The sequence below is a fragment of the Palaemon carinicauda genome, chromosome 8 (assembly GCF_036898095.1).
Source record: "Palaemon carinicauda isolate YSFRI2023 chromosome 8, ASM3689809v2, whole genome shotgun sequence".
Lineage (NCBI taxonomy): Eukaryota > Metazoa > Arthropoda > Malacostraca > Decapoda > Palaemonidae > Palaemon > Palaemon carinicauda.
In genome coordinates, this window is record NC_090732.1 from 164071559 (window position 1) to 164143647 (window position 72089).

At 40.7% G+C, this 72089-nt stretch overlaps 1 long non-coding RNA gene and 1 other non-coding gene across 2 annotated transcripts; both read left to right on the top strand.

The window, feature by feature from the left end:
- The first annotated feature begins 23204 nt into the window (after positions 1 to 23204).
- LOC137646095 (uncharacterized) lies at positions 23205 to 56197 on the top strand. The gene is made up of 6 exons (XR_011045388.1): positions 23205 to 23484; positions 45763 to 45848; positions 46256 to 48032; positions 48370 to 48458; positions 51427 to 53529; positions 55287 to 56197. It is a non-coding gene; the product is annotated as an uncharacterized lncRNA (long non-coding RNA).
- On the top strand, positions 36052 to 36170 carry LOC137646151 (5S ribosomal RNA). The gene has a single exon (XR_011045410.1). It is a non-coding gene; the product is annotated as a 5S ribosomal RNA (ribosomal RNA).
- Positions 56198 to 72089: the final 15892 nt, after the last annotated feature.

Consider the following 72089-nt stretch of genomic DNA (forward strand, 5'->3'; position numbering starts at 1 on the left):
TTCTGCCTAACATATCTTAGTTCAGTATTTGTGGGTTCATGTGCAGTTTCCTATCATTTTAATTAATCTTACCAGGTGTTTATCATACTTTCTTGATGGTTTCAGCTTCCAGAAGGTATGCATGATGAACACTTGATAAGTATAGAAACAATATGTTATTTTATTAATATTCAGTTATTTGTAAAACTATAAAATCAATTCTTTATATTGTCTAAATGAGAAATCTTTGGCTTTTTTGGAAAACCAATTATGAAGTACTTGTATTATTAGTTTTCTATATAACTCATGATTAATTTTATAAATGTCTTATTCATGCCTTCGAATATTCCAAGACTTGGAGTCTTTTGCTCACGAAAGAAGTGAACTTTCATGACACAAGGATCACCTGAATCTTTGGGTATCCATCCATCAACAACCTCTTTGTGATATTTCATGTGTGGTTGATAGGTTGGTTTGAAAAAATATTATTTTATAAAACCATCATTCGTTCATAACCTTATTCCAAAAATTATTGTGTGTCTCAGGCTGTTTGTGGAAATCTGCTGAACCTTGAAGAGCTCTTGGAATGTCGGGTATGAATCCCTTAAAATTCTAAAAGTATTCAGGTACAGACACTGTGGTAGGAACATTTGCCATTGACAGCAGCCATCTACTTTAGCAGTCATTTGAAGTTCAATTAACAGAGCAGCAAGTATGAACACTCCAGTTAAGTAGAACCTGGAAAAGGATCATTGGCTGCTTCAGTTGCACAAAAAGTTTCTATGTATAGAGATAAACATCATCACTAGTTATAGGCATTACTGGACAGGTGGTAAGCATGAAGAGACCTAAGGGCAATGAGTTTGAAAAGTGACCACAGTTTATCAGCCAAACATGCTAACATGTACACATCAGGACAATAAGTGAGCATTCTGGCTTCGGGGGTGGGGGTGCAGGAGATGCCTAGTAAAAATGACAGAAAACAGTAAGCAACAATGCTGGTCTGCTTTCAGAATGAGTGGAAAGTGGGCAAGTCAGTCTTTTGGCAAGACAATAACAATGATCTAGCTGATCAACAAACGGAATCATCCAGATATGATAATCAACTGGCAGACCTGATGAGAAGAAAATAGGTAGGGAAGATAGAAAGATCTGAACAGCAGGTTGAGAGCAAGCAGTCCAGTCAAATTATTGGGTAAATAAGGCAGATGGGAAGCAGGCATATAGGGTTGGTTGCAGTATAGGAAAACAAAGAGCCGGGGTTAGTCTGCTGGAAGACCAGGTGAAGATTTGACAGGTTGGTAACTGAGCAGAGCGCCGACCCTTTTTCCACAAATATCAAAAAGAAGATGGCTTATTGCAAGTCCACAGATGTATCTCTTGACTTGCTTGAATAACCATCCTTCAATCTAGAAGTGCACCCATCAGCATGTAAACCTGCATACAGCATATCAAAGAAGAGAGTGGAACCAATATTCCTGCAATAACTAATGTAAGGAGCATGGACTAAAGAGGAAAGATGTGTGACAGTCGTACTTTCATAATATATTTATATGTTTGCTGAAATTAGTGAATACACAATCCATATACTAAAATGTAGTAGTGCACTTAAAATATACACTGAAAATGACAGGTGGCATTTATTGTAACATTTTGCTATGAACCAATATATGCTTAATAAAAACAAAGTCAATGGCCAGCAAATGTAATAAAAAATGCATTTAGTCAACATTATGGCATGCTGAATATTTTGAAAATCCAGTGCACAAAACAATAATCACATTACATACTGCATGTAAAACTATCATTATTTAGCATTTAAGTGTTACGATTTGTATTAAAGGTTAAAATGATACTAGATGGTGTGAGTGTACAGATATGATTGAATGATTTTCGTTATATAGCGCTGAATGGCCTTTGATGCCCCAGTGCTTGGCTTAATGCCTAAATCCTATATTCAATTCAATTCGTAAGGCTGTTGCTGTTCCTTCTGAAGATCTTAGAATTTTCTAGAGGTGAGATCTACGCTGTGTTCCGCCATCAACTTATCATCATCTTCAATGTCCAAGGCTGTAGACTTCCCTAGAGAGACAATACTATCGACCACAAGCTCATACTCAAAGTTCCAAAACTATCATTTTTGTACAGTCTGGCAACAGCTTCTTCAAGTTAGTTCAGTTTTTTGGAAGACAATTTCCCCCAGGTTTTGTCAATGATTTTTAAAGTTGTTCTTCCAGAACTCTTAATCTTGACTGGGCATCAGAGGTGACCTCAAAACAAATTTAAAAATTTGCCTTTGTGTATGCCTTTGAAGTTTCATATCCCTTGCTGGTCCATGGATGGATGAGAGGGAGTCATATTAGTGGAAAGAAACTTAACAGTTATGAAGGAAGATCACTCCAGTAACTTGTTTTCCAAGTCTGGTTTGTGAGCAGGTGCATTGTCCATGATGAGGAAGGTATTAAATGGTAATTGCTTCCCCTGCAGGTAACTCCTGACACTAGGGACAAACACTTCATGAATCCACTTGATGAATTATTATCTTGTTGGCCTCCCACATCACTTTTCGTTTCTTTATTACGTTGTTGTTCTTAAAAACCCCTGGGCCTTTGAAATTGTAAAGAAATTGGGGTTTGACCTTAAAATTACCGCTTGCATTCCCACAGAACAAAAGTTATCCTATCCTTCATAGGCTTATGTCCAAGGAAGGGGTTCTTCCGAGTGATGTAAGTCTTCCTTGGTATTTTTCCTCCAGAAAAAGCTTGTCTCATCGCAATTGAAAACTTGATGGGAATAAAGTATTTCCTCAACATAATTCTCAGCAGGTTTTTTGTGAGAAAATCTAACTAGGACCTGTATCATCACTTGTTCATGATGTATTTTTGGGAATGCCTGTATTGTATGGAATTGTTCAGCCTTTTTATGTATCATATCCTCTGAAATAGACCCCAAATTAACAGAAATTTCTCCACCCGGTCTATCTCCTTATTTGCTTGTTTAGAAAGGGATGTCACTCCATTTTTAACATCAGCTTTTTCAATGGCCTCTTATTTTTTTAAATCACAGATAGGCACTTTTGGCATACAATACTGTACTGTTTGGAAATCTTTGACAATCAAACCCAGCTCTGACCTTGCAATGATCTCTCCTAATTTTATGATAACTCTCATAAACTTTTGGCTTATCACTATTAACCTTAAGAGCCTTTGTTTACAGTACAGTATTGGTAATCTAAAAAGACTAGAATGTAGCAAATTAGTGAAAAAGTTGAAGTCCATTTTTTACAGCTCTGTTTAGGGTGAGCTACAAAAACACTGAGCATTCAGTAATGGAAACCCTTTCTTTAGGTAAGTATTAGGCCACAGGTTCTTTCAAGTCACGTCTTCCCATTTGACATCCTAGTTATCGTTTGGTTTCTGGGATAAATAATGTTAGAAAATATAATTTGAGCACTGATTTGTTATAGTTCAGATGCATTTGACTTATAAGTTTCTACTTTAACAGCAAGTACAAAATGTAAAAATACTGTTAACTACAAATTATATTTGTTTGTTGAATGCAGTACAGTAAATTGAAATTTCCTGCTACAAACATAAGTTTCAAATCTGCTAACTTCTCCCTTTGTGCAATCTTGTCTGAAGCAAATATGTTTTTGAGATATCCATCTTCCATCCATTGAATATGAAATCCCTGTATGATTCTCCCATTTGTATTATTTTGTCACTGCACCCCACCATTTTGTAATGGAATATCTTGAAAACTTTCCTATGTTTTTTTTAGTATACAGCAGTGCAGGCATTAAACACAAAATTTTCCCTTGTTATATTGATTGGATTCTCTTATTTACCAGTTATTTCGCAATCTATTTCCATTGTATACCTTAATTGCCTACTAGAAGTTACTGGCAAACTGGATAACCTTGAAAGATATAAGGTACTCATATTTAAACTTTCCTTTCACACTTATTTACACTTACAATCTACTTACAGAAATGGCCAAATCATGTAAAAAAATTATCATTGAAATGAAATAAAGTTGAATCATGCAGAAGAAAAGAAACTGGACAGCAGTAGACAGGGCTCTTACCAACTCATCAAAGTGTATGTATGGAAACCACTGTACAGTGGTAACACTAGTCTTGCATATGCAAAGACAGCAGATAAAAGTCCTGCCTTGGCCCATGAGTTTAATTTGTTTACTAAGGAGGTTACTGCTGTAGTTGGGTACCATAGTGGGGAGCTGGCCTTGCCTGACTAACATTCAGGAGTAGCATCTCTTCGGATGAAATTGGAAACCGAATCCAATCAACTTAATTAAAGGTGATGGTGTTAGTGTCATGCAAGATACTATTATTCTTTGGTGAACTATAGATTGTTCATCTGGGGTATTAAGAGTCTACAAATAAGGCATTTATTTGATTAACGCAGTTTTGAATATTCTACATAAACGATAACGGTCTTGTACTTGTTCTAATAATAAAATTTATAAAGTTCATGACCTGAGTAAATTTTTCTTCAATAAGACAAGATTCTTATTTTCGAAGAATTGTGTAGTAGAGGGAATGTTTTATCAAGTATTCTTAATAGAATCTTTACAGTATTCACATATTTTATAAATATAGGAAAAAAATGAAGTATACAAAAAAATTGAATTATTGTTTGGTTCTTTTTTATCTGAGTGCATTTGTAAGCTCAATGTGCAATCATAGGATCTTTCTTAAATGTAAGTTACCCAAGATACAGTGCTGAACTGTAAAACAATTACCTTTAAATTCCATGATATGTTTACCCTTTTACTACCACTGATATTTATTTATGGTTTGAATATCCAAAACTATTGATGTGCTATTTTTGTCTTCCTCCTTGTGTTATCATGACTTTATGCACAATGCTGCATGTTTTGTTACAACTTTAGAGAGATTTCAAGTTAAATGCTTATGCAATAAAGCATAAAGATCGAGCAGACTTTATATCCCACGTTTTTATAGTACAGTACTGAATGATGAATTTAACATAACATTGTTAATCATCGTTAATCAGATTTTCACTAATGGGTTAGATGTGGAAAGTTTTCTCCACTGGCTCCTGCCTTGTGCACGGTCCCCATGAATTCCCACTTGGTGTAAATCTTCATTTGCCATTTTGATAAAATTATTTGGCTGTACCTTCAGACCTTCAACTTTTTACTCACATAACTATTTTTACTGACTAGTTCTTTTGTATCCCAATTGTGTCCGAACCATTTCACTCTTTGATATCTTTTTATTTTTCAGCTACAGTATATCACATCACTACTGTAGATATTTTCCTCATTTTCATGTTAAATTTCCACCATAACCCCCTGAAATTTAGTATTTTAAAATTGCACATATTCAAATTTTCCTCCATATTTTTGGGGTTAAAGTACTGTGTGAATATGGTGAAAGCCACACTAAGCCTTACAAAAGTATCTTGAACAAGAATTCCGTGTAGAGGGAACAGAAGCTCAACAACCATCTTTTCCAATCTAATTTCAGTCTCTTGCCACTGCTTGAGAGTCCACATTCAGAACTTCATATAATGGAAGTTTGTGAATCTTTCATAGAAAAGAGGTCTATTTAGAGATCTGGAACTACCTCAAAACCCCATGAAAAGAACTCTGGTCTAGGGTCTATTCCGTATGTGGGACTTTTTGCCTGGATAGGGTGTCCGCCATTACATTACGCGAGTCCAACAGATAGAATGGTGAGGGGAATACATTTCTTTCCAGAGGGAACTTCATAATGAGCAGGATCACTGGATTTAGAATTTTTGAACAGGAGCCCCTTTTCCTGAAGCAACAGACTGCCACCTAGTTATCTGTGAAGATTTTTGTATGGGACTTTCTTCTTGGACCAATTCTTTTCAACGTCAGGAAGACCGTCATCAGTTCCAACACATTTATACGAAATGCTGCAAACTAAGTGGACCATTTTCCGAACACAAGGGTTTCTTTTGATTGACCTCCCTAGCCTAACCTGGAAATGTCTGTATGAATAATTCTGGAAACCGGGTGAGGGACGAATGTGACCAACCTGGCCGAGGAATTCACCGTCTTACATGACCTGAGAATAATTTTGCAACCAAGTCCAGTGGTATTGAAACCCCTTCAGAGTCTTGGCCTTGGTAAAAACATTGGAGAATGTACCTTATAACAAAAATAGAGTCAAATATAACCAGTGGAAAAAGGAAAATGTAAGGGATAATGAAAATTTGGTCAGATAAGTAATAAAACAGCAGAACAAGGGCGAAGTAAGACATTAATTTCAAAACTACTAAAGCTAGAGACCAAACTTTCACGAGAAATTATGCTAAAAGTTTGAAGAGGGATAAAGTAAAAATAAATGATTAAGCTGTCAAGCAGAAGGGAAGGAAACTGAACACAAAGGAAGTTCTAAGGTTGAAATAGAAAATTACTCGAAATATATAGTAGACTCGTGTATACAGTCTGTGTTGTAGAAAGAATTCTGACCAAATATACATATATATTCAATAAATATGGGTGAAAATTTTAAAAAGGAAATGCTAGTAACGTTTGGTATAATTGTTGACGATGAGGAATTGGAAAATCTCAGAAAGGATATAAGGGTAAAGGAAACTTTAATCAAGTAAAAATGGACATTGTCAAAATTATCTATACAAGGGCAAGAAAGGGGGGGGAGGCTATAGCTACTACCCAACCCACCACCAAAACTCCAACGCCCCTGCATAGACATATGTATATAAATATATGTATACTCAAACACTGAACATTTTTTATTGGTAAGAGAGACATTGTCAGCAATACCATTCATTATAATAACAAAATTTAATACCTAATGCCGTTCATTTTAATGACAAATATCAATATACTATTAGAGAAGTGATGGGTCGTTGAAATTATCAGTCTCTCTTACATAATAATAAAAGAAAACGTAACTTCAGCAATAGAGAAAATTGATTTTAAAGGGGGACCCCTCTAAGATGGTATTGTAAGAAGTAATGTGTAGAAAAGTTCTTCTGACCCTAAAAGTAATGCCTGTTCTCCAGCGCTACATATTTCTGGTATCCTTCTCAAATGTCTGCACGAAATACCTTTCCTCCTATATTTTATTATATATATTAATTGTATCAATAAATCTTCACCTCTCCTCTTTTGCGCTGCATGAACACACCTTCAAAACACAAAAGAGTAAATTTCTTAATTCTCATATTCTCAAACGAATAAAAATAATTTAGTAGGTTTTGAATAGTAATCACTTTTCAAAATTGTGCATTTCACGTCACTTAGAGGAGCAATAGGAGAAAGTGGTACCTTGTTTTTCCTTCTGATAAGGCTAGTTTGCCTTGTATGAATAGTTCCTTTCTGCGAAGATATTCACAACATTTTTATAGGTGTGTGAAGAATTCTCTTCACTCTTCTTCTTTCAATCGTATTTTTAGCTCTCTTCTACTAATACTATAGCTACCCCTTAAACGTCCTCCTACATTCAATTTTCTTTAACAAAACATTGGGAGAACTAATCTAAACTAAAACTTATTGACAGTGGCGCACGCCATGCTTGTGACGTCACAGCGTAGATACGCACAACAGAGGGCCTTAGTGTAATCCCCGGCGTATGTTGGTTCTTTCCTCAACTACATGGGTCGAGATTAAATTCCTAAACTTAATTTTGATATAAATTTCAATACTACTGAATTAATACATCTTTTATTTCTCAATACCAATTAAGGTTTGTTAATTTTAAGATGTATATCCATCGCAGCAGTCCATTGCTGATTAATCATTTAAACTATTAATTTTTAGCAAGCCAGAATAGGTAGGATTGTTGCATATATAAACTCCCTTAGAGCAGCAAGATTTCTCTAAAGTAATTAGTACAAAATCCTGCCGCCTCTGCACTCCTTGCAACAATATATTGCCCTGTCCTGAAGTCCCGATATGGCACCCTCAATGGATTACCGCGCGCATCATGACCATCACTTGTTTGGCAAGGTGAAGCCAGGTGATCTCCTCGACCTTAGTGTCGGCCCATTCGACGAGAAGCCGCCCTGGCCTACTGACCTGCCTGGTCAGTGAACCTGTGCACCTCTGGCTCACCCCCTATCCCAAAAACGTGACTCACCAAGGAGTCCTGTGGCTGCCGGCTGGAGACAGTGAAGGAGTGGAACCTGGGAACCATATTACCACAAAAAAGGATTCTTGGGGTGGGCCAGAAAAGAGTGCAAAGTGCAACCAGGTCAACAGCCATCACGGGCATAGGACTAATCTTCAAAGGAGTGCAGGTACTACATCAATGGCCATTTAGTTATCCCCCATTTTTTAGCTTAGACTAATTTTAACTTGATAGGGAGCCTGGCTTTTACACTATTCGGACTGTGTGCGGTGGGATTGTGTGTATATATTTTTTCTATATAATTTTTTGCCTTTTGAGACTAACACAGTCTCTGGGTCACATGGGCCATGTGTCCGACTCAATTTTTATTTTTAATTATTGTAGACCACGCGTCTAAACAACCTTTTTTTTTTATTATTTGAATTGCATTTCTTTTGATACCATTTTTGTGTTGTCAAGATGTCCGTTTTCTTTTAATGTCAATTTGTGAAATAAATCAATATTAGGTTAATTAAACCTCCTTAGTATTTTTGCTCCCTCATTTATTTTAATGTGTGAATTGAATAGTTGATCACGGGACAAAATACACATTATTTAAAGAGTAAGTCTATAGGTGGTAACAGCGAGGAACTTTGCATTAATATATTTGCTTCGAAGGTAAAGATACAAAATACACAATATTTAAAGAGTAAGTCTATAGGTGGTAACAGCGAGGAACTTTGCATTAATATATTTGCTTCGAAGGTAAAGATCCTTATCTTTAAACTTTTAAACTACTTTACATCACTGCTCCCATTTTGGATTTTGTCTAACTACATTAACGTAAAATACCTGTCCAGCATCTCATTGGGGTAGCTGGGACGTAGTCGGAACAGAGCCTGAGAATGAGATGACTATAGACCTGACAAAGCTAGAGTAGGCCATAAATTACTTATATATTCTACGTGTGGAGTTCTCCGGCCTCTGGACAGTAAAATTTCCCCTTTTGTATTTGAGAGTGATGGTTAGTGAATTGTGACAGTAATGTATTAGCAGGGTGTTTGTGCCCCGAGAGTAAGTGCTCATTATCCTCCCCTGTTGAACTTTATGTAACTGTCATAAGGAGACTTTCCCGGACTAAGTTCCCACTCAGAACAAAAAAGATTCTCCACAATATATATATAAATATATACATATATATATATAAATATATACATATATATATAAATATATATATATATATATATATATATATATATATATATATATATATATATATATATATATATATATATATATATATATATATATATATATATATATATATATATATATATATATATATATATATATATATATATATATATATATATATATATATATATATATAAGATATAGATGGTAAAGGAAATGATTTAACATGAATACAAAGTAAACTGTACTTACTTCATTGACACTTTGAAATTTGCATTGATAATATTTGATAGGTATTCTTGAAAATACTAATTAAAATATATGATCATAATTAAGTTTTATTTTTATGAGCAGGCATGTTTTTTTTTTTATTATTATCTCTGGGGTAGGGTGTGCCACTTGTAATCATACAATGCGCCATTGTTGGCGCATGCGCCATAGGTTGGCCACCCCTGCTCTATGGTATCGTTCGACATTGCAAGCGTCTTTACCAAGGATTGAACTTTTCACCATGGTTGGTGTCACTACCGGACACATTGCAGACCCGACAACGCACTGCCACAACATCAGATGTAATTGCAATTATTGCAATATTGCATCCACCATGATCCTCAACTATTTTCAACCTGCCACAGCTGCTTTGGAGGAGACTACTCCCCCTCCCAAACGAAAGAATAGCCCTGTTCAACCTTCTACAGCTCCCATTGAACCCTCATCATCGCCTTTAAGGACACCAAGGACTGAGAACCTGGCCTCACCCTTGTTTGTCCCTTCTTCAGCTTCACAGACAGCATCTGTTGCAGCCCGCACTCCTTCTCCAACGCCGCTGTCCTCCACTGCCATGGAGGTCGAGCCTCAGGGGGCCCATTCCATCGACTGCAACTGTGTTACCTGCCTTCAAGACCTTCTACAGGAGGCCACCGCCATCGCTGCCAGTTCTTCAGCTTCCCAGCCTGAACCCAGGAGACCTCTCCCAAAGTTTAGGCTCTCCAACAGCTCCACGTCCTATGCAGCAGTTGCTGCCATGGCTGCAAAGCCTGGCATGAAACTCTCAGCTCGACCAAACCGAAAGGGTGATTTAATTATAATTCCCAAGGACTTGGATACCGCCAGAAATCTACAAGAAGAACCAGACCTAACCCTGCTAGACCCTGCCTTAATTAGAAGAAAGGCAATCATATCCAGATACACAACTTCACTGCCAATATCCATCGTTACTTCCTGCAGCAATGTAGAAAAGGCCGATCGCTGCAAAAACCGTGACAACGTCCCAGTCAGGAGGATTTTAGCCACCTTCATAGGTCCAGTGCCTTCATCGCTGGATCTGGGAGTCTGGGGGACGTACCCAGTTCAAGAATACACCCCAGAGCCTTTTCGTTGCTACCACTGCCAACGCTACGGCCATCACAAGGAGGACTGCCAAGGCCCTGCTTTCTGTGGTGTCTGCAGCCAACGTCACAACACTGAGATCTGCATACAGGCCCACAAGAATGGACAAGAAACTCACCCTAAGTGCTGCAACTGCTCCAGACCTCATCACGCCTGGAAAAAGCGCTGCCCTGAAAGTCTAAGGAGAATTGCTGCAATGAAGGGCACTAATCCTCCCAAAAACAACATGCCAGCTTCGATGCCAAAACCCAAGAACCAGTGAACTCCTCGCCAAAGAAGTCAACGCCAGCCTACCACTGTTCCTGCTCCTGCAACTGCAAAGCAAAACCAGACATCCATCATTCCTGTGCCTGCACCTGCAACCCAGCAGCAAGCTGTTTCAACTCCTCATCCTGCAATTCCCCCTCCTCAACCTACAACCTTGGCTCAACAAATCGAGTCCCTCACCTTGACCGACCTCATTCCCATTGCCATCCAGATCCTTACCAGAGTCCTGTCCTTAACCTCGACCTCGACTCCCACTCTCCTGCAATTCCTGCAACCATTCATCAACCCAGCTCCAGAGCAGGGATAAACATTTTGCTTATTCCTTCTCCTATTCTCTCTGACTGCAGATAAAAACTTCTCTCCTCTCACAGTCTCTCCTACTTGCTGGGACTTGCTACTATCAAAACTTTTTCTCTAACTAAAAACCTTTCATTTCGTGGACCTAAAAAGTAGTCTCCTTTTCGGGTTGCTTTCCGTCCCTTTCCATGTCATGTCAAATCCCTCCTTTAAATCCCTCATCCTATATTCCTCCAATACCACACTCTATTTCAAAGTCCAACCTTTCTCCTAATAACATCCAATTTTACTCCTCGGAGTTCTCTTTACAGATCCATCCTCTTACGGGCTGTCCAATGACAAGAGCCCGTGTCATGCTATAGGCATGGCAATCTGTAACCAACCAACCAACAAGATCGGGCAATATCAAGATACCAGATTTGTTTACATCCATCGTTTCCAGCCGATCATTTACAACAGCAAATGAAATATGATTGTCTGTATGCTGAACGGTTGTGTGGCAATGCTTCGAATCTTTAAAAGTGACTAACTAGTTGTTCAAGAATGACATATTCCAGCAATTTTGAAAGGGGCGTTTACTATTGCACTGTAATTGTTCAGTGGCTATTTTTCTCTTGGTAGAAGAGAGACTAGCTATGGTAAACAGCTCTCAAGTGAAGGATACTCCAAAATCTAACCATTATTCTTTGCTCTTGGGTAGTGCCATAGACTCTGAACCATGGTTTTCCACTGTCTTGGTCTCAAATCCCAGTCCAGCAGATTACCAGGCTGTGACATTTCCAATATGCTACCAAAACCCTTTGTGATAGTACTAGGGAATATGTCTATTGAAAACCCCTCTGCCAGGCGATCTGCTGGACAGATTTTCAATACCTGCTCAAGCACGATAGTTTCTTGTAGTGTCTGCAACCTCACCATCCCTGAGAGTTAAGGATGGGGGTTTGGGGAACCTACAGGTCTACCATTCCTTAACTCTCCCTGGTCCTAGCTTTGGTGAAGAGGGCATTTGGTGCTGATCATATGTATATATGGCAATTCTCTGGAGCTTTGTCTTGCTAGGTTATTATTAATGTCCCTTGCTTCTGCCATTGATGAGTGGCCTTTAAACCTTAGAATCCGGACAAAAAACTTTTAAAGCAGTCTCAGATGAAAGTGTCAGGAATGACTGACTTTACTTTACTTTAAGGGCTGCTTATCTGGTCCCATACAGCAGGGGAACCCCACCTTGGGGAACCCTACTCTCTACAGGACCTCCACGGTCGCTTTATGATGTTCATTCGGGAACATTTCACATTTCACAATGTACATTGTTCGCTTACTGTTTGATCATCTTTGTCAAAACAAGAGAGTATCATTGATTGTGGGTTGGCAACTCCATATTTGTGGGGGGGGGGGGGGGTCGGTGGTCGGGGAAAAGTAAAATACAAATGGTTTAAGGAAAATGAGGGATCTTTGCCCACACTGGAATGAGTGTTGTTGGCTTTTCAACTATTTAATATTATTATTATTATTATTATTATTATTATTATTATTATTATTATTATTATTATTATTATTATTATTATTATTATTATTATTATTATTATTATTATCATTATTATTATTATTATTATTATTATTATTATTATTTCATATATAAAATATAAAAACTTAAGAAAAACAAGGGGGAAGAGAAATAAAATAGAATAGTGTGCCCAAGTTTACCCTCAAGCAAGAGAACTCTACCCCAAGACAGTGAAAGACCATGGTAAAGAGGCTATTGCGTTATTCAAGATCAGAGAACAATCGTTTGATTTTGGAGTGTCCCCCTAGAAGAGCTGCACTGTAAATGTTCATTGGCTTCTTCTCACTTGGTATGGGTAGAATAGATTTTCTATTTATGGTAAGCAACTCTTCTAGAAAAAGGACATTTCACTAGAAAGGAAACAAATGTTTGATATCATAAAATGTTTTTTTAGGCATGGCAAGAAGCCACCTCCAACAGCATACTACCAAAGCCAGATCAACTCTGGCCCTACGTATTGGATCTTAACATAAAGTGGTGAGTTTATTACCTTCAGGCAGTAGTGGTGGTCCCCCAGGAAGACACAAAAGGCTTTCAAATAAAGATAAATCAATATGTAACTAAAACCAATATCTGAGGCTGATTTTTCCTTACAGTATTTTGTGTTTCCTGGATGGTGACTTCTGCATGTGCAAACCTGGCGGTGGCACATATTAAAGGATTTCGGCTCCTTTAATGTAACTATAGCATGTGGCACCACGACTTGATGAAGGTTTTACTTTTTTTTTATATATATTTTTCATCACTTGATGTCCTTAGATATTTGATTAAGCAATGCTAGGTTGCTGTAACTGTTCAATGCTTTGGTAAAGTGTAATAGTTTACGTAAATTATGATTATAAAGTTTACTTTAGTGAGGAGGGAATTAATTTCCAAGACAATCTTAATATTAGTTCCAAACGATCATAGGCTGTTTAGGTGAGTATTGAAGTTAAATCATTTTAATTGGCAAGGTAAACTGTTTTTTTATATATATAAAATGATAGTACATTCGATAAAATGAAAACGATGAAAAAAAGGGAAAATCTTCAAAGAAATAGAAACAAGCCTTTTCTTTGAGCAAATGTCTAATATGAAGAAATTAGAAAATTTTCATGATATAAAGTTTGGAATTTACGAAAAGCTTGAAACTTAAATTAAGACAATAATCAACATCTGTTCAATAGTTGCTACAAGAAGAATATAGTAAAAGAGATGAGGAAGATTGAGATCATCCTTCTCTCTCTCTCTCTCTCTCTCTCTCTCTCTCTCTCTCTCTCTCTCTCTCTCTCTCTCTCTCTCTCTCTCTCTCTCTCTCTCTCTCTCTCTCTCTCTCTCTCTCTCGTGGGGAAATTAATTACAATTCGATGAGTTAATATAACTCAGAGGTAGTCAGCTGATGGGGTTTCCCGGGAACGTATAATCATACATTAAAAGTATTATCGTAAAGATTACTGCTGTATATATATATATATATATATATATATATATATATATATATATATATATATATATATATATATATATATATATTTATATATATATATATATATTTATATATATATATATTTATATATATATATATATATATTTATATATATATATATATTTATATATATATATTTATATATATATATATATATATATATATATATATATATATATATATATATATATATATATATATATATATATATGTGTGTGTGTGTGTGTGTGTGTGTGTGTGTGTGTATTATCGGGATGCTGTTATCGCCTAATGCGTATTCACGTTATAAATGCAATTATAAAGAGAAAAGGATTTCAGATACATGACAAAATTGCTCTTAAATAGATTAAAATTGCGATAGTCTTTGGGGGCTTACAGTTCCCCCTTTTTAACTTGCTGGATCTGCGCTCGTAGGAGATGAATGGAGAAGTATTGATTTAAAGGCTCGAGATAGAGACGACTGGTGAAATATAACCGAGCCCCTTAGCATCAATAGGTGTAAGAGCAGATGGAAATGGTAATGTATATTTTCTCATTTTTTCACTTTTGAAATTTGTCAACTGCTTTTAGGCTCGTAGTCTGTCCATGGGCCTTCACTAAAGATTAATTCATATTAATTTGCCTCTAACTATATGGAAAATATATATTTATAAAACAAAAAGAAGTAAATATAAATGGTAAAAAGCATAAATATCAGTTACTATGATCCCAAGGATAATTTTTTTACACTCATAGTTCATATTCAAGAACTTGAAATCTGGTTTAATTCATTATGAAATACAGAATATATGCGCAATTATATATAATATAATTATAAAAAAATATTATATAGGATTAAATAAAACAGATTTAAAAGCCAAATCGAATATAAATATGTTATAAAATAATTTTACGCTCGTAGTACGTTATGTTTTTGTTTTGATTTCATTTGATAAAACAGTATTAGATATATCAGATCACAACTTAATAACAGTAGAATTGGAAGTAAAAACAAATAGAGAAAATAACTACAATAAAGGGAAGTGGGAAGAAATTACATATTATAGCAATGGCACAAAAGATATAGACGAATATGTGAAATCTATAGAGAGAAAACTTGTTAGCAAGGATGTAAAAAACATTGAAGAGCTAAACATAATAATGACAGAAATGAAACAAGAAAATTTGGCTAAAACATATAGGAGAAGGGTAACAAATGAAGGGAAGACCTAAGAACAACCTTGGGTAACTGAGGAAATAAGGAGAAAGATTAAGGAAAGAAAGGAACTTAATAGAAAAAAGAGAAATGAAAAAGATATTAGGTTAAAAACAGAATTAGAAGAAAAATACAACCATAAGAAGAAAGAAGTACAAATACTGGTGGAAGATAGCATAACGTTATATGAGAAAAAGAAGACCAGGGAGATAAGAGATGATAAAAACAATAAACTATGGGAAAACATAAACAAATTAAGAAATAGCAAAGAAATAAAAAGCGAGGCAATACAATTATATGGAGATAGAGGAAATAAACTATCAGATGAAGAGGCTAAAGAAGAATTAGTAAAATTTTGGAAAACAGTCTACAATACACATGAAAATAGAATAACAGAGATCTGGAATGAGGAGAAGGAGAGTGAATACCTGGATAATTTGAGAAGAGAAAACGACATGATAGTAGTAAATGAATATAGTATACCAGAACATCTAAGGGAGCATTACAATGCTGTACTAAATGTTAAAGGAAAAATTAAACCCATGCCCTCCGCTGAAATGAATAAAGGTAAATTAGAAAAATGCCTAAAACTCCTAAAGAAAGGTAAAGCAGCTGGGCCAGATGGACTAGAGCCAGAATATTACAAAGCAATGATGATAAGTGATATATGTAAGAATACGCTAGTGAACTGCTACAAAGAGGAACTAGCCAGCAAAGAAAAACCCAAAAGCTGGAAAGAATCCAGAACAAAAATGTTAAAAAAGAAAAACAAACCAACAGCAAAGGAATTGAGACCAATAGCGCTCACAAATGTATCATATAAAATATACATGGCTTTTATAAAAGATGAAATTGAAGGACATCTAAAAAGTAATAATGCCATAGAGGATGTTCAAGCGGGATTTACAGAGGGAGGAAGGATTGAGGATAATATATTCATCTTACAATACATGGTCGAAGAAACTTTCAAAAATAAGAAAAAAACTCATAGTTGCCTCTTTAGATTTCAAAAAAGCTTTCGATTCCATAAAAAGGGAAGCGCTGTGATATAATATGCAAGAGGTTGCAGTGATTAAAAGACAGGTCTTGATGGCTTGGGTGCTAGGTAGAGACTGCCCTTTATTCATAGCTACATGGGACTACACGATACCACATCCCCCTTATCACATACAAAGAATTGATTACACATAATAACTAATCTGGCATATAAGTACAAAGAAATAAACGATGAAAGTTCCATATTCAAACGTATTCCATTGTTTTTATCCTTTCACAATAAACATGCATAGTACAATTTGTGATTGTGGATAATACTATAAACATAATAGCTATTATCTTTGCAGACTTTGGTCAGAATAGTGTTGGTTACAGCAGGGCAGTCATAAATATGAAAATAAATGGCAAATTATAATTTTTTTTTTTTTTTTTTTTTTTTTTTTTTTTTTTTTTTTTTTTTTTTTTTATGCAAAGAACAACAATACCCAAAATATATTAAAACAAAATGGAAACCTGATGCAAATGTAACGAGTGTTCGAAATGGAGCCTGTTCTCCAGTCCGAGACTCGTAAATTTTCAAATAAAATTCATTATTCTGAATCACTTATCAGTCCTGAGACTGATAACTTTTCTTAAGTTCCAAACTCTGGTAACGACCTCTCAGAATTTTTGGTCATGAAACGAGGGGGGGGAGTTGTATATTATTATTATTTAACTTAACACTTTATGGGAATTTACGGTATGTGACTGCGTTACTTTCAATATATCTGGATGGGGTTTTCACCAGCCGGCCTGACTTGGTATACACCGCTGTCGGGTCTGTAGAGTTATCACTAGTTGCGGGTCTTTGGTGGGTTATTTCGGTCTCACTAGGTGGCGGCAGCGATATATCGGCGGGTCGTGGTGGAGGCTGTGCTGATGATGTTGGAGCCTGCTGCCGGGTGTTGGGCGGTTCTGTGTTTGTCGCGAGCGGTGTCGGACGGATGTGGGACCGGTTCCTCCTGAGACACGCTCCGTTTTGGGCTTCCACAATGTATGATTGGGGTTCTTCTGACTTACGTAGCACTCTGCCTGGCACCCATGTGTGGCAGGCCTTGTCGAATATTCGGACTGGTTGTTCGGGTTGGAGGTCTGTGAAGTGCCGTTGTGTCCGATTTGGTCCTAGGCGGTCCTGGAGGTGGTTGCGGGTCGTGATGTGTGCGAGATGTGGTTCGTATCTGCCTGGTAGGTCAGTGGTCACATGGCGACCAAACATGAGCTCTGCGGGGCTGGTTGTCTTATTGTCGATCGGGGTGGCCCGTAAGTGGAGTAATGCAGTATGCATATCACCGCCTGTCTCAAGGCATTTTTTGATAATCGCCTTGCATGTTCCAACTGCGCGCTCCGCGAGGCCATTGGACTGAGGGTAATGTGGGCTTGATGTGATGTGCTCAATACCCCAGGCTTTTGTGAAGTCCCTCATGGCTGCTCCCGTGTATTGAGGTCCGTTGTCTGAGACCAGGGTTTTGGGGCATCCGAACAGCGAACACAGGAATTTGAGGTGGTTGGCCACACTTTCAGATGACAGGTTTTTTAGTTCGGTGACTATCGGGAATTTTGTGAAATAATCAGTTGTGATCAGATATGTCTTGTGGCCAATTTGGAAGATGTCCGAAGCGACTTTGAACCAGGGCATTGGGGGAATGTCATGATGCGTGGTTTCACTAGGACTTTGCTGGGGCTGGTACTTCTGGCATATGTCACATGCCCTGACCTTGTCCTCTATATCCTTTGCAATGTTGGGCCAGAATACACACTCCCGTGCCAGGGCTTGTGTTTTTGTGATCCCTTGGTGGGACCGGTGGAGCTGGTCCAATACCCGGCCTCTGACCTCTTTGGGGATGATAACTTGTCGCCCTTTGAATATGACTCCGTCTTCCACGGCAAGGCATTCTCTGTATGAGAAAAACTGGCGGATATCGGGGTGACAGCCTTTTACTGAGGTAGGCCAACCCTCGATGATAGTATGCTTGAGAGTGCGCAGCACTGGGTCGGTGTCAGACCTATGGCGGACCTCTTCCAAAATCTGGGGACCAAATTTTATGAGTGCAACTGATACCACGTCGATGTCATCTAGTTCCAGTCCATCCACTCGTGTATCCAAAGGGATTTCCTTGTCATTTTGTGGGTTAGGAAGGCGTGATAGGGCGTCGGAGAGTACAAGGGTTCGTCCTTCCTTGTACTTGACCCTCATGTCATACCCCTGCAGTTTCAAGAAGAGACGTTGTAGCCTAGGTGGGGCACTGATAAGTGGCTTCTCCCAGATATTAACGAGGGGTTTGTGGTCAGTGACAGCTTCGAAGTCTCTTCCATATAGGTAGGTATGAAATCGTTGCACACCGTGTACTAGTCCAAGGGCCTCTCGCTCGATATTGCTGTAATTTGCCTGCGTTGGTGTCAGGGCTTTGCTGGCGAAGGCTATTACCTTCCCATCTTGGATGAGGGCCGCCCCGAGGCCTTTTTGCGATGCATCGACTTCAAGAGTCACGGGTCGAGTTGGGTCATAGTAAGACAGCGTGCTTGATGGTGCTATTTGGCGTTTCAGGTGTTGATAGGTGGATTCATGGTCTTCTTCCCATTGGAAGGGCACATCTTCCTTGATCAGATCTCGAAGTCTTTGTGACTGAGCTGAGTAATGTGGTACATAGGGGCTGAGGTAAGTCATTACTCCCAGAAATCTCTGTAGTTCCTCTTTATTGGAGGGTGACGGCATGCTATGCAGGTCGTGTACCTTTGACGGGTCTGGCATCATGCCCTTGCTGGTATAGCGTGTTCCGAAAAACTCGATTTCTGGTTTTGAAATGGAGCATTTCTTCGAGTTTAGGCTGAGTCCGTGTTGGGCTGCACGCTGCATGAACCCCATCAGGTTTTTGTCGTGTTCCGACTGGTCTTTCCCACATATTGCCACGTCATCAGCGATGCCAACAACACCTGGGAGATTCTCGATGATGGAGTCCATCCTGGCTTGAAATATGTCCTGGCTTACATTCAGCCCGAATGGTAGCCTTGTCCAACAATACCGGCCGTGTGGTGTTCGGAACGTTGTCAGTAGTTGTGAGTCCTCGTGTAGCGGTATACTCCAGTAGCCTGCTTTGGCGTCTAGCTTGGAGAACACTTTCGCTTTGGAGAATACCGGGTTGATCTCTTCTAGAGTGGGAATCTTGTGGGGACATCTTTTGAGGTTTTGGTTGAGCCGCTTGGGGTCCAGGCAGATCCGTAGGCTTCCATCGGGTTTTGTGACATACACAAGGCTGCTACACCAGTCTGTGTGTGCCGTTACGCGTCTGATAACCCCCTCTTTCTCCATAGCGTCAAGCTCGGACTTGATGCGGGGCTTCAGGTGGATACTCACCTTACGGGGCGGATCACAGAAAGGTATCGCGTCATCCTTGAGGTGGAGCATCGCGGGCTCTTTTAGTTTGCCGATACAGTCAAACTGTGCTGGGAATTGTGCTTTTAGTTGTTCGACTGACCTAATAGGGCCTTGTTGGCTTACTTGCTCAGGTATTCCAGTAACGTCGTTGACATTGATATCCACAATACCGAGTTTTTGGCATGAGGGAAGGCCAAGTATGGCTGGACCAGACACATCAACCACGAAGAACTTTTCTTGCGAGAATGCTGGGTTGCTGAGTTTGCGGACGCTGAGCATTAGTGACCCTAGGCAGGGAATATTGTCGCCACTGTATGATGTTAGTCTTACTGATGGTTCTGGGGATAGTACGAGGCTGGTGGGTGCATCACCAAACATTTGCTTGTATGTCCGCAAGGGCAGCGTATTGCCACCGGAACCTGTGTCGATTTTGAGTTTCAGGGGCCCATAGGCTGGGGGGTTTTCATGCTTGACCATGAGCTTTGAGAATGCTTCTCGTTTCAGTGCCACTCCTATGTCGGATATCGTTATCATGTCGAAGTTTGGCATATAATCTGTTTCTTCATCAAGATTAGGGTTTTCATTAACCATGACTTCGTGTTGCCTGTGGTTAGGAGCCCGATTCGGCCGTCGGTAGGAGCGCCCTCTTGTCTTGCTCTGACGTTGTGTCTGTTGCATGTTGTCTCCTGGCATTGTTCTTCCTCCATCAGTTTTGCGGCACATCTTTTTCCAGTGCCCCTTGATGCCACAACCACTGCATCTGTCATTGTAAGCGGGGCATGACCTTATGGGATGGCTAAGCCCACAGTTCCAGCAGGGGTTGTCCGTGGTTTGTAGTTTGTTCCGTGGCTCGTTGCTTTCCCTTCGAATTGCATCCACGTTGGTATGGCTTGTACTTGTGTTCTCAGAGCTCATCTGTATGGAGCGTAATGATGCCGTGGAGGCCGCAATGGCCTCGTATTCCCGACCTCTCTCTAGAACGTTGCTCACAGCATAGCCCTTCGGTTTAGTTAGGAGTTCTTTCCGAAATTCTTCGAATTGTGTTCGTAGTATGGTCATTTCGATAAGTCGTTCGTTGAGTTCTCTGTCTTCAAACTCGCACTTTGTCGCTTTTTCACGGAGTCTGGCCAGGAATTGACTGATTGTTTCAGCAGGTTTCTGTTTGGTATTTGCAAATTCGAGGCGGTGAACTCGGAAATTTATTTTGACCGTTGCATCAACCTCACTTTCAATAAGCCTCCATATGTTCTGCGGCACACGTTGCTCCTGTTCAGTGAGGCCGCTCGCCAAGATACGCCTCATGCCCTCATCGCCGAGGGCAATTTTGATTTTAGTTGCTTGCTTGCCCGGGTCTGTGACTTCCTGGTCTTCGAGGTATAAGTTCATGCGCGCCTTGAATGCACGAAATGACTCGGCCAGGGGCTGGTGAGCCCAGTCCATACTTGGGCATTTAGGCTGGGCCATGATTGGATTTGGTTTCGAGTGTTACACAATAGATAGATAGTGATTGGATTAATAACACAGTTTACGGTTCACAAAAAGAGACATATAATAAGAATATGGAAATCACTACAAAAATTTGTCACTGGTAGTCGGCACGGTTTTCAGTTTTGTTTACACTGCTGAATGTACGTCGTTGTTTGGCTCATTTTATGAAGTAGTGCGCGGATAACAATGGCCAAAATACTTGTAAGTAATCTATTCACAACTTTCTTCACTATTCTCACTGTAATCACAGTGCACTAATGTCCATTCTATGCCATATTCTGACGATATAAGTTATGTACGGTTGTTATCTGGGCCGGTATGACAGTCTTTGTTCAGTTGCCGTTGGGTGAAAATGGTGTCATCTGCGGCCGCTGGTAATAAACTTGGGCTGATTATGAGTCCTCTTCTCAGTTATTACGGACAGGAGAGGTATGTAAAGTGTCTCTATGGTCCGGGTTTGTTGATGGAATGGCGTGGGTTGCGTTCCCACCGCTGCCACCATGATATAATATGCAAGAGGTTGCAGTGATTAAAAGACAGGTCTTGATGGCTTGGGTGCTAGGTAGAGACTGCCCTTTATTCATAGCTACATGGGACTACACGATACCACACGCTGATAGAAACATTAAAGCAATATAAAGTACATACTAGTATAATTAACTCTATAGTAGAAGTATATGTGGGAGACTCGACTACGTTAGACATAGGGGAAAGAGTAGAACAAAAATTGGACGTAAGTAGTGGAATAAAGCAAGGCTGTACTGGCTCTACAACATTATTCAAATTAATTACTTATCAGATTATAAAACAAGTAGAAAAGGAAGGTAATGGTTTTAAAAATTATATTATAAAGCTAGTAGTATTATTTTTTGCTGATGATGTCCTAGTGCTTGCTGAGAATATAGAGGATGCTGAATTGAACATAAGGGAAGTGATAGTTATAGGAAAGCAGTGTGGTTTAGACATAAATAGAGACAAAAGTAGTGTACTTATATATAATATGAAGGAAAAACCAGATAATATAGAGGGAATAAGAGTAGTAAGCAATATTAAGTACCTAGGTATCAAGGTAGATGATAGTAGGAATATGTTCAAAACACAGAAAAGTGAAATGATAGTTAAGGCGCAAAAGCTAGCTAATCTTACATATTCGATCATAGAAAAAAGTTGTAATAAGATAATGATAGGGAAAGCATACTGGAAAAGTGTAGCACTGCCTTCTATATTATATGGAACAAACGTAATTAACTTAACGGAAACGGAAATAGAAAAGTTGCAAAGAATAGAGAATGGAGTGTATAAGAGGATGTTAGGGGGTGTAAAGAATACAGCAATTGTAGCCTTGAGAGGGGATGTAGGAGCATCTGGTATGAAAACAAGGGTAATGGATGGAAAGCTGAGGTACCTTAATAGCATTTATAAGGGAGAAAAGGATTTACTATCAGCAATAGTCAATGATATGGAAGAAAAAGAGAGGAAGTGGTGGATGCATGTGAAGAAGTATGCTGAGGAATGTGGGATGGCGATGAGAGATGTCAAGAGATGTACGAAAGAGGACATAAAGAAGAGAACAAGGGAATGGGACACAAGCAAATGGAAGAGTGAAATGGAGTGCAAGAAGAGTCTAATTTTGTATAAAAACTGGAAAAGTGAAATCAAGGAGGAGGAAGTGTATGACAACACATTTTCGTCAATTTTATTATTCAGAGCAAGGACAAACTCACTAGGCTTGAATATAAAAAACAGACACCAAGATGGAAATATAAACTGTGTATTCTGTGATGTAGAAGAAAATGCTAACCACTTTATGTTATATTGTCCACAGTTTAGTGATATAAGAATAAAAGCAATTGAGCTACAACAACCATACGAAGAAGAGAGTGCACAAACAGTTGGAAAATTCCTTTTTTGTGAAGAAAATATTGAAAATAAGAAAAGAGTACTACAAAAAATGTGGATGAAAAGAGAAAAACTAGTGAAAATAAGGAACACACAAAACTAAAAGACACAGAGGCGCCGTTGCAAAGGCAAAGCCTCAACCTGAATCTGATCTGATCTTTGAAAGTGTGTTTACTTACAATCCATACCGTCCAGACGTCACGAGAGAGTGTTTCGTCATATATGCAGTATATATATCAGGAATTAGGTGAATATGATATGATTTACTAGATCACGCAGATTTTAATCACTAAATTGTTGAGGGCAACATTAGAGTTGGACTTGAGAAGTGTATATTTTAGGCTTAGTATTGCTGGATACCGAAAGAAGTAGGCCCTCTACAGCCATATGTACCCTACGGTTTGCCGGGCACATTAGGGCTTCGTTTTACGTGAAATAGTATGATTTTTTGTTGTTTTTTGGTTGTGTTTACAGTTTTAATCATGTGGAACAATAATGTGGCCCCGTGGAAGGTTTGGTTCAGGACTATTCTTGATCCAAGACAACTCTTTTCAAAGACAAATTGGCTGAAGACTAATTGTTCCAAAGATTACAACGCCCTGAAATAGCTCTGGGTAGAGTTTTATGTACCGTAAGGGAATCATTACGAACAAAAAAATATATATTTTCCTGTAGTAAAGAACATGATTGGGGTACAGTATATGTATGATAGCAGCCAACTTTATGTATTATTATTTCTAACTTAGAATACGGCAGTGTGAGGGGGTTTGCAAGGGGCCTTAGCCCCCCTTCCTGTTAGGTAAGTAGGTAAGGACACGGGTTGTAGGTTAGGTTAGGGGTTTAGGTTTGTTGGTTGATGTCCGTTTTTATTCAATGTGCGAGGAACTGGCCGCTGATATACAAAGGTTCCGAGACAACTCGTCTCAAAGAAAAATTGGCTCAATACAAATTGTTCCAAAGATTACAATGCCCTAAAACAGATCTGAGTAAAATTTAACTAACCGTATGGGAATCATTTAGAAAAGAAATATATATATTTTCATGTAGTAAAGAACGGGATTTTACCGAATGTGACCATTTCAATTGCAAACAAACAGAACAAACAGTACAGCTAACTCGTGGTGTTCTGTTTGGTTGTGATTGAAATGAAGTTAAATTTGGTGAAATCACATTATTTACTACAGGAAAACATATATTTTCTGTTCAAAATGTTTTACCATGAATATAATGGTTCTTGTTTGGCCGAACATCAAGCTCCGTATGTACTGGCAATCGGTAATGTTGAGCTGCGCATGCCGTTAGGAATGTCTCACCCTGACGGTAAGTACAGTAATACCCAGCTCTGCCCACATCGAGACAACTCCACATCACGTCAGCGTCAGCCTACTCCTTCACACCTTACTGAGCGCCCACGCTCCAGTTGTCAGCGCTCTATAACATTTCCTCGTTCACTAGACCAACAACCTTCTCCTGCTTGTCCTCAGGGCCTTCCAATGCCACAGCGATCTCAAGATTGTCAGCACTCTCCAGCGCAGCCTCGCCATTCTAGGTAGCAAAGTTTGCCAGTTCACCAGCGCTCACCAGCCAATCCACGCTCTCCAGCCCGAGCTTGTTAGCACTCTCCTGTGCAACAGCACTCACCAAAACCTCAGCACGCTTCTGCGCAACCTCGGTCTCCGACTCGCCAATGCTCTCCCAAGCCACAGCGCTCTCCTGAGCACAAGCGCCAGCGATCTCCAGCGCTCCACTACATATCTGCGCTCTCCAGTGCCGAAGCTTTCTCAGCAATTTCCACCTCGCCGGCGCTCTCCAGCTCACCAGTGCACCTACATTCTCCTGTAGCTGCTCTCCGCCAACCTCCTGCACAGCACCGAACTGCACGCCAGCGTTCTCGCGCACATTCTAGGGGGACTGCACAACACACTGTGCAGCGACTTACTGCATGCCAACGCTCTACTGCACATTCTAGGTAGACTGCGCAACACTCTGCACAGCGCCTTATTGTGCACCAGCGCTCTCTGGTGCACCAGTGCTCTTCTGCGCACTTGCGCTCACAGTACCAGTGCTCGCCAATGCGTCAGCTCTCACCTGCACACTCGCGCAGTGGCCATAAACAGGTTCTCCTGGCAAAGGAACTTCCCATTGACAGGTCACCATCGCCTCGTTCCCCTCGCCGCAAACGCCTTTCAGCGTGACCGCCGGGGAAAGGGAAAGGGGGATCCACAGAAGGGTTTAAGATCCTGAAACTGCCTTCCTCTAAGGCAGACCCAACTAAAGCGGAGACTCCTCGCAGGAAACCTTCGGTCCCTTTCCCTTCAGGGGATCGGTCTGACAGTGCGTCAGTCAGTTAGCAGTGATGGTTCAGTGCCATGGTCAGGGCAGGGGTACAAACCTTCAAACCTGTTCTGTTTGGCCGCTCTTTAGAGCATCTTACAGCTGCAGTAGACCTGCAAGGAACCATGGCTGCTGCTTCTGCCCTGAAGAGGGAGAGAGAAGTCTCAGACGCAGTCTCTTCCCCAAGGGTAAAGCTGACTCCGGTAAGACCATCAAGGCCTGCTCTCCTGCATCTTCCACCGGATACCCTCCTACTTCATCTCTGCCAAGGCAGTCAAATATGTGAAACACTATCCATGGAAACTCCGTGTCAATATATATAAAAAAGCAATTACTCTATGATGGGACAACATTGGTCAGTGATAAGAATAATCTAGTTTCATTTGCTCTTAATCTTAATTACATTACAATATAGTAGGGCATGCTTAAATCAGTCATCAGTGTACGGGAAGAAGTTATAACAACAAAACAGGTCTTGAGTACCTTTTCTTTTGACAACTTCATCTTGCCTATAATCCCTGCTGGGTGCAGGGCACTGTCACTCTGTAATAAAAAGAATTCTTTTAGAGAAGGACTGGAGATCCAATAAACTAAAAGTACAAATTATTCCTAGATTTTTTTTATTTTATTATCATATTTCTTAAGTTGTATTTGTTGTTTATTGGATCTCCATTCCTTCTCTAAAAGAATTTTGTTCCGTAACCGAAATACAAACCACGCTATTTACATAGGGTATTACTTTCGGCGTAGCTGAAATGGCGAGCCATTAGATTTTTAACGAGGGTTAACTACCCTCTCGCTAGCTAGCGAGGGGGTAGGGGAGAGGTAGCTAGCTACCCCTCCCCCCTCACACACCAGTGAACTGATTCACTTCGCTTTTGGCTCGGACGGTGGGCAGACGTCTCTGTCCCGTCCTCGCATGGCAGCCATTAATGTTTTGTCTTTACTTAATTACTTACTTTTCTTATACTTAATATATATGTAAACATTCTTATGTTTATGTATATATTTGAGTATAGAAATACAGTAAGTTTCCTTTTCAGTGTTTGTGCTGTGTGTGTGTAGTGTACGACAACTTCTCCATGTGGTTCTAGGCCCCCACGGTGACATTTCATGGGTCCCGATCTCTCCCTTGGTCCTTCGGTCCTCCCTTCGGCGGGCGTCGTGGGGAATCGTCATCACTGGACTTTGTTTATTATTCTGTCTTCCCCACTGTTCCTCCTTCCCTACGGGGAACTTGGACTATCAGCGTAGGGAACATGGGAGTTTAGTTTGCCTACGGTCTCTCTCTCTCTCTCTCTCTCTCTCTCTCTCTCTCTCTCGAGGTCGTTCACCCTTTGATTACAGTACAGTGAACCCTCGTTTATCGCGGTAGATAGGTTCCAGTCGCGGCCGCGATAGGTGAAAATCCGCGAAGTAGTGACACCATATTTACCTATTTATTCAACATGTATATTCAGACTTTTAAAACCTTCCCTTGTACGTAGTACTGTTAACAAACTACCCTTTAATGTACAGAACACTTAATGCATGTACTACAGTACCCTAAACTAAAACAGGCACAAATATTAAAGGTGATTTTATATCATGCATTTCCTAAACATGCTAAAAAGCACGATAAAAAAAATGGCAACCAATGTTTTGTTTACATTTATCTCTGATCATAATGTAGAAACAAACTGGAGGTAGAGCTTTGCTTATTACCCAGACATATTTCCCATACTTTTCCCTTAGAACTACATCACATCTTCCTACTTTAGATATATAGATATATATATATATATATATATATATATATATATATATATATATATATATATGTGTGTGTGTGTGTATATATATATATATATATATATATATATATATATATATATATATATATATATATATATATATATATATATATATATATATATATATATATATATATTTATTTATATGTATACACATATACATACCTACATATATACATAAATACATGCATACATATATATATATATATATATTACTGTATATATATGGGTTATGGAAAAAATCCGCGAAGTGGTGAATCCGCGATGGTCGAACCGCGAAGTAGCGAGGGTTCACTGTACTACTACGTATTACGGTAACTTCCTTCCCGTTGCGGGTTGAGTTGCTTCTCTGTATATTTGGTCTCAATTATTTTAATGAAATCTAATTGTATTTGTTAACTTTTCAGCCTCTGTGTAGAACACTTCCCTTCAGGGTTCATTCATTCTTTTATTAGTGAACATTCTTAGATGAATTACATAATTATAATTGTTGTAATTGTTATAATTCTATTTCTGGGCTCCGACCCGTGTCGCCCAGTGAAATGCTTCTATAGCACCATTTCTAAGGTATATAACTGCTATATATTACCAGAGAAAAAATTGCATGGGAATGCCAGGTTGAACCCAGCTCGCTCACCTGTATAAGGTGTCGATATAATACTGGGGCGGGATAAATCACAACCAGAGGCCTTGCACCATTTAGATGTCTCCTGTCAAAATCCCCGAACAGCGAGGCGCCGTTCAACCTCGTACTACTACTAACCAACCCACGCCAGTGACGTCACTTCTAAAATAGCACGCTGTTTGTTAACAATATTTTGTATTGTGTATGAATTTCGCTGGTTGTTCTCTGGATTTACCTCAAGATGTCCGACTCCACTGTCACTACATCTAAGTTAAGTACCAGAGCTATGAGTTTTGAGATTTTGGAGGGGGCCTTGTCCATTTTTGTTTATATTATTCAGTTTTTTATTCACGACCTTGCTGGGTCTCCCTCGGGACAGGTTCCTTCCTCTCTCTCTCTAGTTCGTTCTAACGATTTTCAATTAGTCCTCCATACTGATTGTTTCTCGTTGTGAACTTTATGGATCTCCACGGTTCACACACCGTATCAATTTTATATTGTCCTGTTTTATGATAACAGTTATTTCATATTCATGTGCGTATATTGGAGGTTGGCATGCCTGATCGCCATCGGCGTTCTTTTCCACATATCATATCTTAGCTTATTTACGTTCGCACGCCACGGACTCGCTTACTATTTTAACGTCTTTCGTATGATTGCATTAGTTCGAGGGGCTTTCATGAGTCAGTTATTACAATTTAGTTTTCATTTTGTTAGCACTTCACTGACCCTGTGTTCTGTTGGTAGCCCTGCCTACTCCTAGCGCCGTAAGGCCTGTTCTTTCCTGTCTCTTGTTCGCGCCCTCGTTTGTTTTACGATTGATTTACAGTGAACCCTCGCTACTTCGCGGTTCGACCATCGCGGATTCGCCACTTCGGGGATTTTTTTCATAACCCATATATATATACATATTGGTAATAACAAAATCAATATACTGTACTGAATAATCAATATAATCGATGCAAAAACTAACCTATACACAGATGTGTACAGTAAATGCGTTTGTTTCTTCATTATGATCAGAGAAACGTAAACAAAACATTGGTTGCCATTTTTTATTGTGCTTTTTGGCGTGTTTAGGAAACGCATGATATAAAATCGCCTTTAATATTTGTGCCTGTTTTAGTTTAGGGTACTGTAGTACATGCATTAAGTGTTCTGTACATTAAAGGGTAGTTTGTTAACAGTACTACGTACAAGGGAAGGTTTTAAAAGTCTGAATATACATGTTAAATAAATAGGTAAATATGGTGTCACTACTTCGCGGATTTTCACCTATCGCGGCCGGGTCTGGAACCTATCTACCGCGATAAACGAGGGTTCACTGTATAGCTAATTTTATTATTATTATTATCATCCAGCATGCCTTCCTCTCTTATTTACCATGTGTTATGTTTTTTATAGTGTTTTAATCTTTCCACATGATCATATCACTCGTGGGTCTGGCAGGTTGGTATACCTGATATCGTCTCGGAGCCAACCTACTCCTAGCCTCCTCCCGCCGATATCTTATAAGCGCCTATGTACTCCTCCCGGGGGCATCCGCTTTGCACGGGCGGTTCCCGTTGTTCTGTGAGGCATTCTATTATTATTCATTAACGTACATTACGTTTCCCCACTACTCTACCCGGTCGTAGTCGTTTCTTTCCGTCGCTCGTTTGGCTGACGATCGGCGGGGAGTTTCAACTCGTTCCGTGGTACCTTGTTATGTTATTTAATATTAAGTTGTGTACGGGCTTCTCCCTCTTGGTCCCGCACGTCACGGACCCTTTTAAGATCCCCCCCCCTCTGTCACGCACCTCACGGACCTCATATAGATATATATATATATGTTTAAAGACTTCCATTACGGGATCCCCGTGAGTAGCTTTTATTCATTACCATTCGGTCGAGTTTTTTAGTTGAGCCCCGGAGCCAACGTTATTCATTATTACTTGGATTCCCTTTATATTTTAGTCACGTTTATCTATTATATACGATCCTAGTTCTCGACCTTGCCTTCCATGATATGATCACGACTACGGGTTGACTTTATTTAATTCATTAATTTAATTTAATTTAATAATTTTATAATCAAGTAAAGCTGTTATTTGATTTTTTAAACACCGGGGTCCCCTGGGGGGTCCCCTAATCTGCCTTCACTCAATTATTAAGGCATTACATATGAATAATTTTTATCATTTATTTGATATATGACTTATAACCCCCGGACCCCCCAGGGTCCCCTATTTGCCTTCATTCATATGTTAGGCACTTATATGAATAGTTTTATCATGTGTTGAATATATATATATATGTAGAGTTACAGCATTCCGGCCCCGTGCCCTTCTTTTGCTTTCATTCAGGATAATTATAGCTATATATATTCAACTTTAATACCATGATAGTAACTTTTATAATATTTAAGCACTGGGACCTTTGGCCCCTAATTGCTTTCCTTTAAGATACTCATGTATTTTTTATCTTACAGACTGTCCGCTGTGCGATGATGGCATGTGTCGCTGTTCTCCACCAACCCTGCGGCCATAATGTGTGTCGTTCGCACGCTCACTGCTCTCTTCAAGTGGATGACCTAGCTGTTTGGCATCCGGACAACTGTCCTGTCTGCTACAAATTGGCTTCCACTCTAACATCTGAATCGGTGAGTGCAGTTACTCTATTACAGAATTGTGGGGAGTCACATTTTAATGTCCTCTTTTATTGTTTTGTACTGTAAGGCCACAGTCCTATGGACTTCCTGCATGCCTTATATGTGCCTAAGAAGTCCTTGTGTTTCTTAGTTTTTTCTTTGGCACTTTTATCACTCACTAATAGTCTGTTCTCTTTCAGAGCACCCAGCTTGAAATGGAAACAGCCCGAGCTACCCTCAAGATCTGGGTTGGCGGGTTCGCCCGCAACGTGAAGGCCAGACAGCCGTATATCCTTTCTGAGGAATGGTGTTCCCTCCTCTACCCCAATGCTAAAACATCAGCTGCGGTCCCCAAAGCGCTAGCGGACCCGATCATCGAGAGCATTGCATCTCTTCTTCTGGCCCCGGACCAAGGGGAGACGGGCGTCACCCTAACTGAGGACGTCGCTACCCTCGACCTTGATGTGGAACCCATGGCTCTGGATGATCCCGACGCAGGTAGGGACGTAGGTGAGTCAGGTGGTTCCCGGGCTGGGATTCCTCTCCCTAGCCCGGCTTTCTCTTCTACTTCCGACCAATCTTCTTTTCGCGGTTTTCCTGAGGCAACCGGGACTGATCTCAGCTCCCGACCCGTTCCACCCAAAGTGAAGGCTCCTCACAAGCCTTTATATAGAACCTACAAATCTTCCCAAGACCACAACCCTTCGAGATCGTGACCCTCGGAGGCTAAATCCTCCTCCACCAGAGTTTCTCAAGACCCAATTGCTGTGCCCTCAACCTCTCAAGAGGTAGTCTCTGTTCCGGCACCTGTTCCCCCCCAGGCGGGATCATTTAACATGGAGGAATTTTCTGACAAACTGTTTGCTCGTTTTGAGTCGATGCTATCGTCTCATACGAAGCAATCACACAAGAGGATAGCTTCTGTGGAGAGCCTAGTCCAAGGCCTCATGAGTTCGGGGCTACCACCTCCTCAACAGCAGTTCCCCATTCCCGACGCCTCCAAGCTTCCTCCTTTCAATAAGAATAACCCTTGGAGGTTAGCATTGCATGCCCCCTTTTCGGAGGGTATGTTGTCAATCGAGGGTTTCGGTACACGGCCTCTTACTGACTACGAAGTCTACCCGCTGGGTCTTGAATTCCCCTTCCCCGGCTACGCTCGCCTCACAGAAGAAGCTCTGATCCGTTTAGATAAGGTTCCAAAGGAAACTGTCATTTTTCCTAAGGAACAGGCACAGTCTGTCTTGGTTCGCCTGTTCCATGAGTGGCAATGTTTGAACACCATGATTACGGCCCACAAGAGTTCGTACACTATGTTTGTGGCCGACGACCAAACCCCTACACCATGTGCGACCAAGATTCTGGAGTCGGTCTTCCAGGCTATCAAAGATGAGAAGCCTTTACCACAACTCAGGGAGACCGACTTAACCTCCCTCCTCTTTTCGGGGGACAATGAATGTTGGCGGAATGCCCCAGCTACCTTTTCCGTAGGTAAGTTGAGGCCGGACTGTGCCTCGACGCAGTTCAGCGAACGGCTTCCCAAACTCCCAGAGTCTCATTTTTATTACAGTTCTCCGCCTTCCCCCCTTCCCTGGAGTGTCAGAGGGGGAGGAGGGCGCATTCCTGGTGCCTAATTCTTATTTGTTCCGTAACCGAAATACAAACCACGCTATTTACATTAGGTTTACCTTTCGGCGTAGCTGAAATGGCGAGCCATTAGAATTTAACGAGGGTGTATTACCCCCGCGCTAGTTAGCAGGGGGGTAGGGGAGTGGTTGCTAGCTACCCCTCCCCCCCTCACACACCGGTGAACTGCTTCACTTCACTTTTGGCTCGGACAATGGACAGACTTGTCTGTCTTTGTCCTTGCTTGGCAGCCATTGTTTGTTTTGTCTTTACTTAGTCATTTACTTTTCTTTTACTCAATATATATGTAAACATTTTTTCGTGTTTATGTATATATTTGAGTATAGAAATCAGTAAGTTTCCTTTTCAGAGTTTGTGCTTGTGTGTGTAGTGTACGATATCTCCGTGGAGCCCTCGGCAGTTAGGCCACCATGGTGTAATTTCATGGGTCGCGATCGAGTTTGACTACGGTCTTTCTCTCTCTCTCTTTGAGGTCGTTCACCCTTTTACTACGTTACTTTTACTACGTCTGAGTAGCTTCCTTCCCGTGTGGGTGGGGTTGCTACGCCGTACGTTTTGTCTCAATTAGTTTATGAATCTAATTGTATTTGTTGATTTTTCAGCTTTGTTGAACGATTCCTTTCGGGGTTTTCGTTCTTTCTTTAGTGTTCATTCATTTTTTTTTTTAATTACATAATTACTTAGTTACATAATTATAATTGTTATAATTCTGTGTTGGTTACAGCTCTCCTTCCGTGAGTGTAAGTGGTTGTGAGGGCACGTGCCTGTTGTGTAATTCTTGTGTTCCTTTCCCTCGGGATTCCTCTTTGGAGCCTTCCCGGGGGAATGAATGTTAACTAATGATTTTTGTTTTTATTTTTCACAGTTACCGATCTAGTTCGTTTCTGTAATGTGACAACGGAGTGAGCTGTCTTGTTGAGGCCTGGGGATTCGGCTGTTGCTGCCTCCCCTATAGATCTTCGTCAGGGGAGTGTCTCCTTCTCCTGGAAGTACTCCCGTGACGATTGACAGCTCTTCAGTTCATTTGAGAACACTCAGGAGGCTCGCCTCCTTGGGTGGGTAACTTTCCTTCCGAGGGAAGCTTTCCTGTCCAGGCTTGAGTTTTTGCCCTTTGGGGGTTTCTTCTCTTGCCTTTTTTTTTTTTCGTGCGACTATGCTCTTGGTGCTGAGCGGTCGCACCTGCAGTTACGCTCAAGGGGCTGGGCAACTGCAGGAGCCCCTCTTCGGAGGATTGCTCTTTTTAGGTCACTGGCTGACCCGTCTCTTCTACGAAGTGTTTCTCTTTCGTTCGCGAGAGAGTACACTCATAGAGACTCCTCTTCGGAGGACTCTTCTGCTGTTGTTGCTGTTGGCCGCCTTCGCCGTAAGGCTCACCGTCCGCTACGTCGTAAGGGCCTCCCATCTCCCTATAAGGGTGCTAAGAGGCGCCTTTTTGAATCTCTGTATGCAGCCTGCAGCTCCTTCCTCTTTAGATCTCTCTGGGGATCGATCTCCAACGCCTTCTTGACCTTCCTCCCCTGGTGGAGATGGACAGCAGTCTGACCTCGTCTTCCGACGGACAACGGTCCCTTCGGGGCAAAGGGTTGCCTCCCACGGGGGTGCTTCCCTTGCGTGTCAGGGTTCCCCTGCGCGCCCTTCTGCAGTGTTCTCTCCTGCTCAGTGTTAGCGCACAGGCGCTCTACTGATCAAGTGTTAGCGCACAGGCGCTCTCCTGCTCATCAGCGTTTTCCTGATCGCTAGCGCTCTCCTGTTCGGCAGCGCTCTCCTGTTCGTCAGCGCGCTCCTGATGATCGTCGCTGCTGTTCCTGTTGCGCTTCCAGTTCCTGTACGCGCCCACGTTCACCCGCGCAATCTAGAACTTCGGTTCAGGTCTTGCACAAGGACTCTTCTTCTACGCACAGGATTCCACGCGTTGCTTTCTGCTCGCCAGCGACCACAGACGCGTCAACGTTCGCCTGCTCGTCAGCGATCTCCTGCGCGTCAACGATCGCCATCGATCTGCCACGCGTGTCAGGTCCCCTGGACACCATCAGTAGCGATCTAGCGCTCGCCTGCTGTAGACCACGATCTCCGGTAGCTGAGTCTTGCTGTAGATCTTCCTCCTGCTCGCCAGCGCTCACCTTTACTTCTGTCCTTCTGTGCGCCAGCTTTCTTCAATCGCCAGCGCACATCTGTGCGCCCTTTCCTGCCACGCACCAATGGGCGCCAACGGTTTTTCCTGACCGTCCAGGATCGCCTGATTGACAGCTCGCTTCAGCGCTCACCTTCCTGATGCACCTGCGCGCCTTCTGTTTAGTGCGATGCGCGCTAACCATCCCTAGTCTCTTACGAGTCAGCGATCACCTACGCGCACGCGCGATTCTTTGCCTGCGCGCTAGCGTTTTGTTAACGCACCACCGCTCGCCAACGCGCCATCGCTTGCCGACACGCCATCGCTTGCCGACGCGCCATCGCTCGCCTACGGGCCATCGCTCGCCTACGGGCCATCGCTCGCCAAGACGCGCCATCGCTCGTCAATGCGCCATCGCCCGTCTACGCGCCATCGGTCTCCCGACCGCCTGCGCTCGCCCACGTGCCTGCGCGACCACACACCCACGTGCCCTCGTGGCCGCGCCCCTACGCGCATGCGCGCCCACGCACATGCGCGCCCACGCACATGCGCGCCCACGCACATGCGCTCCAATGTTCACCCGCGCACATGCGCTCCAATGATCGCCCACGCGCGAACCAACGGTATTCCATCGCGCGGACCGACGGTGTTCCATCGCGCGAACCGACGGTGTTCCGTCGCGCGAACCGACGGTGTTCCATCGCGCGAACCGACAGTGTTCCATCACGTGAACCTACGGTGTTCCATCGCGCGAACGCCGGCTCGATTCCTGCAGTATCCATTGCTCGCCTACGGGTCATCGCTCGTCTGTGAACTTTCGGATTCCGACCACCAGCTCTCGCCCTTCCTACCACGCTCGCCCTCCTTCTGCGCTCCCTCTCGCACTTTCGTCTGTGCTCTTGCAACCCCCCCTTGCAGGTCTCACGCTGGGAGGATGCCTAAGGTTACTCATCCGGATAACAGCTTCCCGATGCCGATTCCTGCATGATCTCCGTGATCAGCCAAGGATATCGCGCCTCGCTCTTATCATCTCTCCGTCTCTGTCAGCGAATTCAGTGTCACTGAACCTCTATGCCATGGGGTTGGCAAGAGTTTTGCCCGTTTGGGCAGAATGATCCAGGCCTTAGGAGAAGGTCCTCCATAGGGTCGTCGATGGCTTCACCCCCCGGCTTCTTCAGTCGATCCTTTCTCGTAGGAAAGCATCTGAGACGGGAATTCTGTCGTCGACCTCTCAGCTCTGATCAAGTTTGTCGAACAAACTTCGTCCCGCGTGGAACAGCAGAATCGATCAGACTGGTAACGAGGCGGCAGGACTCCTTAGACTCTGGATCGGAAGGACGGGTACTTCCAGTTTCCATTCCATCCATCTTCCAGGAAGCTCTTGGAATTCAGCCTAGACTACAGGTGTTCCTGCTTAAGATGCGGTGTGGCGATCCCGCCACGGCATCGCAGGTTTTTCCCCAGAGAACTCTCCCTGCTTTCCTCATGGCCGCTCAGGAGCAGGCTTCCGCCTCCTTCGCCTTTTGGAGGTCTGGTCAACTCCGGTAGGCTCGGGTTCGATCTTCTTCAACGCCGGGACAAGCTTCCGGGTCCTTACCATGAGTGAGGGATCATGGTAATTTGCTAGGAGCCTTCTCTACTTCTGCCTCAACATCTGGAGTATCTAGCCATGATATTGAGTCAACGGCCTTACCACGTTGGAAACACCGCTTCTCGTCCGATCAGCGAAGTTAAGCAACGTTGGGTCTGGTCAGTACTTGGATGGGTGACCGCCTGGGGACGCCAGATGCTGTTGCCTCCTTCTCTGAGCCTTCCCTTCAGTTGACTGTGGCAAGGCTGAGGAAAGTCACAGTACCTGTTCTCAGTCAAGCAGAGCTTTGAGTCCTACCTTGGAACGTTTCCTGGGTCTCTTATCCTCATTGACCTGTCTAAAGTCCCGAACAGTCGCCTCAGGATAAGTTCCCTGTGAGGCGGGCCAAGTTCCGGTGGTATCAAAGCAACGATTAACCGGACTTTCTGGCCCCTATGGGACCAGCAGAACGTTTTGACCGGCAATGGGTGTTGACCTATGGAACCTCTAGATGGGAGTGGATATTCTCGTCCTTTCCCCACATTTTGATGCTGTTCTCGGACTCGTCAAAGAAAAGGGGGGGGGGGGGGCATGTTCCGGTTCAGGCCTATGGTCAGGACCTGAAGGATACCTCTCCATCATTCAGGCAGGCTTAGGGGCCGTAGTCTGGCCCCTCTACAGATCCTACAGTTCCTGCCGAGTCGCTCTGTGCGCGACGACTTCATGGTACTGGCGTATTCCAACCAGCAAGGGACGCATTTTCAGACCTTCGCATCTTGCAATAGAGATACTGAGATGATCCGAGGTCCTTTCAATACCACTATCGGCTCGCTCATTCCGGGCTGAGGAATGTTCTCTCCGACTTTCTGAGCAGAGCCTCGCTGATAAAGGGTACCTGGGGGTCTTTGGCCTTTAGTATCCAGCAAGTCCTGGCCTGGGGGACCTGATCGCGACAGCCTGGAACTTCAAGCTTCCACTGTTCTTCCCCCCAGTCTCAGACCCCTAGACTCTTTGGCAAGATGCTTTCCGGTGATGGTGGGACAACATCGACGTCTGCGTCTTCCCACCATTGTTGTTTGTTGAGGATGGGTCTCAACAAGACCAGGTTGTCTGTCAACCTTTCGATGGCCCTGAGGCTCCACTGTGACTATACGCGGAACAGTTTCCGGACCCTCTGCTTCCCCTGACGGAACTCCCGGGAGAGCTTCTCCCACGGCACAGGCTACTCAAACAACCACACTACAACATCTTTCACGAGCCGTGGCATCGCTTCGGCTTCACGCCTGGAGACACTACGCCACCTCCTCGAGAAGAGACAACCCGCTACAGTCGCGGAGCGGAGGTCGTGTCACCTGCGATTTTCATCCGCAGGGGTCTACCAGGCGAAGTGGAGAGTCTTCTGTGGTTGGTGTCGTGGGAGAGATACCTCTTCCCTTGAGGCCTCTTCTCCAGCAATAACGGAGTTATTGCTTTTCGGCGGGAGGAAACTCTCTTTCCGCTCTCGGCAGTGAAGCCTGTCGCTCAGCCTTTCCCTGGCCTTCAGGCTGAAAGGAATAGACTTTTTCCTTCCCGCTGGACCTTTCTTCGCTCATGCGAAGCTGCGAACGTCCCTGCCCCCAGTCGGAGTGAGACCTCCTTCTTGGAGCATGGTTCAGACTTTTTAGTCCCTTAAGAGATCTTCTCAAGAACCATTACGTCAGGCCTCTGATCGTATTCCGTCTTGGGGGACGGTGCTCCTGCTCACTCTGGCCTCGGCCAGTGTGTAAGCAATCTTCTTGGTCTCATACGACTCCGCCCTTTCTAAGGAATAGGGGAAGGCAACATTCAGGTTCGCTCCTGAGTTGTTTGCTAGACTCAGAATCCTGGGGTCCCGGCCCTTCGGTCCAACTCCTTCAAGATTTTGAGTCACCATTCTGTATCAGATGACTCAAACCTTCTCCTTCTTGCCAGGGGTTATCTTTGGGAACAGCTGCAGTTTGTCCTCGCAACGTCCCTCGCCTTCGAGTAGTACTACTCTGTGACGCAGGTGCTACAAGCTGGAGTCTGGAAGCGTCTAATGACCTTCGCAGCCCGCTTCCTGCAGGACGTGACCCACAGGAGTATCGATACGTTTCTATCGCTCTGTGGTGGCTACACAACAGCTGGTCTAACCTCAGGCTCCTTTTTGGACAGGTAGCAGAAGGTTGAGGGCATTGTTATCAGGTTTTAGCCTGCATGAACGAAAGAAGTATGTCTGGCCCTTACTTCTTTCTTCATCGTCCCCTCTACTGGGGAAGCAGCATCCTGGTCTCTGCATAGCTGACCTCAAACCTCTGCAGGTAAACCATGCTTCCTTGTGTTCCGAGTATTGAGTCAATACTGTCGCGTCCCCCATACCCCGACGAGGTGGTATTGGGAACGTCCTAACCCAGAGTTCCTTCTGGAACTCCAGGTCAACTGCCTAGGACGGGTCACACTTCTTCCTTCACACACAAGCTTATGTAGGCCACACGTTTCCTTGCGGAGCAAGGAACTTGTGAGGTGCAGGGACTCCTTTTCTCGAGTGCGACTCACTCGGATTCTGAGTCCCCGGGTAAAGCCAAAGCCAGTATGGCTGGGGACTTTCCACCCTTCCTAAGGGGTAAGTCACCCAATGTAAATAGCGTGGTTTGTATTTCGGTTACGGAACAAATGACAAATTCGGAGATAATTTGTATTTTTCCTAACCATACAAACCTTAGCTATTTACACATATTTGCCCGCCAGCCCTGTCCCCCAAGACAAGTCCTACCTCTAAGTGAAGTGAAGCAGTTCACTGGTGTGTGAGGGGGGGGAGGGGTAGCTAGCTACCACTCCCCTACCCCCCTGCTAACTAGCGCGGGGGTAATACACCCTCGTTAAATTCTAATGGCTCGCCATTTCAGCTACGCCGAAAGGTAAACCCAATGTAAATAGCTAAGGTTTGTATGGTTAGGAAAAATACAAATTATCTCCGAATTTGTCATGTTCTTTTCCCTAGTGGTTCCTCTTTGGAGTTCCCCCGGGGGAATGAATGTTAACTAATTATTTATTTTATTTTCACAGTTAACTATCTAGTTTTTCGTTTGCCTATTGTGCCAACGAAGCAGAGCTGTCCTGTTTGGGCCTGGGGAGTCTGCTGTTGCCGCCTCCTCTCTAGGACTTTGTCATGGGCGTGTTCCCTTCTCCTAGAAGTTCTACCGTGACAACTGTCAGCCCCTTAGTTCATTTAGAACGCTGAGGAGGTTCGCCTCCATGGGTGGGTAACTTCCCTTCCAACAGAGGTTCCCTTCCCAGGTATGAGTGGTTTTTTCCCCTTCAGGGGGGGAACTTCTCTTACCTTAATAATTCCTGGTTGGTTTTTCCTGGTCCTCGGGCGGTTATGCTCTTGGTGCTGAGCGACCGCTTTTGTAACCATGCTCAACGGGCTGAGCGGTTGCAAGGTCGGACCTTGGAATTCGTGCGATTATGCTCTTTGTGCTGAGCGGTCGCACTTGCAGCAACGCTCAAGGGGCTGAGCAGCTGCAGGGACTCCTCTTCGGAGGACTTCCCTGCTGTTGTTGCTGAAGGCTCAGTTCCCCCCTCCGAACATCCTTCGAGGGGGCAGCTGAGTCCAACGGTCTCTCCTGCGAGTGTCTCTCCCCCTCGGGGGAGTTCACTAACTGAGACTCCTCTTCAATGTGAGTAAGTCCCTTTAGTGCCAGGTTTTTACCTGTGCAACCTCGTTCTACTGCGCGCTCGCGCGCAGTAGTTCGCAAATACTCTCCTGCCGTGGACCAATCTTCTGCTGAATCAACACTCCAGCGATCTCCTGTAGCTGAGTCTCGCCGTAGATCTCCTGATCGCCAATGCTTCTGGGACCTTCTGTGCGGCTACGCGGCTTGTGCACCAACGGTCTCCTGAACGCCCACGATCGCCTGCTCGCCAGCGCACATCTGATCGCCCTTTTCTGATGTGCGCAATGCGTGCTAACATTCGCCCTCGCGCCCACGATCTCCGGATCTGGGCGCAAGCAGGGAGATTATTTCTTCGCTGAACTCCACGTTCACCTGTGCTCCCTTTCCTGATGTGCGCAATGCGCGCCAACATTCGCCCACGATCTCTGGATCTGGGCGCAGGCAAGGAATTTATTCCTTCGCCTCCTCGCCGAAGATCTCTCTGGTTCTGCATCCTCGCTGATATCTTCTGGCCACGCAACTACGCGCCTACGATCTCCTGGTTCCTGCCTCGTTGTGCGCAGTTCAAGAAGTTCCTACGCTAGAGTACAGGCGCTCACAGGTTCTTCTGGACTCGCAGCGCCCTTTTGGAGTTTCGCGCCAACTCCAGTTCCAGCGCTCACACGCTTGCCAACGCGCCAGCATGCTTCCACATCACACCGCACCGCCCAGGGGCACTTAAGCTAGCGCACGGGTGCTCACAGGCACCCCTGGGCTCTCCTAAGCGCCCGCGCAATTCTTCGCCTGCGCGCAGGCGTTTTCAACGCGCCAATGCTTCAATCGTCGTAGGTTTCCTACACGCCCACGCGTTACCTCTCCTGTACGCGATCGGTCGCTACGCGCCACCACTCGCCAACGCGCCCTCGCTTGCCAACGCGCCTTCGCCCGCCTACGAGCCATCGCTCGCCAAGACGCGCCATCGCTCGCTTACGGGCCATCGGTCTCCCGGCCGCCTGCGCTCGCCCTTACGACTGCGCGCCCGCGCACATGCGCACCCATGTTCGCCCGCGCGCGAACGAACGATTTTCCATCGCGCGAGCGCCAGCGCGATTTCGTCCGCGATTCCCGTCGGATTTCGCAACACGGGCAACCTGGCGAGTCTTCTGGAGCGCGTACTTCCAGATCATTGTCTGCTCGATCTCTCACCTGTAGACGCAAAGCAGCGCACATGCAGGAGCAGGAAGAAGCTTCAGAGAGGTCGGGGCAACATTCTTCTCCTTCTTTTCAGGCAGGCCCCATCATCTCTACTCCTCAGGATCACCCGATCCCCTCCCCTCCAGCAGAGTCGCTGACACTGCGTCTGTCAGCCGTCAGCAGACGAGGTGCTTCAAGATTATGGGAAAGCCTGGTTTAGGTCTTGCTCTCCACTATTCCATGGAAGGGATTCCAGGGGAATTTCTCTCGAGAAATTCTCCGCCCGGCAGGGGACTTTCTCGGCTTCGGAGATCTTGAGCCAGATGAAGGCCGCAGAGTGTGCCATGCAGGCCACATCGTGGCTGGTCGTCTGGCTTGGATCTCCGGGCATCCTGTTGTTATCCGAGGACTTGTCCAAGGGGAACACCAGGAAGACCATGGAAACTTTCCTCCTCTCAGGCACGAACACCATCGTTTTCCGGCTCACCAAGTTTCGAAATTGTGGGCAAACTCGATGTTGGAGCATTGAGATGCAGTGACCGAGAGGTTCTTCTCGAAAGTCTCTACCATGGATATCGGCAAGCTCAGACACTTCCATCCTTGGAAAGATCTTGTTTGAGCCCAAGGACGTGGTACGGTCAGCTGAGAGGTAGAGGAAATTGGATCTGGATTCGCCCCTCCAAAGGTGCTTACATCCGGACCCTACAAGCCTCCAGCGCCTCAACAACAACAGCCGCGTCGGCCTAGGACATCGGAGCCGGCTCCGACGGCAAAGACAAGGTGTCTAAACAGCAGCCCCCTCCTGTCAGGGACAAGAAGGACACGAAGTCCTCCTGGGGAGGCAATAATCCTTGAGGGAGTGGCCGAGGCTGCAGACGCTAGGATTGGCACCCCCCTGCCCCCAGTGGGGTGATACCTAAAGTTGCGTGTTCAGGTGGCAGCAACTCGGGGCCGATTCCTGCACGATCTCCGTGATCAGCCAAGGATATCGCGTCCCGTTCATAACATCTCTACCTCCCCTGACAGCGAATCCAGTGTGCTGAGCCCCTATGCCATGGGATCGGCAAAGGGGCTAGCCCTTCGGGCAGAATTCGAGACCATACTCTAGAAGATGCTCTCCATAAGGTCGTCGACGGCTCTCCCCGGCTTCTGCAGTCGACTTTTTCTTGTAAAGAAAGCATCTGAAGGCTGGAGACCAGTCATCGCTCTGAACAAGTTTGTCGAACAAACTTCGTTCAGCGTGGAACAGCAGAGTCGTTCAGACTTGCAGTGAGACCACAAGTCTTCAGGTGCACACTGGATCTGAAGGACGGGTACTTCCAGATCCCAATCCATCCGTCTTCCAGGAAGTACTTGCAATTCAGCCTAGACAACAAGGGCTACCAGGTCAAGGTGCTGTGTTTCGATCTCTCCACAGCACCGCAGGTGCTCACCAGAATGTTCCCCCTGATATCTTCGTGGCTACACAGGATCGGCATCCGTCCCCTTCGCTATCTGGATGACTGGCTAACCCCGGCAGTCTCGGAATCGACCCTTCTTCGACACCGAGGCAAGCCTCTGGGACTTTGCCAAGATCTAGGGATCATGGTAAATCTCGAGAAGTCTTCTCTGCTTCCATCCCAACAACTGGGATATTTAGGCAGAATGTTAGATACCAATCTCCGCAAGCCTTCCCATCAGTCGACAGGATAGCAAGGCTGAGGAGAGGCGCAGAACCTTTCCTCAGACGAGGAAAACTTCCAACCCAATCTTGGTTACGTCTCCTAGGTCACCTTTTCCTCCCTGACCCGTCTAGTTCCAAACGGCCGCCTCAGGATGAGATCCCTGCAACGGCGGCTCGAATCTCGGTGGAACCAAGGCAACGATTCCCCGGACACTCTGGTCCCTTGGGACCTGCGGAACGAATGGACCCGCAGTGGTGGTTGTCCTACGGGAACCTTTGAAGGGAGTGGATTTTCGCGTCCTTCCCCCACATTTGATGCTGTTCTCGGACGCGTCAAAAGAGGGGAGGGGGGCCACGTTCTGAACCAAAGGATCTCAGGCCTATGGTCAGAATCAGTAAGGTACCTCCACTAAAATCTGCTAGGAATGAAGGCCGTATATCTAGCCCTTCAACAGTTCCAAGAACCCTGGCGGATCACTCCGTGAGCGACAACACCATGGTAGTGGCTTATTTCAACAAGCAGAGAGGTACCTTCATAACAGCTTTCCCATCTTGCAGTAGAGATACTGAGATGAACCGTTTCCACTCAATACCACTATCGGCTCGCTTCATTCCGGGCAAAGGAATGTGCTCTCCGCAGTCTGAGCAGAGCCTCGCAGATAGTGAGTGCCGAGTGGTCATGGGGACCCCTAGTAGCCAACAAAGTCCAGACTTTGTGGTCCTGTTCGCGACAGCCTTCAACTTCAAGCTGTCGCTGTACTACTTCCCCAGGGCACTCTGGCAAGATGCCTCCATACAACAGTGGGACAACATCGACGTCTACGCCTTCCCACCGTTCTGTCTGGTGAGAAGAGTGCTCAACAAGACCAGATTATCGGTCAACCTGTCGATGACTCTGATAGCTCCGCTACGGCATCTTGCAGAGTGGTTCCCAGACCTTCTGCATCCCTTGACGGGACTCCCGAGAGAGCTTCCCCCACGACACGAGCTACTCGAGCAACCGCACTGCAACATCTGCCACAGAGCCGTAGCATCGCTTCGGCTTCATGCCTGGAGACTATCCAACATTCCCTCTCAGGAGAGGAGTTCCGCAACAAGTTGCGGAGCGGATGTCTCGACACCAACAAGTTGCGGAGCGGATGTCTCGACACCTGCTAAAGTCATCCGCAGGGGTCTACCGGGCCAAGTGGAGAGTCTTCTGTGGTTGGTGTCGTGGGAGAGGTATCTCTCCCCTTGATGCCACTATTCCAGCAATAGCGGAATTATTGTATACCTGCGGGAGGGAATGCGCCTTTCGCTCTCGGCGGTGAAAACCTATCGCTCAGCCTTAACCTGGCCTGCAGGCTGAAGGAATAGACATTCCCTCCTCGCTGGTTCTTTCTTCGCTCATTCAAAGCTACGAACTTACCTGCCCCCAGTCGGAAGTGAGACCTTCTCCATGGGAACATGGTTCGGGCCCCCAGGGCTCTCAAGAGACCTCCTTGCGAACCATTACGCCAGTCTTCTGATCGTCACCTGACTTGGATGACGGTGTTCCTGCTCGCTCTGGCCTCGGCCAAGCGTGCCAGCGAACTTCATGGTCTCTCGTACGTCATCGCCCATTCAAGAGGAGAGGGGGAGGTATCGTTCAGGTTCGTCCCTGAGCTGGTCACTAGTCTCAAATCTTGGAGCCCGGACCCTCGGTTCAACTCCTTCAAGATTTCGATTCTCCGTTCTGTAACAGATGACCCAGACCTTCTCCTACTATGCCCAGTAAGGAGTCGGAGGTGTTATCTTAAGAACAGCTGGAGTTCGTCCTCATGTGCAAGCCCTGTTTGGGAGCACAGGAAGGACGGAGAGGAGGGTCACCAAGAATACCTTTTCAGCCTGGATTCGTAGGGTCGTCCATCACGCCCTGAATCCAGACCCTACTCCGTCACGTCGCCTTAGGGCACGCGACGCCAGAGGCATCGCAACGTCCCTGGCCTTCAAGAGTAACTACTCTGTGACGCAGGTGCTACAAGCTGGAGTCTGGAGGCGTCAAACGACCTTCACAGCCCACTACCTGCAGGACGTGACTCACAGGAGCTTCGATACGTTTTCTATCGGCCCTGTGGTGGCTACACAACAGCTGGTCTAAACCTCAGGCTCCTTAATGGACAGGTAGCAGAAGGTTGAGGGCATTGTTACCCGGTTTTAGTCTGCATGAATGAAAGAAGTTTGTCTGGCCCTTACTTCTTTCTTCATCCTCCCCTCTCTTGGGGAAAGCAGCATCCTGGGTTCTCTGCATAGCTGACCTCAAACCTCTGCAGGTAAACCATGCTTCCTTGTGTTCTTAGTATTAAGGTAATACCGTCACGTCCCCCATACCCTGACGAGGTGGTATTGGGAACGTCCTAGCCTAGAATTCCGTCTAAGGGATTTCAGGTCAACTCCCTAGGACAAGTCACACTTCATCTCTCCACACATAAGCTTATGTAGGCCGCGCGTTCCTTGCGGAGCAAGGAACTTGCTAGGTGCAGGGACTCTTTTTCTCGAAATGCTGCTCACTCGGATTCTGAGTCCCCGGGCAAAGCCAAAGCCAGTAAGGCTGGGACTTTCCATCCTTCCTAAGGGGTAAGTCACCCCATGTAAATAGCGTGGTTTGTATTTCGGTTACGGAACAAATGACAAATTCGGAGATAATTTGTATTTTTCCTAACCATACAAACCTTAGCTATTTACACATATTTGCCCGCCAGCCCTGTCCCTCAAGTCAAGTCTTACCTCTAAGCGAAGTGAATCAGTTCACCGGTGTGTGAGGGGGGAGGGGTAGCTAGCTACCTCTCCCCTACCCCCTCGCTAGCTAGCAAGAGAGTAGTTAACCCTCGTTAAAAATCTAATGGCTCGTCATTTCAGCTACGCCGAAAGTAATACCCCATAGCTAAGGTTTGTATGGTTAGGAAAAATACAAATTATCTCCGACTTTGTCATGTTTTATCACAGTATTTCATTGTGAAATTTTGATACAATTTCCAAGATTTACCATATTATCAGTTGGACTTGTGTGTGTATCTCCAAAGATTTGGAAGCTGATGACCTTCCACTTAATTGATATTTTGTCCTAATGATGATAATAATTATGGTAATGGTGCTTAAGGCCAATTTACTTGGGGATAGTTCACTGGCGCCAGTAACTAGTGGCAAGTAAACTTTCCAGGATAGTAAGCGTTTGCACGAGGACACTTTGCCTTTGCACGGGGATAGTTTGCTGATGGTAGTAAAGTATCCCCTGTAAACCGGCCTTTAGATACAGTAGTGTGAGTTACATTAAAAGTCTTCTCTCCCTCAGATGTGAGTGTTGGCATCAGCAGTATGAATACAAACCTTCCCTGCCTATTTCAGGGATGTCATAACCACTTTTAAATACTTTTATTAGTAAGTGTTTTTGTGGCTGGTGTCTGTTGTATTGAAGATATTTCCCATTAATTCTGTTTAGGATTTACAGTATTGAACCTAGTCAGTTTACATGTCTTATACTTGTTTCCTTGAACCCTGATATTGATTTTGTGTATTCATCTTTTTGGATTAAACTTTAGTTCCCTTTAGTATTCTAATAATGTATAAACTGAATGTAGTATTTGGTCTTAGACGTACGATGTGAAGTACAGTTTCGCACATGTGTACGTCTAATGCATTACTATACTAATTTTCATTTACCAAACTAAGGTTACAGTTCGGTATGCAAATCATGCATTAGACATACCTTATGTTAACTATTATTCATGTAGTAAGTCCCAGTCTTTTGCATTGCTTGTTACATTTTACTTTTTCGTCTGCTTCAGGTTTCTTCAAACAAGATCAAGAAATAAGTATACATCGCTGTAATCAGTTTCATCGAAAGGGAATTGTCGGAGTCTCAAGGTGTATTACAAGGACTTGTCAGTATTGCTTTGCAAGGAACCCAATCACAAGATTCAAGTGTGATGATGACTGTATTGAAGGAGCTCTATGCTTACCTGGCCCCAAAAGGACTTTAACTTTAGTCGGCTCTTGTCCACTCTTAGACCTTTGTCGTGAAACATCATGTGTTTGATGAAAATTGAGCGTTTTGTGAATGATTTGCAGTCAACACAACCTTAAAGTAACAAATAGAGATGGAAAATGTAGAAAAAATGTCAGGGCGCCCTCTAAACAGCTTGTATGAAGCAAAGAGTATACACCTCGGGTCAGCCACCAGCCAGTTGGTTTTTGGACTTTAACCCACCATGGAGTGAGTCTCCGCTATAAAGAGCGCAATGGTTTCTATGTAGTGTCGGAACAAATGACAAATTTCGAAATAATTTGTATTTTTCCTTACTATACAAACCTGGTTTGTATATGTAATATGAAAGGCCAAAGAAGTAAGGTTATCCATCTTAGAGTAAGCAAGACCTACTTTTTGTGTATCATTTTCAGTGCTGTTCCTCAGCACTTGTTTCAACGGTTTTCACAGATGATGGCAACAGACAGAACAGTTAGTGTTATAAGATTTTTAATTATCTAAATTTAAGTGGAAGTTACAAGGTTAGTAACTATGTCCCACATATTTTAGGGCCACAAATTAGAAAGCACACCAGCTTATATTTCATCATAGTTGAAGTTGTTGATGGAAAAGGGCTAGATCTAATTCTGCTGCCATATTGAAACCTTCCAGTCGTAGCCTGAAATCGAGGAGTCGTTATATGTGCATTACTGTATGAAAACTTGTAGCCTTTTGGTTTAATAGTTTTGAACCCCTGCAAAGATGAACTGCTTCTCCTGCATTTGGAACCGCGTCGTCTCTGTCCACTGTCACCTCTGTCAGTGTCACTTCTGTTTTAGTTTTAAATTTAAATATGTCTGACTTAATCCACAGTCCGTGTTCATCTCCTCAGCCGCATCGGTGATGAACTTTCACCCTTTTGTTACTCTTCATTATTATTATTACTAGCCAAGGTGCAACCCTAGTTGAAAAAGCAACACAAGCCCAAAAAATACTACAGTAGAAAAAGTTAGAAGGAGAAAAATAAACATCAAGATGAATAACAATGTTAAACATAAAAGTAAATTATCAACTATAAAATGAGACTGATTTGAACTAGGCAATAGAAAAGCATTTTGTGCCTAGTTTTAATTTCTGAAGAAGATCCACTGATTCAACTATTTGATGAGGAAGATCATGCTACAATTATTCATTGCTTGACTGAAACTCATGGTATACTTTGTAGTATTGAGACTCATGAAAAGAAAAGGTAAGACTCACAAATGTGACTGCCTTTAGGTTTTATTTGAAGCTAAAATTGTAAAAGATGAAGCTAAAAATGTAGAGAAAGTGTAGGGTATGATGGATGAACAAAAAGTGGATTAGCTGCAAGTTTTCGATGTCTTGGACAAGCAGATACTTTTACTACAGAAATGTCTTTACGTCCTGAACTAATTAAAAGTCTTTGACTTTAAGCAAGAGAAAAGCCATCCCTTCTGGAGCAAGGCTGGAGCATATGGGAACTAAATGTCAAAATCTAGAATCCACACCAAGACTGTCAAAAAGACCATACATATATTCAGTTCTAGAGATACGGAGAATAATGAAAAATTCTTAAGGTGAGTAGGGTGTAAAACTGTTCAATTTAAAGCAATGCAGTACTGTAGTATCCTGGATTATGATTTATATAAGAAATAACAGAAATTCCCTCTATACATTCCACAAGTCCTCAAGTAAGAATCCTGGTTTATGATTTATATAAGAAATAACAGAAATTCCCTCTATACATTCCACAAGTCCTCAAGTAAGAATATGCACTCATGTTTAAAGGTTTTTGATACAATGTCCAGTTGAAATTTGTCTTTGGAGCATTTTGGTTTTCTCATAATAATAAGGATCGTAGTACATACTGTATTGTGTAGTGTGAATTACAATAAAGATCTCTCTTTTTTCCAGGTGTGAGTATTTGTCAACCAATTGTGGACAGTTCTGCATTGTCTAGGGATATCATATATTTGAAGAACTACTTTTGGATTCTTTAATTTGTGAGTATTTTGTAGTTGGTATTTTTTGTAATAGAAATATTTGTTACTCATCTTGGCTACTTTGAAATCAGACTTACTTTAAGGGATATTTGTTCATACACATAATACAAACCTTCAACCATTGGTAAGACTGTGACTTCAACGAAGGTAGAACAGCCGTTCAAACTTTTAACAAGGTATTAGTAGAAGCTAGTGGGTAGGCCCCTCCCACCTGCTGTGTAGCATAACCTTCAGTTGGACTTCGACCATCGTAGAGTACAGACATACTTCTCATCGGGCTCCTCTGGCTGTTTTAATCTTTTGTTTTTTTTTTAATTAATTTTATTAAATGGAATTGTAGACCAAATCCATAGAGGATTCATTGACTAGACTCATCAAAGAATAGCCAGATCCTTGTGATGCGCAGTGCCTATCTAACTAAGGCAAGTGACTCCCCAAAAGAGATTAGTTCACCAAACATTTAACTGGGCTCCACAAGGTACTAGAAAAGTTTCAGACCCAGGTCTACATGGTTGAGAACTATGAAGCGTGAAGTGGGAGATGATGAGTGGAGAAGTACTGAGACGACTGGCGAAATCTAGCCGAGACCCTTTGTGTCAATAGGCATAGGAGGAGATGATGGTGATAATGATGGTATTGTAGACAGTTATGTTTGAGTTGTGTTAATGGAAAAAAGTCTTAAGTTATGCAGTGGGAAAGAGTGTGGTATCAGGAACCTTCTTTCAAGAGGCTCCCATAGCGGAAAGAAACATTTTTCACACAACTCTCATTTGAACTGAGCATCGGTTACCTCCCTGTCACTTCTCCGGTGGAGACTATCCAGTATCTCCTCCGAGCGAAAGGCTTTTCGCGAGGCAATGTACAGATGTCTCGATATCTGTGAAGATCCTCTGCATCTTTCTACCAAGAAAAAATCTTCAGACCAGCATATCCGGCGTCATTTGAAGAACCAGAACGAATTTTACAAGCACGCGCTTACAAAATCAGGGTGATTGATCTGACACTGGCCTTCAGAACTAACCTGTCACCATTGCAAGTCTTGAAGGCTTGATTCTGGAAGCACCAGCCAACCCTTACCACTCACTACCTTTGTGATTATACCCATAAGTCCCAGGATACTTTTACCCTTAGGCTCCTGGTAGTTTTTCAGCAGGTTGATTAGCAAACCTACCTGTGTCACCGGACAAGAAGCATCTCCTCCAAGATAGCAGTTATGACGTAAGTCCAGGAAGAGATGTAAGAATGTCAGTCATTTTTCCACTTTTGTTTTCCTTCTCTTAGGGTGCAGCGGCCATGCTTATATTTACTGGATTGGACATTTGATGCCGGTAAGCATCCCAACCAATGAACTTTTCTGTACATTTTAAGTATACAGTATAGCTTTTCTGTATATTTCAAGTATAGAAGTATATCTCCTGTCCTCCTTTCAAAGATGATGATGACTGGAGATGTATACGAACCCATTGCTTTTAATGACCATACATTTCAAACTTTTATTATAGATATAGGTTCTTCCATGACCGTCTGGCAAGATTTGGTGGAAACCTAGGACATCGTTTTCCCAGGTTTTCGAATTTGGCAGGAGTCATTACTTCTGCTCCTTTTGTATGTCAAAGTCTTTTGCCGTTCCGGTATTTAAACCAGCTAGTGTTGTTGTTGGATATTCTTCCCTCCTAAGGATAAGTCTCCTATTAAAGGATGAGGTTTTGTATTTGTATAGGAGCTATTTACCAAACCAGAGTCCTTAAGTTACACATCATGCCTCAACTGTCCTACAAGTTTAAAGGTTTAAAGGCCACTCATGAATGGCAGAGGCAAGGGACAGTCACATTGTCCTATCAAGCAGGACTAGGCCCTAGAGACTGACCATATATACATATGATCAGCGCCCAACCCCCCTCTCCATCCAAGTTAGGATCAAGGAGGGCCAGGCAATGGCTGCTGATGACTCGGCAAGTAGACCTATAGGCTCCCCCAAACACTCCAACTTTAGCTTACAATGATAGTGAGGTTGCAGCGACCAAAGAAACTAACGAGTTTGAGTGGGACTTGAACCCCAGTCTGGCGATCGCCAGTCAGGGACGTCACCACATTGGCCACCACAACCCTAGGTTTAGGCTCGAAGTGGCTTCTCAGTGGACTGTCCATTGGGGACCAGTTTACTTATCGGTCTTTTTCTTCTTTTTATTAAAGCTTGTCCCTATTTGGGGTCGTTGTAATGTTCTTCAACACATTCTTCCATTTGCTTCGGTCCAGTGCATCTTCCTCGCTCAATCACAGCTCCCTCATATCTCACTTCACACAGTTAATCCATCGTAATTTTGGTCCATGTATCCCTTTCCTACCGGGTACAGTAGTCCCATATCCATCATCTTCCCTATTGGACTGCCTTCCTCTTATTTCTTTATATGTCCATACCATCTCGGTCTACTTTCCCTCACCTTGGTTGAACCTGGTGCTATTTTGAGAGTGCCTCTATGTTCGTTCTTAACTCTATCCTTTCTAGCAAGTCCACATTGCTACCTCAACTTCATCATCTCAGTTACATCAATCTTGTTCTCATCTCTCCTCCTAGTTGTCCATGTTTTGGACGAGTACAGCATTGCAGGTCTCACAGCCTGGCGCTGGATCTTGCTCTTTAGTTTTATTGACATCTTTCGATCAAACAGAACCCTGCTGTATTTCCTAGTTACTTATCAGTGACCTTGTAGTAATGACCACCACCTTGAGTTCAGCTTCACTACTCCCATTTAAGGACTTAGGTTTGTATAGTTAAGAAAAATACAAATTACTAGAAATTGTTTTGATATTCTGATCATTGTAGTAAATACTTGAATGTAAAATACTTTTGACATAAAGAACAGATAGTTTTTAATGTTTCATACATTGAATTTTCTCATTTAGGGTACTGCCATTCAAAAAGCAAGTATCGTTTCTTTCCATATTCATTTAACTTCCTTTTTTTTAGATTTCTTCATTCCGTATCAAGATCAACATGAATTCACCAGAATTGGAAAACTTGTTCCTCATCATGACAGTTCTGCGAAATTTACAGTTTCTTGTTCGTGAGGTACCTCCCTCCGAAACAAGGCCTGGCTTTAGTCCACCTTCTCTTAGAATCATCTGGATATATCATGTGGTCTTTGAAAGCTTTGTTCGAGCTAGATATCTCGGGAAGTCCTCTGTTACGCATTTGAAATTGAATCAAGCAACAAATAGAGATTGATAGATTGACCACGATGATCAGCAGGGATACGAAAATGTCATTAGAATTGTGGTTGATGAGATAAAAAGAATGAAGTTGCTCTGATCATCGTTAGAAAGCCTTCCATTTATACACTGTTATCAATGCTGCTCTCGAGCACTTCTTCCAAGTTATCATGGAACATGTATTACCATCAAATTTCTTTGAAAATAATTCCTGAAATTTATGATTGAGCTTTAGTCATATCTAGCAACTACTGTATTACGTTAACAAGTTATTTCTATGTGACTTATTCAGAAGATATTTTTCAAGTCTCTTTATTGAAGGAAGGATAATTGTCTCCTTAATGATTTGCTCCAACAAGGAACAAACACATGGTTGTATGTGGAATGGCTGCTATCTATAACGAACTTTGTTTAGCCTGCCAAAGCGGTTGGGCCTCTAAAACTATAACCATGAAAGAATACCCCTCAAGACATTTAATCAGTGATGGCGAATTGAGTGATAAAATTCTGTTCCTCGACTTTATCAAGTTGAAGTCTTTCAGTCGTAACCTAGAAAGTTTGGAAGAGTTGTCAAAAATCCATCCTGCAAAAGGACATTAGTATTATTATTATTACTATTGCTGTTACTAGCTAAGCTACAACCCTAGTTGGAAAAGCAAAATGCTATAAGCCTAAGGGCTCCAACAGGAAAATAGCTTGGAGAGGAAAAGAAATAAGGAATGATTAAACTACAAGAGAAGTAATGAACAATTAAGATAACATACTGTATTTTAAGAACAGTAATAGCATTAAAATATGTCTTTCATACATAAACTATAAAAAGAGACTTATATTAGTCTGTTCAATGTAACATTCACTGCAAATTTGAACTTCTGAAGTTTCACAACTTGGTCACAGCAGGAATAAAACTTCTAAACAGTATTGAGCCTTATGATGGAGAGGGCCTGACTATTAGAATTAACTGTCTGCCTAGCATTACGAACAGGATGGTACACTCCTGGAAGATCTGAATTCAAAGGATGGCCAGAATTTTGAAAAGTCTTATGCAACATGCATAACAAACTAACTGAACGACAGTGCCAGAGATTAATATCTATATCAGGAATAAGAAATTTAATAGACTATAAGTTCCTGTCCAAATTAAGATGAGATTCAGCAGCTGAAGACCGGAAAGAATAATACTTGAAACAAGGCAGAATGAAAGAATTAAAACACTTCTTCAGAATAGATCGATCACCAAAACTCCTAAAGGACTTTCTCAGTAAGTCAATTTTTTGTGCAATTGAAGAAGACACAGACCTAATGAGTTTCTCAAAAGAAAATTTTCTATCAAGAATCACACCTAAAATTTTAAAAGACTCTTACAGAGTTGAAGAAACCATCAATGCTAAGATCCGGATGTTGAGTAGCCACTGTCCTCGACCTACTTACAATCATACTTTGAGTTTTGTTAGGGTTCAATTTCATCTCACCCACTGTATTGTGTGTATATGTCTGCTAAAGTTTTAAGAAGATAGAAAAACTTTCGTGGAGCAGTAGGATGTGACTGAGAAATGTCTGATGGACGAAAAATGGATTAGTCATCTGCAAATTTTGAGTGAATTATATATACAGAACTTTAGAGTGAAGAAATGTACAGTATGACTAAAGACACATTTTGCTCTGTGTCCAATACAGTAAACATTGTTAGGAGCAAACAAGACAAACATGCTAAATATGTATGCAGAAACAAAATTGGAGTCTAGGACAATAAAGTCTGCAAGTTTAAATGACACTTCAAGATCTGCCAAAGCATTCCATGTAGACGTGACGCCAGAGACATGGGAAGCAATACAATTTATTAAACGACGGACTTACAAAGGTGAGCATTGTAAACTACAATTTGATTTCCTATAAAGGATTCTTCAATTCCTTCATGTTAATTTCTCCAAAATTGTTATTAATGATATATTTCAGTTCCTTATGAAATAAACTTAAGACCCATTTGTTCTTACGTGAAATACAAACCCTCTTTCTTTAGCATAACATACCTTATTAAGGAGAGCTGGAATGGTAATTGTAGTTTTGAAGCAAGAGAACTCTTGTTTGTATACCGGGGAGTTGGGGTATCCACCAGTCTTCAGAACGAAGGCTCCTCATTATTCTTCCAGCTGTAGTTTGATATGAATGTGTTTACCACTCTTGTTACCTTGTACCTCACTTGTATTCAAACATAATACATGCTTATGTCATGTGTTATTTCTTTGTTCCTCCAAGATTGTGAAAGATCATGTCTACTGTATGCTTTTGAGCCTTTAAATATGCAGCCCTTAGACTATACAATAATCTCCCACTAGACATCCGAAAGATTGGAGATATTAAGGTTTTCAAGATGAAACTGAAGACTTTCATGTTCTGTGAGTGCTTCGATAGTGTCAATTTGACAGTAAACGAGCAATACGCGGTGTGAAATATCAAAAGCTTTCAAACGAATATGTTAAAATGACTGTGGAGCTCCTGTAGAGAGTAGGGCTCCCTGCTGTATAGGACCGGAAAAGCAGCCCTTAAAGTAAAAGTAAAGTAAGTAATGAACGAATAATGTTTGAGGCTCAGTTTTTGTAATTCCACTGTAGTGCAATGGTGAAAGTTAAATCAATGTTTGAGGTTTTAGTTTTCATGTTGTTTATATCTGTCTGCTGTTTTTATCATTGTCCTTTAGTAGGAGTATAATTTCATCGAGGATGGAACACGTTCGTTAGAATTCATAACGAGGTGTCGTTAGTTACCGGCAAGTGGCAACCCACCAACACGCTTGAGTTTAGTTTGTCCTGGATTTTAATGATCTAATGTTGGAAGAGTTTGGAATATAGAATAGTTTTATAAAGTCGAGTCTTCATTGTTTTCATTGAATGATTCTTGTTTGTGGCTTATTTTCATTATGGTTTCATAGCGTCACCTTCTGTCTGTTTGGTTTTTATTTTTATGTGTACTTTGACTTTACGCTTATGTTACTTTTTTGTTTCTTTTGTTACTTTTCTTTTTCTTTTGTTTTCTTTTTCTTTTGTTACTTTTCTTTTTCTTTTTTCATAAGATACGGTATTACAATTATTTTACTTTGTTTTCTATTTTGTTGGATATTTGCAGTTTATATGAATGGTTTAGTTTAGTTATTCTTAGTAGTATTTATTCCAAAGAAAATAATCTTGGAATGTTCAAATGGAGAAAGAATAGAAGGTTGTCCGGACATTAGTTTAGTTTTGGGAAGAAACGATGGAGAATTTTATCCAGATAATTTGAATTTGGAAAATCTCGGGCCTAAGAAATTTTTATCCAGATATTTTGGAAAATCCCGGGCCTAAGATATTTATTGGTAATTAATTATACTAAACCACTGAGTTAACTAAATCGTAAATAAGTATTGTGATACAGATGTATGTCAGAAATTTAGAAAATTATCTGAACTTTTATGATGAAACTGCTCCACTGTACGATATATTTTTATTGAGCGTTTATATTAATTGTTTTTAGGTTTATTAATTAATATGAAATATTTATAACCATTTTACTTGCTATGAATATTTTGGTAAATGTTTTAATGCAAATATTTTTAATACCAAAACTGTTTTTGTTTCGTTTCAGATTATTTCATCTTGTGTGGAATCAGATGTCGTAGAATGTTCTAAAATCTCCCTCAACTACAGACCAGCACTCAAGTCTTCAGCGTCCTTTTAACTCAACCAGGGGAGCCTCCGTGCTGGGCCATAGCATATATGCAGTTCAAGAGTCTTCATGGGATTGAATACAAAAATCTTCTATAACTCTAGCGTCATTAGTTTTGATGTAAAGCTTTTAGTATGAAGTTCGAACATATCTGTTTGTGTGTGTATGTATGATGGACATTAGACTTTAGATACATCATTCATATACATGTCACTAGTTCCTTGATTTAGAAATGTCTTCTTCAGCTTCAAAGTTTAGCACATTTTGTATTATAGTATAGTCTTTCTATTCACTTTTATATGATAGGATTAGGTCCCTCAAGTGTTCCCTTGCTTGAGGGTACACTCAGGCATGCCATTTTATCTGTTTCCATATTTCCTTTCCTCATTTGGGTACTTTGTATAAGGGCTTATAGGATCCTGCTTTATCAACTAGGGTTGCAGCTTAGCTATTAATAATAATAACAGATTTTTATTTCATATTAGTTAAAGAAGAGGCTTCATTTTCTGCTAGATTGATTTTGAGTGAAAGTGGGAACATAGACCTGGTTCAGAATTGGAAATGGTTTTATTAGCTACAGTTCTTAAGTAAATTTGAATTGAGTGGGTAAATGAAGATGCTTTTCCAACTAGGGTTGTAGCTTAGCTAGTAATGATAATAATGATAGTAATAATAATGCAAAGGAAAGACTGAGTACTTGCTTGAGGTACGATCATTTAAATACATGGGTGGTTTATGATAAAAATGCTATTGAAGATTTTAATATATGATGTAATCAAATCCATGTAATTTCTATGTAATTTTATAACAGAAGGTCCTGAACTTACAAACTTAATAGGTTCCAAGATGATAATTTTAAGTCAAATTGTTTGTAAGTCAAATTTTATTAAATTTTGGCTTAGGGTAGGATTCACCTAGCTCACATGCCTGTGATTTTCAGCAGCCAAAGACAACAAATAGTCCATTAAAGGCCGCTCATGAATGGCAGAGGCAAGGGACAGTGACATGCCCTATCAAGCAGGACAATGCCCTAGAGACTGACCATATATACATATGATCAGTGCCCAAGCCCTCTTTCTACCCAAGCTATGACCAAGAAGGGCCAGGCAACTGCTGCTGATGACTCACCAGCAGATAGACCTATAGGTTCCCCTAAACCTCCCCCCCCCCCATACTTAGCTCACAAGGATGGTGAGGTTGCAATGACCAAAGGAACTAACGAGTTTGAGTGGGACTCACCAGTCAGGATTTCTACCCAAGCTAGGACAAAGGAGGGCCAGGTAATGGCTACTGATGACTCACCAGCAGATAGACCTATAGGCTACCCCAAACCCCGCATACTTAGCTCACAAGAATGGTTACAGCAACCAAAGGAACTAACGAGTTTGAGCGGGACTCGAACCCCAGCTTGGGGTTCACTAGTCAGGGACGTTACCGTATCGGCCACCACAATATTATACATTGTTTTATTATGGTATTTCATTATGAGTTTTGATACAATATCTGATCTTTATATCACTTGGATTTGTGTTTATATCTGAATGTTTGTAAATTGAGGACCTTCTGCTATTGGCTGAATTGCCCGAAACATTTTGAGTCGTTAAGGTTTTGTAAACAACGCAAGTGTCAGGAAGTGTTTAAACTTATTGTTGATCATTATGAATGTACTGTTGAAATAAGGGTTTTACTTAAATTCATGTTTTTGTAAATTTTATCATTACTTTAGGGAAAATTCTTTTTTTGTGTAGAGTTGATTATCTTGTCTGGTTCAACTGATGTAAACTTTAATTTGTAGTTATCAGGGTAAAAACCTTCCTGACACTTTGTGTTGTTGTTCTGTTTAATTTTTGCGTTAGTTTAGGATTTATATTAGTTTTTAAAGGTTTTTATAACAGGCAGATCACATTTTACTTATTGGAGAAGAGGTTTGTGTGAGTGAGTGCGTGTGTGTGCGTGTGAATGGATAAATGATATCCTCTTGTATGAGGAGTAGATCCTGAATCAGGAAGAATAAGTAAAAGTGTATGGACAACTAGTTTGAGTGTATGCATGTGTATGTGTGAAGGTATAGAGTTAATTACCTTAAGGAAAGTACCTGCGATTCATGTACTATTCATACGAAAGAAGAATGGCTCAACTGTTATGAAAGTAATGTTTTTGCCTTAGTATATGTAAGACACTTTGTTCTTGCTGGAACGAGGCCCAAGATTAACGAATAATGCCTTGATTTTATTTATGGCTGCTATGGTACTATTTGGTTAGCCAGATGGAAAGTGTGCTTGTTTGTATGTGAGTGTGTGTGTACAAAGTACTTTGATAAGCTTTAATCTAGACCTCGACATCAACCGATAAGTTCCGTAGTTGAAGAACTCTCCGTTTCTGTAGAGAGATTCCAAATGTGTTCTGCCAGTTATAATCCTCGTAGGGTTAATGTTAAGGTTTTATTGCAGCAGTGGTCAAATTTTATTATATTTAGAAATCTGAATTGTATAAACTTTAGATTTCTGTGTCGGTCATTATGAACTGCAGTGATTTTCTGTTCAGTATTCTCTGTCCTGTTAGTTTGCTACACATCAAAACAAAGTTTTCATCTCCAATTTAGGCAGGAGGACAAGTAGATTATTTACTTGTTAAGTAATTTAAATATAGATTCAGTAAGCATTTTTTTTTAAATTTATCACCGAACAAAACTTTTTTTTAAAGTAAGATTTAATATTCTGTTTCTTTAAAGTAGAATTTAATATTCTGTAACTTTAAACTCAAATTTAATATGTGGTTCAGTAACCTTTTTTTTATAGATTTATCACAGAAAAAAACTGTTTTTAAAGTAGAATTTAATATTCTGTTCCTTTAAAGTAGAATTTGATATTCTTTGACTTTAAATTCAAATTTAATATGCGGTTCAGTAACCTGTTTTTAGATTTATCACAGAACAAAACTGTTTTTGAAACTAAGATTTAATATTCTGTTCCTTTAAAGTAGAATTTAATATTCTGTAACTTTAAATTCAAATTCAATATGCAGTGTTTTAAAGTAAACTTTGAAACGCACATGCATAACTGTTCGTGGAAATAAACAATTGTCAGATTTTAATAAGTATTTAAAGGGTATCAAAATCTATTTTTGGGTGAGTTAGCCATGTCGTCCTGATGGAAGTTCCCTCCGGCTGTCTCCTACTGTATGATATTTCTGCGATTGATATTATAAGAGAATTACCGTCAGGTATCACGGGGTTCTAACCCCCGGAACGACTATCCAAAGATATCGTTTATAAATCAGGGACGTATCCTAAGATAACCTGTTGTACAGTATTTAGGTAGCTCGTTTGAATTATGTTATAGGATGGCTTCATAGACGTTATGTTACCATATGCATAAATATCCGGTTTACTCAAGTCTAGGTTTGTCCTGAGGTAAAAACTATTTGATTTGACCACTGCTGCAATAATGTAAATTTTTTATTTTGATATATTGTACATCAAAACTAATTATGTACAGTAATTTGATCATTGTAAAAGAGAACTTATTTTTATATGTCTAGATTAATTTCTCTTGACATAAATCTGAACATCCTTTAGCTGCTTGATATTTGTAGCTATAGATAGGAATTGTCAAACTTTTATTAATGATTTAGCTTGAAAAAACTTATTTCGTTTATATAGAATATTGTAGATAAGTTGTTACGGAAGTGAAAACTGTCGATGTTAGTTTTTTCATTTTGAAAGTTTTTCTATATCTAGATGATTTAGTAATGTTTCTAGGTTTTGTAGCATATCTAAATCATTCAGTAATGTTTCTAGGTTTTGTAGCATATCTAGATAATTTAGTAATGTTTCTAGGTTTTGTAGGTTATCTAGATCATTTAGTAATGTTTCTAGATTTCATATCATTATCTGAACCATTTAGTAGTTTTTCCAGGTTTCGTAGCTATTTTTAGATATGAATAAGAATTGTCAGTCTTGGGAGAACTAGCCTCACTTGTATAGAATATTACAGTTTACTTTTCCTTAAGAATAAGGAAAAGTAAACTGTTGAAGATAATTTTGCCTTTTTAAAGAACCACTTAATGTTAGCAAAGTTGAACAGCCAGGTAGGAACAGAGTAAAATTAAAAGGAAAGAAAATGATGTAGTTTGTGGTTAAATTTTCACCACAAAAAATTTAGTTGAATAAATTTTAAGAGTGATAATATATGAACAGGTACTGTATAGATTATTTGACAGTATATGGAATATTATAGGTGTAGGAATTCATTAAGATTCTTAAGCATTTGCATGAGGTGAGGTGAGACTGAGGTTGTAGATGAAGTACTAAGTATTTAGGAGTAGAATTCATGCAATTTTCACTGTTAGTTATTCTTACGATACTTCGGAAATGTAATACGAATTATGCGCATGACGTTATAGCAACTAAATTCTCAAGTTTAAAGAATTATATCCTTTACTAATTAGTTTATGAAGTTACTAGGAAATATTCTTTTTATTACTATTTGTATATTTTCAGATAGGATACTTAGAAACTTGCTAATTGTGATCGAAGATTTATGTCTAAGAGAAATTATTATATTACTGATGTTATGTGATATTGCTGTTGTATCCAATCTTAAGACAGAGTTCTCTTTCAGACGTAGTTGTAGTAAACTTGGAAATGTTTATAAATAAAGGCAAGTGCCCGCACCCCAAGGGGCTGGCCTTGGAGGACTGATTGGTTGGCGCCAATGAGAAACCCCCTTCTGTCCCGTCACCAGAGGCCTCTTGAGAGTCGGAAGCGATCCCGAGGGAACTCCCGCGACAAGTCTGGAGTCGCGCGTCTCTTCGCTTCGCGAGGGAGTAGTCTGGCAAGTGACGACTGTATCCGGTTGCCGGGAGCCATTTTCTCCCACTTGAGCAACTTCCATTTTGTAACTCTTAACTGAATTGGGTATGGAGACAGCTTGATAAATTAATCTAAAGATGTTTATAGCCTAAGACTATATGGTTGAGATCTTGTTATTATTGGTAGAGGTTATTTTACATAGCATAATCTTAATTTGCAGAAGTTTTTTGAAATAGCACGCAATTAGATAACGCTGAATCTTGAGATGGATTCTGAATCTGTTGTAACTTGCTGAATAGTTTAAATATTTCCAGTTCTGCTTTTTTAACCTGGAGCAAAATTACCTCGTACTGTATAAGACTCCCGAGGAAATGAAAACGGAAATTGAGATGTTTAAAAGCACTTTCAGTTATTCAAGACGTCTTTGAAACTCCAATTCATAATTTTTTCAAACTTTTACAGTAAGAATTTCCACCTTGCTAATATTATATCTGACATAAGATTACGAGGAAAGTGTTGTCAGTATGACAAAGTTTTTTGGTAATTTCCGTAGAGTTTAAAGTTTCTTTTAATCAAATGTTTCTTAAGGTAAATCAATTATGCTCTGTACTTTATATGCCATATTACAGTTCATATCGATAATGTTTAATTCATTAATTATGAGAACAGAATCAAAAGAAAACAAAATGATAAATCATATATCTACTATTCTTTGTGAGTAAGATTTTCATATACAGAATATTTTCTACTGTGAGGATATCATTCACCAAAATGTATATCTTGAATAGTACCATCTGTATTAAGCAAACATTTCTTTGTATTGTACAAATGTATCTATTACTTGTAAAACATTTCTCGATTTTTTTTATATGTATGTTCTTTTATTTGAGCTGAAAATGAACAGTTTTCAGTGTGCGTTCAATGTTATGCGTAGATTTGTGGATGCAGTATTGCTATTTGTGGTTCTGTGTTATATAACGTGGAATATATTTACATATATATCATTGCATTTGAAGAAACGCTGAAAAGTCATGAGAAGGTGAATATTGAGAGTCATTATCCATAGGGCATTTTTAGTTCTTAAAAGGAACATGTCCCACTAAAAGTTATGGAGGAACTTTGTGTATGTTTTTATTATATTTAGGATACTAAATCTTTCAGGAAAAGGAAACAGGATTACTATAACAATTAATTTAGAGGGAGAGAGAGAGTTCATGAGATTCCATTTCTCAGGTTCAGAGTTTTGATATAAACCAATGTTGTCTTGTTTCATAAAATGGCGTAGAAATCATTTTGTGAATTGCTTAATGAGAACTTGATATGCCATCAATGGTATCGTTCACAATAGGTATGCAAATAGGAATATTCTTGGCATTTTATAATGTTTACTATATTGTGGGCCTTTTTATATGGATATATGAATCGCATGGAAGCCTTGCTTAGGCATGTGATACGGATATGGTCGGCATTTCATATTTGCTACTGAATGCTGTAGGTAATATGAAGAGAGTTTCCGTTGTCTTTTTGTCCTTGTCGATGATCTTCTAATATCTCGTTGGTCTTTGCGATACATTTTAGATGCTTCGTGAAGTTGAAATTTATGTCTGATGTCTAGGGCAATGGAATAGCAGAAAATGTTTTATGAGAAGACTTCTTTAATTCACAGAATTTTCTCTTCACCTATTCCTTTTGTTATGCTGTTTTTGATGTGAACAGCATACTGGTATTAGCAGCTTTTTCCTTGTGGGTGATTCTTGTTGCTTGCTTCTGTCAAGGGATTCTATAGGTTAAAGAGTTGCTTACCGTAGTCATAAGAGTCGGATTAACTTGATCGCAATGTTAGAATCCTTACCCTTCAAAGACTGGTCAGTAAGTAAACTGTATTTGACTATGAAATCTACTTTTGATTACGTGTAATCTTTTTGCATTGATCAAAATGCAGTGCTGAAATGAAAGTCTTATTTGAAAATGAGGGATTTTACTTATAAAGCTTGCATTAGTGCTAGCTATATAAACGTACCATAGCATTTATGAGGCAAAGTTTAACTGTGGAAAAGAATCTTGTCGGTTTTACAGATTATTTCATATGCACCAACAATAAAACTGTAAAAAATCTGAGATATTTATCCATATTAATTGTAGCTGTTTTCTCAGTTTTCTGAGCCAGTATTTTCTTCAGGCAATTTGGCCTTAACCTAACGACAAAGAATTCAAAAGTAGACTCAGCACTTTAGTTGAATACAAAGATAAATTGAGCGGATAAATTATTTTTCTGACTTTTCAAGTATTGTTTCTTTATTCCAAGAAGTTTTTTTGTGTTGTGTAGCCCTGTGACATTCGTAGTAAGACTCAGAAAGTCACGATACATATTGGAATGAATTGTCTTGAGGAAGTTGCTGGAATTATATACTCCTGTGAGTATCATTTCTCTCATTCCCCCGAGGTCCTTTTGATGTTCACCTCGAACATTATAATCTCTTTTGTTTATAAGTAAACAGTTATTAGCTTTTGATTGGCTTCCTTTTTCCTTTTTAAAGGAAACTTAGAAAACTTTTCACTTCACTTAATCCTGTTCTCCCAATGGAGACTTATTCCTAAACCCAGTTCTTGCTTGCATTTCCATATTCTGGATCTAATTCTCTTTTGGCCAGAAGAATTGTGTAGTACAAGTATTCTAATGTCTTTTCTTAATGTTCCCACATAAAAGGAATTTTTCCGGTACTATACCTAAGCTTCTGAATCCATAGTGATTTCTTTCTCTGTGGTCCAAAGGATTTAGCAGACCTAAATTCATTAAAATGTGCCCTAATGTTCGACCTGGTCTTATTTAAAGATCGTATTATACACTGAAATTTACTGTATTTTGTCTGCATTTGTAAATCTGCTATGGATTTTAGTCTATTGTATAAAGAATTTTCCATTTGCTTTGATTTATAAGGACATTTCCCTTCATTTGTGGCAATTGAGAGATTTTCCCTTTCGTTTACCATGGAAGTCTTTAAAATTAAGTTGGTTGCTGATGTGTTATAAGAGCTTTCTTATGCTCTCCTTTCACCTTGGTTATGGTACCCTAATGGAAGCTGGATTAGGGTTTGAGACCCGCTCAAGCTTTATAGCTTCTTGTAGTATCTACAACCTCACTATACTTGTAAACTAAGAATGGGTGTTTTGGAGAAGCCTATAGGTCCACCTGCTGAGTCATCAGCAGCCATTACCTGGCCCACCCTGGTCCTAGCTTGATGGAGAAGGCCCTTGGGTGGTGATCATATGTATATATGGTCCGTCTGTAGGTCATTCTTACTAGGTAGGGCATTGTCACTGTCCCTCACCTCTGCCATTCATGACTGACCTTTAAACCAGCCATTTTTCAGGTGCTGGTTCAAAAATTGTCATATCAATGACTCTGTTGTATTGTACTTCTATCTCACTATCTTTTCTGGATGTCATACTTCAGGTAATGCTGTTTTGAGCAGCTTGTCTAAATACTGTTCCTTTGCCATGTATGAAATAATCTAGGCTTTGTATTCTTTCACACTTGGACATTACAAGAGCCAGTTGATTTTATCAGGTATCATCGTAACCTCTGTTATAAGAAACTTGTTTCTCTCCTGTGTCTTTTTGTGTTTTGTATCCTGTAGAGAAGAGAAGATATTATTGTATTCATTCTCTACATGATAGATTAAAGCGGGATGTTTATCTTGCAGTTTATAAGAAGTAACTATTGGTCACTTTTCAAATTTCAACCATTTTTCCTAACCTGGTTGATTTGTTCGGTCTTAACAGAATACAATTCGGGATCATTAAGATTTTTAATCTTCGTTTGATCCGTGATATACTAAATTGATCTCTCTCTCTCTCTCTCTCTCTCTCTCTCTCTCTCTCTCTCTCTCTTGGCACAGTTCAACATGTGTACTCTTACAATGTTTTCTCTCTACTGTAGAGGAAACATTTATTATATGGGCTTAGATTTTTTCCTAATCAGGTTGAATTTTCTTTCACTGTATCTGTAACAGTAGCTTTATATTTATGCTTACTGGAACAGATCATGCCCTTCCTTGATTCTTTCATGTTCTATATGGTATCTTTGCTGAATTTATCCAGGTTTCCATGAATTTCCAGTCTTGCATTTCTCCTTGTTCTGACCTTCATGGATTAAGCTGTACCTTACTTTGTTTATTGTGGATATCAGGACACCTGTATTTCTCCTTGTTCTGACCCTCATGGATTAAGCTGTACCTTACTTTGTGTATTGTGGATATCAGGACACCTGTATTTCTCCTTGTTCTGACCCTCATGGATTAAGCTGTACCTTACTTTGTGTATTGTGGATATCAGGACACCTGTATTTCTCCTTGTTCTGACCCTCATGGATTAAGCTGTACCTTACTTTGTGTATTGTGGATATCAGACGTTTCCTCTCTCAATTGCTAGGGTCACAGCGAACCTGTAAATCTCTCTTGCATTTCACCGTCTCTGTAATCATGTTAGAAACCAGGTTACTTGAATATTTGATTATTACTTAACTGAAAAAGTCAGTTTTGGTTTGCAATTGCTTGTGAATACCACTTTGTGCTTGGATCTGAGATCTTTGTTAAAAGTTCTTCATTCTCCGTATAATTTACATATAGATTAGATTCTAGTTTGGATAGTATTCGTGTCTGTATTATGTACTCTATATTAACTGGTCTATCTTAGTATGTATGAAATCTTTCGTTTTGAAGATTGGCAAAAGTGGTAGCAGTACAAATGTTATAAGTCTTGTCCTGGTTATTACCCAGTAGCCAGAATGGAGATATATGGATTGGGCAAAACAGGTTATTTTGGTTTTTTAGTCCATCCCAGTTCTGATTAAGTATTGTGGTGGATAGAAGGTGTTTTCTTTGAGACAAATGAGTATAATGATGGTGACTCCTGCTTCAGAGGTACTTGGACACTTAAGGAAGTAATTCATGAAGTTTATTCATACTATATGCTGGCTCTTTGCTCTTTATTTTCCTGTTGCAAGGATAGCAAGTCTTTACCTATCACAGGGTTCTTTGTGATAGAATATGGTTGAAGGTTTTAGACTTGTGCCACATTACAGATGTGTAATGTTGTTGACACCAATAGTAAATTTGGTTTCTTGCAAATATTGACATTGAGTTCTGTACCATATTTGTAATAGGTTTGACTTTCATGGTGCATTAGTGTATCTTAGAATCCAGTTTAAGGTCACCCTCTGTTTTGGTGTTAGTTTGCTATTTCATATGTTCACACCATGGGAAATATTGTAAATTTCTCTTGGTATAAATGCTGTAATAGCTTGAATTCTTTCTTTGAAATGAGTGTTGAACAGGAGTTACTGTTTCTTAATGGAAGATTTCTGAAGTCCAACTATTTCTCCTAGAATCAATTGTGTTGTGGCCATATTGTTTTGACAGAATATCTGCCTTTAGTAAAAATGTGGGCAGATTGTTGTATCAATGGTCTGACTAACTGATCCATTTGTGTAAAGCAATAGGTAGTTGGAGCTCTTGTTCAGCTGATAGCCTCTTGTGTAGTTCTTTATAGCTGCAGGTGCTAATGCTAGCAAGAGTTGTTGTTCCTCTTCAGTTTGTATCATTGTTGAGATATAGAAGTTAGAGTATTGTATGTTGTAAGCCCTCACCTCCTGTTCTTCCTTTTTAACATCCCTGCCTGTTATTATGCTTGACTGGGATTCAAGACCCTCTCAAACTCGATAGTTTCTCGTGTCTGCAACCTCACCATTCTTGTGAGTTAAGGCTAAGGGGATTTTAGGAACTTGTAGGTCTACCTGCTGAGTTATTAGCAGCCATTTCCCGGCCATCCCTTGTCCTAGCTTGGGGAGATAGGGGGCTTGGTTGCTGATCATATGTATATATGATCAGTCTCTAGGGCATTGTTACTGTCCCTTGCCTCTGTTATTAATGAGCAACCTTTAAGTAGACTTACACAGTTCTTGACCTTATTAAGTGATGTACTGTCCATCCTCAATTCATAGCTCGGGATTGTTTTTTTTACTGCCTATTCTGTTAGCTAGGTCATGTAGGCTAATGTCTGCTTGTGGCTGGGATACTATAGTCAAGATGATATCTTAATGATTGTGCTTGAGTCCTTGAAGGCTACTCTTGTGCTAGGTTGGCAGGCTACAAGTGGATCTCTATTCAAATGAGGGCATCAGTTTATTGTATTTGAATAGTCTGTTGTACACTGTCTTTAGTTGAGAGATGGTTTGGCAATGAAGATCCTTTGATCTTGTCTTTTAAGGTTTTTTCAATCTCTTCATTTATGCTAAATTAGAGTTCATAGTTATTCCATAGAAAATATTGTTTCTACTCCAAAATAGAGAGGTACCATAGTAGACTTTGTACTCTAATGAATGAATGAATGATTTGAGGTTCGCTGGCATCCTGACATCGAAGGTCATTAACGCCGTTTGTACTCTAAATGTAGAGGTTCCATAATTTGGAAGTTCTTTTGTGCATTGACATGTTTGAATGCTATTGTCTTGATAAAGTACAGATTTTATATTTTCCATGTCATGGTCAGGGTCCTTTTTGTTTTAAATTGGGACTTTGATTCAGTCAAGACGACTTTCTTTTCTGCAAGCAATCAAAGTTGAAAGGGACTATACATTCTTTGAAGTTGGTTGAATAAGAATGGGCTGACAATTTCTTGTGGTACACTTAAGCAGTTGAATGAGAATTTCGTTGTTAGATATTAAGTGTGATTACTAGATTGTGTGTATGCACTTTTGTTTCTGAATGCATTCCATACCTAGAGTAATCATCAGTTACTTTTTTGACAGATTCTGCTTACACTATGAATTATGATGGCATACTATGTAGTCTGCTCCATCAGTGACAATATCGACTGATGTGTTTGTGTAGTAGGTGGCAGGAGCTTGTTTGATTGTAAGTCTCTCATGTATTTTTTAATATCTGCAGGAGAAAAGACTAATTCTTGTTCACAAGTGTTGTAGTTGACTGCTTTGGGCCTTATTCCCCTTCTGTTTGCATCATTGGTTAGATGTTTGCAAGCGTGGCAGTTGGGATATTTTTCCGTCCCTCAATCTATCTCCAGTGAGATCTGCATCTAATACCCCAAGTACTGTAGATTGTGACAGCCCTTGATTTTATCAAGTAATGAACTCCCGTCCATCTTTAATCGTCGGCTCATGGTCTCTATTTCTCTAATTTTGGCTATCTTAGTCCAACTTTTATAGTCTGCTCATGGTCACTATATCTCTGATTCTGACTATCTTAGTCCACCTTTAATAGTCAGCTCATGGTCACTATATCTCTGATGCCGGTTATGTTAATTAGAGCTCATAGGTTGGTGTGTCTTCTGCAAGGGAAGCTTAGAGACTTAGTTGCTCTTGATACTTATCTCTTCTCTTCATATGGTGCATGTGCAAGGGTTTGGCTTCCTCAGACTGGATCTGTGTATTTAAATAATGATCTTATATATTGTACATGGAAAGTCTGATGTACTGGTTATCTCATTCTTATACTTGTTCTGTTGAAACTCTGTAGTTTTGATGATTGATGGATAGATATTTGATTACCAATACCTTGGTTACTTTAGTGTTTTTGTACATTTTTGTCATAGTCATGACCCTTTGAATTTCAACTTGTGGTTTTTAAATGCTGATGCAATCTGCTTCTCATCATCTGCAAGTATGAAGGAAGTAGAAAGGAGTTAGATTTTCTCAAATTATAAGAATAGACTGAAGATGTCTCATTGCAGTTTGCAGGTTGAGTCATACTTTTTGTCTGCTTCTTAGCATAGTTGTCAGTCTAAGCTCTTGGGACTTGGGTTACTCAATGCATCAGGTATTTCACATCTGTTGCTTTTCCTTGAGTGCTGGTAGTTATTTATATTGATCATAAATTTTTCATGGCTGAAGAGTACAAAAAGATGGATGTATTTATGTACCCAGCAGGTTGTTTTCATCTCCATTAAATTCACTTGTGTTGAAAAGGGAATATGCTTCGTTTAAGATTAACTCCTCCTTGGTATGTAAGGTAGTCTTTGTACCAGTGATAAGTGTTTCAGTTTATTTTGCTGGTAAGCTTTGTATGATGTTACATCATTATAGGGGAAGCTATAAGCCCTTGATTAAGCACCTTATTAGCTGGAACATCATAATTGTACCAATACAAGAGCTATTGAATCATATAGTTTGGGACACGTCTTGAGTTCCACTAGTTTTTATGAAGATATTATCCTGGTATAAGAAATTGTACTTAAAGTGACTCCATACTTTAGTGAACTTTAGACTTTTACCCATACTAGAAATGTCTGAACGATAATGATGTTAGATTCGTATTCAGGTGACTTTTCAGTGTTGATGATGATGCAATGATATATCATAGATAGATTTCAGGTTGTATAGCACAAAGACCACACACAGCAGTACTGCATTCCATAAATCATGTGTTTAATTGAGCAAACACTGTGTTCATTTTCAGAGCAAATAGAAGACATCTCGAAAAGTTGGGAAATATTTGATGGTAATCAGATAACTTTTTGTGTTATGAAGAAACGTTTGCTTGACGCCGATGCTGATGTTCGAGATATTGTCATACTTTTGGTGAATTTTGACTTTATAGTTGAACTTATTCTGCATATGAAAGTATTGTTACAAGAGAATTGTAGAACTATGGTTATATCACGTTTCCTTTAGATTCTGTTATCATACCAGAGCTAAGCATTTGAATATGTACTATATTATGGTCTTTTAAGATACATAGCTAAATTGATTTACCTTAATAAACATCAGATTGAAAGAAAAGTCTTTAATTTCTATGGTGTTTTCCAAATTACCTGTCTTAATGCAACATTGTATGTTAATCTTTGTTAGTTATAATGTTAGTTATGGACCCGTTTTGACTGGTAAAAGTTTAAAGGGATTTTGAATCGAGTAAAAGACGTCTTTTATTACCGATTGCGTTTTTAAATATCTCTATTCCAGTTACTTCATGTGGAGTCATAATTATACAGCACAAGATAACTTTGATTCAAGTTAACAAAGTGGAAATGTAAAGTTTGCCTGTTCACCAAGTTATAACAGATTAAGAATTTTTCCCAAGTCAGTGTTTCATTTGATTGTGTGACATTTCAAAAACCTAAAAAAATTGGTTATGCTTTGTAATGTAACTTACCAATATAACAAACTCTCAACACCAGTCTTGGGGTATTAACATCCTTAGAGATTTTGAGCTTATCTTTACACCCAGTTCAATAGAGCTACCAAATGGAGGTTGTCCAAATGACACAAAATGGCTTCCAGTAATCGGATGCAGTCGTTACTTGCCAGACTACTCCCTCGCAAAGCGTAGGGACTCAGGACTCCAGACTTGCCGCGGGAGTTCCCTCGGGATCGTTTCTTACTCTCATTTGGTCTCTGGTGGCAGGACAGAAGGGCAAAAAGCTCATTGGTTAGCTGCCAACTCAGTCCTTCAAGGTCAGCCCCTATTTTGGGGGGGACACTAATAAACAGAATTGTAAAAAAAAAAAAAATAAAAGAAATTTTGGTAAATAAAATTGTTTAAATCTTTGTTTTATTTTATTCTTGAAAAACCATTATACATTTTTGTAGTTTTTCAGTTGTGCATAAAATAAATTACATATGAAGTTTATTATATACATGTATATAAGTAATGTCAAAGCTTAATTATTTTCTCTTTATCAGGGGAAACTGAACTCTCAAATAAGGGTAAAAATTTCTATCAGGTTATCAATATATATGCAACAGGGTTCACATGTTAAATGCAAAGTCAAGATCACAGTTAATGCATCTAAGTAGGCAGATACATATCCTACATATATGCAATAATAGTAAAGAAAATAATAATTAACAAAGATCTTTTCTTGCCTTTATCACAAGACTCCTGTCACCAATACATTTTCTATTACGGCCATAACTTTCATGACCGTTTTAAAAATGTATCGGCAACGTGTCTCGTGAAAAAGGCACTTAGAAATTTTATTAAACATTTAGTTTTTACTAATATCACATCTACGTAGGATTAGTAATAGCCTACCTAGATGCCTTAACCGTGATCTTGACTTTGCGTTTAACATGAGAACTGTCACATATACTGTACATTGATAATCACAGAATTTTTTACCCTTGTTTGAGAATCCAGTTTCCCCTGATCAAAATTTACTGAAAAACAATTAATATTTTTGCAGCCTTTTAGACAAAATTGACTGATAATAGTTAACATTTTTAAATTGAGCCAAAATTAATGAGACTTTAAACCTTTTCATCTAGACTAATACTTTTGATATTTTAAATTCATGATTATGCTGCTACTGCTTTCATAGTTAAATACCAAAACAGGGTATACATGGTTGTTTAAAATCTACCTGTCAAGGATTCTTACAAAATACAGTAGTTCCTCACTTTACAAGATATTTTAACTTGGTTGGATAAGAAATTGCTCATGATGAAAGGAAATATAAAGATAATGTAGATGTTGGCATTTTTATGCATGTTTTCAAAGATTAAATATACTCAAGGACAAATTTCTCAATGAAAACAGTTTTGAGACTAATATTTTCTCATTTAAAAATATATTTTAAAGCAATAATTTTCAATTCTTTTCTGGGAAAACTAAGTAATATTTACATTGGGATTTGTAAGTCCAAGGGTCTTTATTTAATCACCTCATGAACCCATAAAACAAATTGACAATAATTCACGATGTTAAGAAACTGATCTGTTAACGTTAATTTATAAATAAAAAAAAGTATTAAGCTTTTTCAAGGTATTCTAGGCTTTACAGAGTAAACTATTCAGTTTTCAAGGATAAGGCAAAGATATTTTTACTTCAAACACCATGTGGTTTTACCTAAAGATATTAACAAGTGGCCAACAGAATTTAGTTGCTGAATTTTACTTAGCTCAAATGAAAAAGCAAATGATAATTACGATTAACTGATATATGGCACACTAATGAAAATTCTTTATTATTGTATGATAAACTTACAATATTTGGATTAAAATTTACCCATGATAAATAAATTTGATTTATTCATCAGCTACTGACAAAAAGCTGAAGGGGACACTTACTTTTCTTCAAAATGAAATCATTTGAAAACATGCCATTTTATAAAATGCCAAAAATACACCTTTAGAAATATATATAAAAAAAAAAAGTTTAGTTATAAAGTCAACCATTAGGCATGCACAAACTCAATTTTCTATAATAAACATTTTTATTTCACTTATGCATTTACGAGAAAGTTAGCCAAAAAATCTGATCATTGAGAAAATGGATTTTCAAAGTAGAGTAGTGTAATTTAATATGGTACTCTACTAACATATTACCTAGGCATTAATCAAAGCCAAGCAGAAACTACGAAAAACATTCAATACAATTTCCTAGGGAACAGTTGCTTAAGTCTGTCATACTTCGCAATAATGACGCACACTGCTATCAGTTGTCTAATTAAAGTTTAATTGCTAATTCCTGACTATAGCTGTCTACATATCTTTTCTACAGACCACATTCTAATGCTATGAACTCCTATGCATAAACACCGCAAAAAGCCAAACGAGATTCTAAAAAGGACTCTAGAAAGATGCGGAAATCTAGCTCGTGCAACCTTCGACACCATTAACCTAATTTGCTACTTCAAAGCCATAACCATTTTACATACATATACCAAGGGCACTTCCCCCAATTTTGGGGGGTAGCCGACAACAACAAGAAACAAAACAAAAAGGGGACCTCTACTCTCTACGTTCCTCCAGCCTAACCAGGGACTCAGCTGGCTTTTTGATTACCCTAAAACACAAATTAAACTATACATTACCCTATCAACTAAAAAATTGGCCTTCTATAATTGTTGGCTGTGTTGACAGGGGTCAGTAACATTAAAAAGTGTTGCCCTCA